This window comes from Olea europaea, unplaced genomic scaffold (genome assembly GCF_002742605.1).
Source record: "Olea europaea var. sylvestris unplaced genomic scaffold, O_europaea_v1 scaffold2272, whole genome shotgun sequence".
Taxonomy (NCBI): Eukaryota; Viridiplantae; Streptophyta; class Magnoliopsida; order Lamiales; family Oleaceae; genus Olea; species Olea europaea.
The window spans coordinates 114,696-166,639 of NW_019240787.1; the positions used below are offsets into that span (position 1 = coordinate 114,696).

Sequence of the window (51,944 nt, forward strand, 5' to 3'; positions counted from 1 at the left end):
CTTATATTGCCTCATTCGTTCAAACGAACATCTTAACTGTTCGAAATGGTCCTCTTCTTTAATAGACTTGACTACTATGTCGTCTACATACACCTCAACAAACTTGCCTATCATAACATGAAAGATTAAATTCATTGCCCTTTGATAAGTTGCCCCTGCATTTTTTAGGCCGAAAGGCATAACTATCCATTCAAAACATCCTAGAGACCCAGGGCATCTAAAGGCAGTTTTGTGTATGTCTTCTTCAGCTATATAAATTTGATTGTATCCTGAATATCCATCCATGAAAGAATACATGACATGTCTGGCAGTTGAATCTACTAAAGAATCCACCGTGGGCATTGGATATTCATCTTTGGGTGTAGCTATGTTTAAATTCCTAAAGTCTATACACACCCTTAGTTTACCATTCTTTTTTAGTACTGGCACAATATTCGACAACCATTCAACATATCTGACTGTTCATATAAAACCTGTTTTCAATAATCGCTCTATCTCTTTCTTAATCTCAGGGAGTACATTAGGAGTAAAACGCCTAGGAGGTTGCCTATGAGGTTTAAAATTAGGCTTAGTTGGTAACCTGTGTTCCACCAAGTCTCTATCTAAACCAGGCATTTGTTCATATTCCCAAGCAAAATAATCTTTGTACTCTTTTAACAAAGCGATTAATTTGTTACTAACCTCTTGGTCGAGCATCTGGCTGATGAACGTTGGGTGATTTTCTCCTTCATCGCCAATATTTACTTTGATCAGAGGGTCTTGTGCTTGAGCGTATCCAGGTTTGGCAATCCACATCACTTCGTCGTCCAGTTCTTTTGTAAGTACTTCCTCTTCTAAACAGTCCACCTTGTTGACTTCTCGGCCAATGCTTTGCTCTAACTCGAATACTGCCAACTTGTCCTTCAGCGCTTTTAGGGCAGTCTCTTCCTTCGCTTTGTCATTGCATTCCTTATTGAAAGCCATCAGTCTGGCTTTGAAGGCCTGAATGTCGGCCATTTGCTTTTGTAACTTAAAGTCCATTCAAGACTCCTTAATTATTCTTTTGCCAATTACTGGCTCTTCCAGGGCCACTATATTTGGCCTCATCTGTTTGAACATCTCAGTGAGTGCGTCCACTGTGAATGGTTCTTCGGTTTGCGCGACAACCTGAGTTTCTTCCCCGTCTTGTATTACTCTGACAGGTCCATAGTTTCCTTCGTACATGAACTTTTCCACCGAGTTTGCTTCCACGACAAAAGGCCTATGATCGGCCTGTACTACCTCTGTTTCGCCTTTGTCATTCCAAAAAATCAGGAATTGATGGAGCGACGAGGGTATACAGCGACTTCCGTGTATCCAATCTCTTCCTAGGAGCACGTTGTAACAGTGGTCCTAGTAGTCGTACCTATAGTTATGTCTAATGGCATAACTCCCTTAGCTGAAGTTGCTCCTCCGTTGAAGCTAGTGAGGATGACTTCTGTAGGAATCGTGTCACCCTCTGTTTTTGCGAACTTTCTCATCATCCTAGATGGAATAGTGTTTATAGCTGCTCCATTGTCGACAAGCACTTTTGCCACTGGGACGCCGTTAACTAGAGCTTTAACGTATAACGGCCTCAAGTGTTTAGTCAATTTCATGGCTGGCCGTTTAAAGATAATCTTTTCGGCAGCCTCTATTTCTACCTCTTACTTGTTTTCTGTCGAATTATCCCCCTGTGATAAGTCGACGTGTAGTATGTCACGCTGATCCTCTGTCCCCTGAACTTCCTTCTTACTTTTTTCTAATGCTTCCTCATCAGTTATCCAACCTGTGGGAGGGGGCATTATTCTTGGAGGTGACCCATACTTTTCAGAGCGAGGCACTCTCTTCTTCGTTTTGGGTGTCCCGTACAGTACGTAGAAATCGAAAGGACGCCCAGATGGCTCCCCCAACAAGTCTACTTCGCGAACTCCCTCTTGATGTAATTGCTTAAACAGAGTATTGCGCGATACTCCTCTCTTTTTCCTTTCTGCTTCTAGATCGATTTCTTCTTCAATGTCCGTCATCCTATCGTCTTCCTCATCGTTGTAGGCCTCTCCTGAAATCTGGCCTTCTTCACATATCAACACGCAGGTTTCTCCTTCGTTGTCCTCCCTCTCTTCTTCCTTTTCCTTATTCTTGAATTCATTGGCCAGTAGGTAATTATTGGCCACGACAGGAGGCAACGTACCGAATTGGATAGCAAGGGGCTGATCTGGATCTTCTTCATCCCTCTTGTCCCTCTCAAACCTTGATCTCCCAGAAGAGGTTTCTGGCAGTTCCTTCATTGATTCATCTGTACCGGTTTCTTTACTACCTTTGAGGACGTTTTGATTGGCTACCTTGAGTAGTATAGACGCTTTAGGATGTGGCACTCCTTGTTGCTGCCTCATCATCCGTCTGTAGTTTCGTTGGAAACGCCTTTGTTGGGTCCTAGTCATCTCATCGAAGGGTATTGCCCTTCCTGCACTGTACTGGAATGAATGCCATACATTTGGCCGGCGAGGTTGCGGCCTAAATGTTCTTCCAGTATCTGCTGGTCTGAACTGCCTTTCAAAAGGCGGTCCTCTATAGAATGATGTACCTCGCCCTCTACCAGGCTGAATGTTTGGGAAGAAGGCAGGGCGATGAGGATGCTGCCATGTCCCTGGTTTCTCCGTGTTTCCATTTACTTCCCTTTTACACCTTGCACACAGGACGTCTTCATCCTTTTTTGGTTCTTTTCCTTTGATTCGTTCAAAGACGCTGGGATGTGGTCTAGGATCTTCTTCTCCGTCATCTACGACCAATTTGAATTTTGGTAACTTGTTCTTGAATCCAGATGTTACCATGTTTACTCCAAGTGGCTGTGGGAAAGGATTCTCGTCCATTGCCATCTTTTTCTTATCATCGAACGAAATTCGTCCTGATTCAATAGCATCCTGCAATACATGACGGAAAACCAAGCAATTGTTAGTCAGATGTGACCATGCATTATGCCATTTACAATATTTTTTACCCTTAATTTGTTCAGGGTTTGGCAATTTGTGCTTATCGCTCAATCTTATCTGCTTATCCCTATATAATTTATCGAATATAAGGTCAGCTTTGGTCACATCAAACAAGAACGTTCTAGCCTTTATGTTTCCATCCTTTATGGGCTCATCTTTGCCCGATGGTCTAGGCTTGGCCATTATGGGACAAGTATATGTATCCCCTTTGACCAATTCGGCCAAACACATTTCGGCCTGATCGTATGACTCGTCATCGATGGTATGAACGTCAAAATTTGGGTTTTTTGTAAATAAGTCCCTTTACTAGAATTTTTTATTTGTTCTTCTTCTCTTATCAGTCGCTCATACCTAATCACATTTGCACTCAACTGGAAAAGGTTAGGGAATTCCTTGTCCTGGAACTTCTTTTTTAAATCAAAGGTCAAGCAGCCTTAAGCGATCTTGACAAATTCTTTTTCGGGCAGAGGTACAAAACACTTGCTTCTTGCCGTCTTGAACCTTTGGAGAAAACTTTCTGCCCATTCATTTGGCATTTGACGTAAATTCCCCAAATCGGCCAAAGTGACTTCAGACTCAGTTTTATAAAACTGAGCGTGAAACAACTGTTCCAATTGTTGCCATGTTTGAACAGAGTTCGCTGGCAAGTTGATGAACCAGGAGAAAGCTACTCCTGTTAACGAACTAGGGAAAAGTCTCATTTTATGGTAATCGGTTACATCACCACTTTGCAATGTGAATCGCCCTATGTGTTCTAGAGTAGACACCTCTCCTAAACCGGTAAACAGTAAGAATTCTGGCACTTCGTATCCTCTAGGCCATGGATATGCTTGATCTACCCAATCAGGATATGACTTTGTGTACGTCGGCCTAATGACGGGACGCACCCCAAAAGCCATCTGATCCTGTACGATTTCCATAATCTGGTTCCTCAACATGACGTTGGGGTCATATGGAATTCCTACAGGTTGGTTAACCAGTTGGTTTGCATGAGGCCTGATGTTTGGTCCTTGATTGGTAACAAAATTACCATGATTATGACCATTACCATTAGCCTGAACATCTACTCCCTCGTTACCACGTGGAATATTCTGTCCATTGTTTAGGACATTATCTCTCACGTTTGGATTACCCCCCAGGTTAGGCATTGCACTACCATTGCTTTGATTTGGCACTGTAGTACCCCCTTGGTTTGAAGTAGATGGACCAGAAAGCGGTTCTACCCCAGAAAGCGGTTCTACCCCTTGACTCGGATTTAGGACCGAGGGATTATGTCCCACGATCGTCCTAGTTTGAAAGTGATTTGTAAGAGATATAGCCGGTTGACATATTTGGCCTACTAACTTATTCATCGTTTCGTTCAACGTCTTTAGTTGTTTGGCCAGGTTGTCATAGTGTAGATTCCCATTTTGTGTAAATCTTTCCATATTATGGATATTTCGAAGATTTACCTGTTCAACGACGTCTTGCGTGAGTTCTCCAAGTAATGCACGCATGGTTCGAGGACTCAACTCCGTCATTGGTTCGTAATGACTGTTACTGCTCTGATTTTGTCCATCTGTTCATGGAGAGGCATGCTGCTCCTCATATCGCTCGATTACAGACTGGATTCCTCCCTGACTTGCTGCTTCCTTATCGGATCTCTGAGGCATATTGTTTCCCCTTTTGTACTTTCAACACCTAACATCACTGTCCCACCGGGCGTGCCAAATTGTTTCGCGCGGGTTAGTCGCTAACAATTAAAAGGGATCAGACGATTGTGTAAGGGACAAACCTCTTGAGACAAAGTCCCAAAAAGGGGTGTTCTTTTATTGGCGATGACTTTACAATTGGAAATGAAAAACAATGTACCTCCAAGGGGCGCAAGCACACGAGTTACTGAAGGAAAAGTGTTTAAGTTTAAAAACTAAGAAAATGAAAATTACATATTCTCTGTTCGAGAGTTTTGGATTCGGTCTTTTGCTTCTATGCCCTTTCTCCCTTTTATACTTCATGGACGATTTCTTTGTGATCAACCGCTCTAAAAACTGCTTGATCGTCCTATAACTGCCAACTTTCTTCGTAATGGCCAACTTGTCATGAAAACTGCCTTTTTAACTGCTGCCATTACTCTTCCTCATTCAACTGCTTTCGATTGAGTTCCTTGAATCGTGGAACGTGATAGGGCTTCTTCAATAACTGCCTTGATAACTGCATTTCTTGATAACCACGACGCTTTATGTTGTTAAGACCTTGGGCGACTTGAAGGTTTGGGCAAGAATAGAGTAACAGTTCTGAGCGACTGTATGACACTTCATTCGCTCGGATTTTGGGCGACTTGTAAATTTGGGCGATGACGTTACCGCGTTCTTGGGCCTTCATCTTGATTTGTTCAATTGGGCTTCGTTCTTTGGGCTGTCTGATTTGGGGATCCTACAATTGGGCTTCACTCCTTGAACTGCTCGATTTGGGCTGAATTTTTATGTGTCAACAGTTAAATGACGAGATTGGGAACTGACAAGTATGATATTAGAGCCAAGGTTTTAAGACACAATCCTGTTACGTGACAATTGACATACATGCAAATTTCATATTTTGGCATCCATTCACAAGGTAAGTCTTATATTTTCTTATTGCTCTAGAAATCTGTAATACAAAGTGAGCCATTTAATAAAGAAAAGATATAAACATAAATGAAATGCTTCATAAGGACACCAAATTTCAAAAAAAATAAAAATAAAATAAAAAATATATAAAAACATAGGGCCTGTTTGGTAGTGATTATGAGAATTGATTTCTTGACCATTAAAGAGAAAAGCAAGTCTCACCTATGAGTAAAGAAATAAAAAATGATGATTAGAATAGTGAAATAACGGTTAAAAAATTAATTTTTTGAGGTGAAAACTTGCTACCAAACGGGAGCATAATATGAATATACTTATTCAGCCAGTAATCTATATCATAATTCCCTTTTTTTTTTTTTTTTTTTTTTTTTTTTAAATTAGTTAAACATTATTTTATTTCTTTTTTTTTTTTTTTTTTTTTTTTTTAAAATTAGTTAAACATTGGGCCCCAATTATAGATGTTCAATTCTACATGTACGTGCAAGTTGAGAATAACAATGTATGAGTTCATTAGTCAATTACATCAATTTTTTGTATAATCAATAATATCAAGCATTATCCAATGCAATGCCAATATTCAATGCAATGTCAATGGATAGAATCTTAAATCTATAATCAATTTGAAAAGCAAGAAGTAATTCACTAAACCTAATTGTAATAAAATATGTTTGGAGTAAAAATGAACATAGATTAGTCACCTTCAAATTGTAAAACAATAAAAGTGCTTTATCTGTGAAGTTACTTGTCTTTGATTTTCAAATTGTTGTGTGATTTCCTTTTTCTCTCATTCTCCCATATTTATAGTAGTAATTAAGAATTGAATTAATAATTTATTTATTTTTCCCTAGTCATTATTTTGCCACATTTTATCCTATCATTTTAATATTTAGAATGGCAAGGTAATATGTGTAGGGGTAGCCATCTCATTCCCCTTAATTTTTTCACATGGTTTTTAATCAAAATTTTAATTCAATTCTTTTCATAAGGTTGTAATATTATTAACAAAACTTTTTACTATGTTAGACGAAGTGTACATCATAATAAAAAGCATGAATATCAGCTATGCGAGTCTGTGCTACTTGCATAGGCCTATTTGCACAGGGACCACCCCCATGTGACAGTCTCTGTACAAGCCCTGCGCAAATGAGTTTAAACAAGGAGCTTTTTTATTCTTTAAATACTAAAGAAGAATCGAGCATTTGAAACTAGAAAAAGTTGCCGTAATTTAGTTTGAAATCAAAATCAGAGGATTAATCATGAATAATAGATAAATTCTGCTAAACTCTCATGCGATTACTCGAAATATATTTATAACGCGAATCCAATTATCTAGCCAGATCATAGGTATTGGTTGACTAGGTAACAACCTCGCAAAATTATTCGATTATATGTACTGAGATTCCATTTTCCTCCACTGTCAATGTACAAGGAAGATCAGGATCCTAAATCTCCAGGCTGTCCAAAACTGTGTAAAATTAAAATAGATACTGGTTACTTTCTAGTTTAAGCCCTGTCCATCCCAAGATCCAGCACCAAAAACTTCTTCAATCATATTGCATGTGGGTAAGAGTTCAACTTCATTTCTTGGGCAAGTGAGGTAACCAAATTCCCATTCTCTAGCATTGCAGGCCTCCATCATGAATTCATGGCCACTGATCCCATTTGCTCCATTTAATTGACCTGGACATTGTTTGTGACTACCAGCTTTCTCCATGGTCACTTGTGAACCCACCCTGGCATCACTGGACGTACACATACCTTCTTGGGCATCAAGTCGTCCTGTATTGTGAGAATGATTTCCATGTGATGGCTGAACAGTAGGATCCAAACTACATTTGACGTCTAACTTACAAGTACTTGACTCTGGCACATTGATATTATCACCACGAAAATCCAAAACTCTAGCGTCCACAGGAGCACTCTGCAAAACTTCCTCATCATATGCACGAGTATTTATATCTAAGATTTCGTTGCGATCAGGGACTATTGGTGATTCAGCCACGGAGTCTTCATCTTCACCATTTTGAACTTCATTATCAGTAGAATCTTCAGTTCCCACCCATTCATCATCATCGCTATCAATATTTAATGGGGCAAACCTATTCTGCTCGGCTCGTCTTCGTAGCATAAATACATTGAAATAGTAGCCGACAATTTCCTTCTTTGACCGGGAAGGAAATACAACAGCAAGATGATTCCAGTAGTTCTTTCCCAATGATGTGGGATTAGAAAATATAACCTGGTGAAACAATTTCTCTTCCTCTTCACTCCATTTCTCCGCCACTATCTCTCCTACATCACATAAACCCAACTCAGCAAAAGTCTCAGGTCCAAAGGTTCCCTCAAGTTTCTCTCTAGCTTCCATGATGTGTTGTTGAAAACATCTTATGGAACCCTCATCTTCACAAATACAATCTGTTCTTCCAACCCCGACCTCCCCATTGTCTGCAAGTTGGTCTGAATCTGACATTGGAACAACACAAGTTCCGGCTAATCTCTCCTCGTCGGTTTCCAGAACTTGAGAAACAAGATTTGGAGCTTCTTCCGTCTGTTCTGAGCAACTGGGTGTCTTGCAAAAATGTGAACCCCATTCCGGTATATCAGCTTGATGATATTGTCCAACAGGGACAAGTTTCCGAGGAGGATGATCCAAAAGAAGAGAGTATATTTCCCCAGGGTAGGCTATGGTCCTTGGTTGACGCTCAATAACATGATCAGGAGACAATATTATATGAAATTGTGTTTCTGGTCTGATATCTTCTTCACTGATACTTCCAGGAAACAGGGAAGAGCTGGGGAGGGAACCACGGACACTGGTTTCCACATCTTTCTTGCTGCAGAATTGAAGTTCAGTAATATAAGCAATATCAAGCTTCTCATTGCCATCTGCCCTGGTTTTTGTGGAACCGTTGTCACCTTCACCTATCAAATACTTGGACCAGTCAATAACAGTATTATGTGACACGAAAAGCCATTTCAGAAACTAAAAACTTGGATGGCTGAGATCCAAGAAACAAAAAGGAGGAATGATGAAATCAGAGATATCATTATCAGAACCTGGATGAGCCATTAGATATTTCATTACAAAAGAACTAAGGACATTAAAAGAAGATCAAAAGAATCTTATAACAGATTGGCTAAGATCCCTACAGATACATCCAACTTGTAATAGCTTGGAGAGATGCATTCATCTAGGATCCCGTAGAGTAGCATGAGCTTCTCAAAAAACCAAGTTACACCAAGAACTTTGTCTCATCCAAACTCTTCAGAGTCAGGTTCATTCAAATCATCAAGTTATGGTTAGGAATACAGCTCAGTATTTGTAGAAAGGAATACAAAATTAGACTTAAGTTGGGCATCATTGAATAAAGTGAATTTCCATAAGTTAACACATCAAACTCTTAGGTCAAACATTTGTTCTAGGACATTCATAGGCCCCTACCCACCTGAAGTATGACAACTCTGGACCACAGGTTCAGGAGGAAATTCTAAAGCTGAAACAAGCTGACTATTGTGTTCCATTTGCCTTGGTTGTTTAGATGAAACCTGATTTGACTCATCTTCATCAAAAGGCCGTTTTTGGACCATGTTTAACTGTGAAAAAAAGATAAAAGAGAGGTTTAAGAAAATTATGAACAGGGAGAAATTGGCAAAAGTTAATCAAAATGAAAAAATGTAAAGCCATATACAAGAAAAATTAATACAATTCAAGAAAACAGAAAAGGAAAAGAGAAGCAAATATTAAAAAAGTGAAAAAATCATCTTTGTAGTGTCAGTAAAAAGTCACCAAACGGGGACAACCTATGCACTTCACTCTTTAGCATTTTCACTTAATAAAAAGGATAATCTTTCTTCAAATGAAGAGTGAATATCAGTGCTATCAGTGCAACCTTAATATTTTCAGAATAAATCCCATGGGATACTCTAGCTGGTGAAGAAAAGTTGACAGAATGAGATTCTATATCTTTTGACAATGCAAGAAGACATTTTAAAATTCTAAAAGTCCCAAAAATCATATCCCAAAAATCATATGTTACACCATTAATTAAATTTTTTTAAAAAAAGAAAGAAAGAAAGAAAAGTTACAGCATTAATTAGGCGTAACATACTAGAGAGCCATAGCCCATTCCAACAGTTCCAGGCAAGGACAGCTTAAGCCTTAAGAATGTCATCCCCTTTTTAACCCCATATTTTTTCAAACATCATCAAGGTTCTGGCCTCTCATAAAGGCAACAATCCACTACAAACTAAACATGTCCATGATTGGGGAAAACAATGGACCTTATAAACAGAAGGGCATGCGATAAAATTAACACCTCCACATTTGTGCACAGTTTCACGAGAAAGAAGCTGATATCAGGGCTTGAAAGCTCTAACAAACCTTGTTATCAAAACTCAACATCTCTAATAAATCTTACATACCTATGGACGCTATAAAGATAAGAAATGTGAACTGGAAAAATTGTGCACTAAGATATCTTCAAATTCATTTCAAGAAATATAAAAAATTCTCTTTTCGAATACTCCAAACCAAAGCTGGTAAATTCCCCAAACATTATAGCCTCGCATAGACAACAAGACGTAGCAGGTCCCACATAAATATGCTCAAGGATAATAACGCCCAAAAGGGCATGACTAAATTATGTTGCATGATGTCATCACGAAAGTTAAAAGGTCACAACTTTCAACTCCAATGACAACTGATAGTGGTTGACCGTCACCCATTTTTGTTTCTCTCTGTTATATCTAGTATAATAATAGTCAAAACTTATACAAGGAATACACTGTGATGTCATCACGAAAGTTAAAAGGTCACAACTTTCAACTCCAATGACAACTGATAGTGGTTGACCCTCACCCATTTTTGTCTCTCTGTTATATCTAGTATAATAATAGTCAAAACTTATACAAGGAATACACTACTAATAGGAAGCAACCCGCAAATATTTTTGGTCACTCCTGTTCTCGAGACAATAAGTCCCTCATTGCGAGTTTAGGTAGAGACCTACAAATCGGTTTAGATCGCGCAAAAAAGGGGAAGGGAAAAAAATAAAAAATGGTAGAAGTATAACACGTGGCAAAAGGATGGTGTTAGACCCGACAATAGGACCACGTTTATTACTTATCCCGAACAATAAAAATATCTGGCCCTTAAATCAGCAAATTTTCCCTTCAAAATACACCAGCAACTTTTCTATTTAATCACTGAAATTATGCAAAATATTTAGTAGGCTGATCCGTACAAAATACCAACCTTACAATAGTCGGGAAAAAAAACTGCAATACCTCAAAAATAGAAGTAATCTTCAACTCAAATGGAACGGTAGATCTCGATATTCCCGGTCGATTTTCAATCAACTAAGATACAATAACTTTGTTCCCAAGATTAAAATTTTTTTTTCTCAATATAAAAAAAATTAAAAAAAACTAAAAAATATGTCGAAACCCTAGATCCCCAATTTATGCACAAACTCACCAATTGAACACTTTTTGAGATTAAAAAAAAAAAACAAAAGTAATTTTTAAAAAATATAATAATAATTGAAACGAACAACCCAAAAATTACAAGATTGGAAAAAGGTAAAATATTATTTACAATTTCTCAAAACGGATAATAAATTGGGAGGAAAAATTAAAAAAACCCAGATATAAAACCAGTCAATATACAAAAATTACAGCTGAATTCACAGAGATCTGGCCACAATCAAACACGAATCAAACCCTAACCCTAGATTACGATTGCCTCAACAGCGAGAAGTAGAAGAGGTATCAATCGAAAGAGAAAAAATCGAATCGTAAGAATCGAAGGTTAATTTGAGACTCGAGAGGAGAAACCGGCGTCTAATTAGGTATAGAAGAGAGGGATGGAAAGGGGGGAAATCTGTTGACTTTATTATCATTTATAAAAATAAAAGGATAAAGATAAGTTTAGGAACAACGTTACAAGTGAAGGATATGAAATGGAAAATTCCGAAAATGGGTTCATAATTTAAGAGAATTACGACAATTACCTTCATTTGTTAGTTTCATTAAGGGTCAAATTTTGGATTTCCAATCACTGTATCCGTGGGCGACATACTGTGGCTGTAAAGTGAAGAGAGTGGGATTGGCATGCTAGAATTTTCAATCATGCTATGAGTACATTGTAGTGTCATACGGGGTGTTCAAAATGGATACTCGACACCTCGACATTGACCAAGACGCTTGCCACGCCGGGGCCCACCGGCTCCTCGGCTAATACCGAGGTGACGGATGTCCATTTTGGACACCTTGATGTACTACAAACGTTATTCTAGAATTTTTTTGTCGGAATATGATGGTTGTATAGGGCCCTGCGCCTGGTATGTGGCCCTGTACTCATGATTCTTTTTTGTCACAACTTAATTTTTGACAACTTGCATGATAGATTAAGTTGTGACAAAAAATGATTGAATGTTGTATTGACTGTTTTTAAACAATCTAATGACAGAATATTATGTAGGGATGGCAACGGGATGAGTTCGGGACAAGACGCACTCACCCCGTCCCGTCCTGCCCCGCCTTAGATGGAGCGAGGTGGGGTTCGAGGCGCGGTGCAGGGCAGAGACTGGACAATTTTTTGCTCCATTTAATTTTTTTTATTTTTTATTTTTTTTACATTTTTAAAGTTTCGATTTATGTTATTATTAAATAATAAAATACAAATTCAAAATGAGTTTTTAATGGGTGAATTGTCTAGAAATAAAATTATTTTCAATCTTTTTTTTTAGCGAGACGGATTTTTTTGCCATTACTAATAATATGTGACATTTTGTCATTTAAGATGTCAAAAAATTCTGATAGCCAAGCATGATTTACATTGTGTCACCTACAGGAGGACATATTGGACTATGTATGACACATGGCACATCCTCAAAATACTATTTTTTTTTCTTTTCCCTATATTTAGTTCATATTCTACAAATCAAGGAAAACAATATTCTTGTTTCGTTTCCTAGGATGGAATTAAGCTTTTAGTGTCGAAGACATTTGTTGGAAAATTATCACACTGAGGTTTGGAGAAGAAAACAAGAAATGAAAATTCAAGAAGATGAAAATAATGGAAAAAACCTAAATAAATATGAAGGCTCAAACACGACATTATATCGTTGTCCTCAAACGACATTTGCCCCCTCTCGTATATAATTTTTGTGTTTAAAGGGTCTCACGGGAAATGGTTTGTAGGATTAATCAAGCCTTGTAGAGAATCAGATACTTACGCACTTGTGTGACTCTTCAAAACTTGAAGAACACTTAAGGGAATTTGAATATGAATGAAAAGAAGACTTTGGTTTCTTCTTGTGGAATGAAAAAATGTTTATCATATGTTTGTAATATGATTTTTATACTGTGTATTGATCATCTCATCACCTATTTATAGGTTTGAATCAATACCTCGCGAATTGGTGCCAAATCATTATGAAAAGTTGCAATGTTTCCTCCAAAAAACTGCCAAAATTAAAACAAAACCGACCTCCAACGGTCACTAAAATACAATCATGCGACTGCATGGAGTAATCCCATGCGGTCGCATGGTTTATACCAAAACGGGCCTCCCAGTTATCAATCCCTCACTTGTTCAAAATTCAATAAACTTTCATATTCAAAGTATACAATATTCATGAATAAGGATTAGATATCTTTCAATTTGAATCTAACCATAGTGTAATCCAAATAAAGTAAAGTCGGAATCAAAGGTAGTGTGAAACTTTGAACCAGTTATTCCATGTGACAATACCGGTAAGGACACACACACGAGCATTATGTGTTCTCAAGTTCCTCAATCTCACTTAGCGCTAATATGGCATCGCGCTTATTATTTTCAACAAACTTTTAAAAGAGAAACTCCAACTCTCTATTGAGGCGGCACCACTTCGAAGTTTGTTTAGCTGAAATTCTTCCAGTACCTTTGTTACTTTTAGAGATACTTGTGTTTTAACACTGAACTTCATTAAGAGCTTAAAGCCCAACCCTCATTTCAGAAACAACAAACATTATTTTAATTAGGATAGAGTTATCGCGGATTTATATAATGCTGAAACCATCCCACATATCAAATGACTTGTTTTTACCCTTTGAACCCGTGGATTACCTTTTGAGTAATGACAGATAGGGTTGCCGTCATTGGTAGACCTTTATTGTTTAAGAGTTTCAACCCCATCCTACTTAAAATAGGTGCCACTAAAATTTTATTTAGTGGTCTAGTTAAAGGATCCGCTAAATTCTTTTCGAAAATTATTCCCTTCGATAATTTCTTTGTAACGTCACCTCTAAGACTTAGTCTTTACTTTTCATTTCATGTGACTTAGTATCTTATCAAAATAGGGCTAGCCAATGATCGATTCATTTGATAGATACAACTTGTCACCACCAATAAATCAAGTTACCCCCACAATTCCTCACTTAGAAATTCATATACGATCTTGAAATATTGCATCCATAAGTCTTGAACTTCTCGTATAAGTTCACAAGTATTTAATGTTAGCCTCCACATTTTGGTTTATACTCGAACTTAGAATTCATCAATATGCCAGCCCCCACATTTGGAATTGTAATTGAGCTTAGAGTTCATCAACTCTTTCATAGTTCAATTCACTTTGATCAAGGTCATCTCATAGACCATTAATATTTTTCAAGTATAAACCAACTCAATTTGATTCCATGATTGAAGTCCAATTCAATAACGAATAGGACTATACTTCTTGATTTACAAGAATTGCAATTTCTCCAATCATATGCAATTTATCACTTTCACAAGATAGCATCATTTACATCAAATAATAAGATACATGTTCACCTTATTCATTGTTGATCAAAATCACATTTCTATGCAAACACATTTTTGCATAAGATTATCTCACTTAATTGTGTCTCAACATTCCAATAGGACATGAAATCAACCATCAAATTTATCATGTAATTCTTATATTCCAATAGAAGAGTATGAAATTTCATGTTCTTTCAACAAATATTAGGCATCCTTCCACATTTATTCACATCCTTTAGAACCATTAAATATTAATAGGCTGGTCTCAAAACACAAATATGGATGTGCTTTACTTGCACTTCAGAGTCCATAAGCCAACATAATGGCAAATGCACCGTGCAATAAATGATGCCCTATAGAAACATGGGGGCTACCCAAGTGGGTTTGTGTATCATACAAGTAGATGTGGCAGCCCATATATTGAAATTAATCACCGAATAATGAACCATGGTCAAATAGATCTTCAACCTCCACAATTGGTTTGAATTGCATTCTTTAATATTCATGCATATGAACCATTCCAATTGTCACAACAAAGTGAGAATAACCAATTTATTTTAATTTTACATGCAATAAAATTCATCAAGATGAAGTAATCCATATGTAATTTTCATTTTCTAGTAGAAGAAGTGATTATGAAAGTTCACATAATTTCTTTCATAAAATTCTAACTCTTTAGAATTTTCTCATATGAGCAATATCATGTCATTCTCATATCTCAACAAAGAAATGGAGATTCATATACTTTCAACATATAGTTGGCATTCTTCCAACAATTTCGCATGTATGATGTCAATTAAAATGTACCAAAGAACCAAAACAAATTAAAATAAAATATGTTATTTTGGTTTCTACCTTTCCCATACATGCAACCATTATGCACAATCAGATTCTTATGATTTCCTTCATGATTTCTAACAGACAATCTTTCACATGAAGTGCAAAACTCGGAAAATGATGTATTATATGTATAATTCCACATGATTTTTGCAGATCCATATTCTCCCTTAGATGATAACTTTAGATGGGTTAAAATTTTCTTATTCCCTTGTGTCGACAGAAACTTTCTTTCCTACCAAATGATTTCCTTGAAATAAATTATTACATTTCTTCAATCCAGAAAATTATGCAACCCATGATCATCAACTAATGAACTCACAAAACTTGTTCTAATAACAGAATTATGGAGACTTAATTTTCTCTTAGTATATAGAAGTTTCTGGCGCTAATATTAATATTGAAGAGACACATCATATGGTTTGGAAATTTGCCAGAAAATAAACGGCAAATGAAACTTTTTTGTGTTCATGGAAATTGAACATAATTTCGACTTACCGAATCTGACTCATTCGTCTCATCAAATGGTCCACACGAACAAGGATCTTGATCCATCAACTTGATTATCGCCAAAGTGATTTTGTTCTCCATTGCCAAAATATCGTTTGAGATTGTTGGAAAATTATCACATCGGTGCTTGGAGAAGAAAACGAGAAATGAAAATTCAAGAAGACGAAAATAATGGAAAGCCTTAAGTGAATATGAAGGCTTAAACACGACATTATCATGATGTTCTCAAACGATATTTGTCCCCTCTTGTATATAATTTTGGTGCTTAAAGGGTTTCAAGGCAAATGATTTGTAGGATTAATCAAGTCATGTAGAGAATCAGACACTTAAGCACTTATGTGACTCTCCAAAACTTGAAGAACACTGAAGGGAATTTGAATATGAATGAAGAAAACTTTGGTTTCTTCTTATGAAATGAAAAAATGTTCATCATATGTTTGTAATATGATTTCTATATTGTGTATTGATCATCTCATCACCTATTTATAGATTTGAATCAATACCTCACGAATTGGTGTCAAATCATTATGAAAAGTTGCTATGTTTCCTCCAAAAAACCGTCAGAATTAAAACAAAATCGACTTCCAACAGTCACTAAAATACAACCATACGACCGCATGGAGTAATCTCATGCGGTCGCATGGTTTATACCAAAATTGGCCTCCCAGTTTCGGACTATGGCCATGCGGCCGCATGGGCGCATAGGCTTATGTTGTAGCCACCATCTTTATTTTTCATTCCATACTCCATTTGCTTATTGATTATTTGAACAACATTTTCCATCAACATTGTGGTGGGGTCGATGATTTGGCATTGTTTCTCTCTCATTTCTATAGTGCAAATCGAGAGCTACAGAAGGATAACGTTTGAAAATCTACCCAATGAGAATGAAGAATGTGAATCCTAGATGCTATTGGCTAGTGAATGTTAATTTAGAAACAATTTCGGAGTATGTTTTATTTGTGGTGACTATACTTTATTAAAATTTTAATTAAATAATTATACTACACTTTAATTTCATTTTAATCGGATTATTTCGTCCAATTTCAATACCTAAAGTGACGAATATCAATGAACTTGTAGTTAATGAATGAACGAACTTGTAGTTAAATGTACTAAATATTTACATATTTCACGTAGTCAACTAATGGTCACGTGATCATCATTTATGACCATCATTTCTATCAACAAAATTGGACAAAGCTAAATTAAATTAAAATGTATTTATCCAATTGAAATCAAATAAAAGTATATTATCAAACTATAGTTATCGAATTAAACAAGATTGAGGATTCTTGCAACAATTTGAGCAGCAAATTTGAATTACGCTTAAAAAAAAACAAAAAATAAAAAACAAACAAAACAAATAATAATAATAATAATAATAATAATAATAATAATAATAATAATAATAATAATAATAATAATAATAATAAATGGTTTGAAGTATTCATTAAGGAACTACAAAAATTAATCAAGAGACAACTTTATGTGGTTTCCCATTTATTCTCACATTTGAGTTTCCATACTCATATACTAAATCCTAAATAATAATCTTCAAAAAATATCGTTATCTAATGTGACATCCCAAATCTTTAGCAAATTTACCATGCACATTCATACTTCCTATTGTGATGTACATTTCATGTAACACAGTAGAAAGTTTTTTTTAATAATATTATAACCTCATGAAAAGAATTGAATTAAACTGTTTTTACACTGAAATTACCTAAGAACGAGAAAAGCCAAACTTCTCTCATACAATTTAGTTGTCGACTAAGGTATTGGGATACATCATAGGTCTTGAATAGACCTATAGTTTCTTCTCCGGTTTGTCTAGGAAACCTATCGTGTCTTTCTAAATGTGCAGTACCTGAATTTTCGCTACAATTGTAAAAATAGTTTTGGACAATTTATGAGAGCTGCCGAATGACCTAATCCTTTCTATATAATTCTCCAAAATCTCCTTTGCCTCGATCCTAGTGGATTAATGATACGTGCCTAGGCTCCAGCCAAGGGAGGTGAACGAAGAAGCTGTTTAAACATTGATGAGTATGTCATATAAACAACTTGCAGATTTGCAAGAAAACAAAGTTGGGCTGACTTGATTGAACTAAATGTATCTCCACTGGAAGTTGGATCTTTTCCACTCTAACTAGGCCTCTTGAGAAAACTTTCCTCACGTCAATTAACGGGACCTTGTGAGGGGCACAGAGTACTGAAAACGATAAAACCCATAAATAAATCCACAATAGGAAAATTGTTAAATGTAAATCAAATTATAAAAATGAAGCAGACAGCACAATTCATTCACTGTACAACAAGAAAATCCTAATTTCTATTACAATACAAGCGACAGTGCTGGCCCTAAAGCCCCACTTCTGTTACGGTCCCAAAAAAATTATTAATTTTATTGTATTCGTATGTGAATATTATATATATATATATATATATATATATATATATATATATACATACACGAATACAATCTTGAATCAAAATGAATGTGATGTATTGATTCCCTCGGACTCAGCAACTTGCCTACAAAATTTTATTTACAGTATTCTTTCATGAACTCTTGTCAGTGTATCAACCAATTAAACAAATCGCAAGCAACCTTCTCTGCAAGTGCATTGGCTATAAATAACACCGGGCTTCGATCATAACATTAGCAATTAACAATTTTCAATCCTTGGTTGCCCAACCCTCTCCGCGAGGCATTTTCTTCGATGCCACTGCAGAGAGAAGTATTAAGAACTCATAGCACCAACACGAATATGTCTAACATAAAAGCATATTAATTATGCTTTCAAATCCAAATTAAAATATAACGACAGATAATAATCAGGGTTTTAAAATTTTCCTTCGACAGGTTACTAATACATACTTGATAAGCCAAAATGCAGATGCCTAAACCAATTAAATTTTTCGTGCCGACAGACTTGCAATAGAAAGCATAAGCATGTTCAACAAAAATGACTTAAATGTACCAGATGGGAATATAATTATTTAATTTGGGGATTGATGGTCTGTGAAAGTATCTAATTCGGCTCCATTTCATGCCAACCATCTCCATCCCCATGGTGACAAATCGCAAAGCTAGTTCTTCAGAACCTGCTTCCCCTGACCACTAACTCAACAACAGTACCTCTAATCCACTTCGAACTTTTGGGCCCTCCTTCCCTCCCTCTCTATTGTAATACAGCCATCACCATGCATATTTCGAAGAAATCAAGAAACAAATCAATTATCTATCAGTTCATAATCAGATAATATATAATCAAAACTTTTCTAGGTATTATCTTGGGCGGTCAAGAACATCAGGGGTAGTGCAAATGTTTGATCAGGATTCCAAAAGATGGGCAACCTTCTTAAAGATGGCTTCCTTGGTAAGGCTGCAATACTTCAAACTTTCACTAGGTTGCTTCAAAATGCTGATCTGGAGAATTGGAATATAGATTTTCTTTTTCTCCTTTTATTTTTCTGGATGCTACAGGATTTTATTGACAAACACCATTATTAAATACTGCAGTAGCAGTAACCTCTCTCATGGTCAAGTATCAATAAGACAGAAGCAGCTAGGTTAAAAAATCACATGGCAGTTAACTGCTCATTTCAAAACCATAGGGTGGTGTTTGGTGCTTGTCCAGAACATGGGGGTGAAATTGAAGGACTGATATATAGGGGAAACCTATCCCAATTCTGGTGTAATAGCATTATGATAAAATAATTGTCATACCACTGAAATATGGTAAAGGGAGCTAGTTCTTACCTAAACTACAAATATGCAGATTAAAATGCGAGCGCGCGCGCGCGCACACAAAAGGAGAGAGAGTGCTTATGATCTTCCACATCCTTCAACTGATAGTAATGAGGAGCTATTTCCACTAGCCATTCTGGTTTTAGTTGTGTCACCTGCATGCCAAATTCCTCATATGAACCCTAGATTAACAAACCTGCAAATATAGTATACCAGGGGATATAATTTAGGGGGAAGTGGAAAAAAAAATAATAATAAAATAAACAAACCTGTCTCATGTACTCCTTTGTCGTTAAAACCAATTCGTGGTAGACAAGCCATCTTGGGAGAACCTAGCAAGGGTAGGGAAAATTTTCATCAACACTGCCAATTTATTGGTTTATTATAGTTAGCTCCCTAGCTTAATTTATCATTTAACGCAATAACTATACACCACATGTAGATAAATTTCCATGGAAACCTGATACATACGCATATTATTTGTGTAGTCAAGATCATATTGTTAACTTTATAGCAAACTTAAGCAAGATGGGCCTGATAAAGCTTAGACTTGAAATCCATTCTGGTTTTATATCACATCTACGCTGGTTCTAAGATGAGACAGTAAAAGAATCTAGCTATGAGGTGACTCAGTTCAATAGACAGTTCTAATGATTTTACAACCAGGCAATAAATATCTTTATAAATGATCAGAAACAAATTACCTTGCAATCACAGAATAGACTAATACAAAATCTCTGAATATCTTCTGTTACAACTGCTAAAACAGATTGAAAAAAGCATATATAGTATTATGATTTAAATATAACGTTTATACCTGAGCTAAACCAGAGCTGGGGTGGATGTGAACAGTCTGGGGGTGTTTGACGGTTTTATATGATCCGTTCTTTTGCAGCCTTGCTGAGGGGGGAAAAAACCCCGATGTTATGGCTTTCTTTATTGCATCGAGATCATTGGTGTTTGACATCAACTCAATTTCAACACTTTGAGCAGCCCCTCCAGTTGATCCCGTATATCTCCAGCTCTCTTCATGCTCCTGACCTAGAATAAGAAAACCAGAAGACATATTTACTGGGAATAAGGCTTGTTATATGAAAAACATTAACATCTAAGGATTCAAAATTTCCCATCAATAGTTCATTTTGGCAATAAACCAAGCAAGAAATTAAATAATAAAGGTTTCTTCAAAATTATTAGAATGAACAAACAAAGAGTCTTGATTGCTTACCTATGAAATTCCATGTCTTAATATTTATTAATTCCATAAACTTTCCATTTTAATTGTTCCAAAAAGTCACATTTTCACACAGTAAAGTTTATATACTACAAGCATAAACCAAGTCAAGCCAAGTCATTGCTAACGGCCTCATATCATCTGATATTCTGAATTAATCGACCACAACTCCAGAAATTACAAGACCATCATAGGTGCAACTGCATATAAATCTACACTTTAAAAATTATACATTCATAGACGGCAAAACTAAACTATCCGAACATACTTGGATATAATTCTCATAACACCATTGAGTTGAAAAGTTGGTTTCCTTCCAAGAGCTATAAACCTGACACAGTAACAGTAACAAGAGGATCACTATTTCGAATTGGAGGTGAAGATAACCCAATGCAATTAATTCAAAGATACACTAGGAAAATGCCATTACATTACACACTAATGATTTTGAAATTGTGTATCTTATCAAAAAGAAAAAGAATTGCAAGTGAAAAGAAATTACGGCTGTTCGGTAAAGCATTTATTACAGACTCACATCACAAGTTTACTTCAAAAACGCGTGCACAGTTCACTTTTTGGGTGTTCTCTTCATCATTGTTTTGCGTAGGCATATATTACGAGAAAAAAAAGACAAGTATGAACATGTCATGCTGCTACATCAAACAAAAGAGAATACGAGAAACAGCATGGGAGGAAACGCAAGAGACTAACCTTGAGCAATGCAATATGATCTCCAACATTTCCCATGTGAAAATTGTCAGCATGCACTTGCTTGTCCTTAGGCCGATAGAAGATAGAATTTCCAGCAGATAGCATGGCCGCTATAGATATGATCTCATCAGAGCACTTGTATTTGTCAGAAGCCACAATCATCTTCGAGAGCATAGGATCAAGGGGAAATTCTTCCATCCTTCTACCCACTTTCGTCAACTCACCATTCTTGTTAAGTGCACTCAGAGCATACAGCATTTCCAGGGCCTTCAGTAAAGCTTCAGATGGTGGGGGATCCATAAAGTCAAAGTTCAGCAGATCATTAACGCCAAGGCTCTTGAAAGTGAGGACAACGTTAGCCAAGTTGGTTCTCTGTATTTCTGGGACGGTATTGTCATCCAAATCATTGTAGTAATTATATGCAGTGAACAACCGGAAGCAATTCCCAGGACCTGTTCTCCCAGATCGACCAGCTCGCTGATTAGCTGATGCCTTTGAGATTGGAGCGACCAACAACGATTCCATTCCCGTCCTAGGATTATAAGACTTCATCTTACAAAATCCTGGATCGATGACGGACTTGATCCCATCTATTGTCAATGATGTTTCAGCAATATTTGTAGCTAGGGCAACTTTACGTGCCCCTTCAGGAGTGGGTTCAAATATTTTTTACTGCAGCTCTGTTGGTAAATTTGCATAAATCGGACATATGATGAGCTCTGCTATTTTGGTGCCAAATCCTCTAGTCCCATGCTTAAGAATCTCCTCGGCAGTTTCAATCTCCTCTTGCCCAGTTAAGAAGACTAGTATACCCCCATCACCCGGCGGCTGTGTTACATGGATCTGCAGAGCGGTTACAATCGCAGCATCCAAGTAATCAGCTTCTGGTGCCTTGGTATAATGTATTTCAACTGGAAAACGCCTTCCAGGTATTTTAAAAATAGGAGCAGAATCAAAATAATCGCTGAACTTCTCCGCGTCAAGGGTTGCACTTGAAATGAGCAATTTGAGTTCAGGACGGAGCCTAGAAATATCCTACCACACGAGAAGCAACTGAGTGAGACAGGAAAAAACTGATTGTAGGCAAATACGATATACGGTACCAAGACAGGCATAAATAGGAAAACAAAATTTCCTCCAGGACAAGGACTCCTTGAATATGCAAATATTGAAGACGTTGCACAAATAATTTGACAGGTATGGCACCAGAATATTTTGGAAACAAATGGTAGGCTAACAAGAGTTCAGGGAAACTCAAATTTTAGTATGTCTATTACATTGCAACAATTCAGATGTTTCGAGTCAATAACCTAACCATTAAGTAGAATCCATTCTCCCAAGGAATGAAAGAAAAAAGAGAACTAATTCATTACTTGCCTTAACCAATCCAAATAACATGTCTGTTGAAAGTGTCCGTTCATGGGCCTCATCCACCATCACTACACTGAAGAAATTTTCAGTAACTGTCAGGTAAATCATTCATGACATTGTAGCATTTTCACTTGTAAAATCTGGCACAAACCTGTAACTTGCAAGATCTGGTTCACCAAGAAATTCCCTCAACAGCATTCCATCGGTCATATATTTCAAAACTGTTTTTTCAGAAGTGCAGTCTTCAAAACGAATGGAGTAGCCAACCTGAAAGAAGAAATGACAGTGGTTACCACAGCATATCTGGCAGCCAAAAACTGATATCAAAAGCATTATTGCAAGTAAACCCCATAGAACGTACTATGACCAAGGCAACAAATGGAATGAAACCAAAAAATTGTTTGAGCAAAATAGGGTTACAAACCTGGTCCAACTTACAGGCATGCTTACAGATGGTCCTTTTAACTTTAAATATGAATATTTAATCACAGAACTTTATAATCTTAACTGGATTAGCCATTGAAATTGATTCCATCCACAGACACTAATGGTGAGGCTGATTTGGCTAATAGCGAGCATATGGCGAGACTGGGGGTGTTAATTGTCCAAAAAAAAACTGATGTTTGCTCCCTTCTAACCACCTATGATCAATCAGAACTTACATGACCAAACAAAACAAAATACACAATATAAAAGTGGACATTAATTGTCCGATTCGAGGTAATTTTTATGAACAAAGTTGTTTTTAAGCATTCAGCGAGCCAAATCAACGTCAATGTTGGTTTGTACTTGCTGAATCGATTTGTGTGACTAACGGGGCATACATTATAAACATTAGTGACTAAACATTGAACTTTTAATGTCCATGGACCATTTGAAAGGATTCCTATAAGTTCAATGACAGAGCAATTTTTTTTTTTTTTTTTTAACCCGGAGCAAAAATATATGACAGAATCATGCAAATCCTATATTAAAGCTTTTCAGGACATAAAAGCAATATCATAATCAATGCATGTGAATAAACTGCAGGTGCTGCTCATTGAAATAAGTGCCTTTGGGTTTGTAGATCTATAGCTAAAGGCAAAATGTTTTAGCAGTGGCAGTTTGATGGGAGCATTTCAGTCAATGAACCAGATAATTATCAATAAGCAGGCATCAAAAACCACCTAAAACAGCTATATGGTAAATGCAGTAAGCAAACCTCATGTCCAAGTTTAACACCCATTTCCTGAGAAACTCGAGCAGCAACACTCATAGCAGCTACACGACGTGGCTGGGTACATCCAATCTGTCACAGAGAAGTTATCGATGTCAGCCAATGAAAGTTCCATTTACTTCAGAATAGCTGTAGGCTATAGAAACTCCCAACTTTTTTTTACATTTACTAGAAAGAATGAGAATAAATGTCGTGTAAGTGGAGATGCATCGATCGTCCCATCAACTGTAAACATGATTCAAGAGTAGGCTCCAATTCGCCAAACTAATCTGCCTAAGTATATTAAATATAATAGTTAACCAGTCATATGATCCATAAAACTTACTATATCAAGAGTTAACATTTCTTATAGATTTAGATGGAAGTCCAGAATACAATTATGAATAACTACTATCTGCCCAAAAGGGGGAATACAAATTTCCACATAGGAAGGCCCAAGAAAACATCCCTTGTCCAAAATACACTTTCTCAAGTAATAATTTCTTCAGCATTTCAGAATGAAGCTTGCTGAAATGAATACTCAGGGTCCAATGTCGAGTATTATTGCTAAAGAAAGAAAAGCACAAGTGCTATTCTACGCTAATTCAAACATTTCTTGAATTATATACCCCAAAGAAGTACACGTTAAAACTTTATTCAGTTCCTCAAATAGACATGGTGCGCTATGCAGTGTATCATTTAACATTCAGAAACAGAAACACATTGCTACTACAAATTCAACATGTCAAGGTAACAACTAGGGAAAAAGGAGGGCACTGGTGAGCAGTTTAGTAAAGCCCAAATTGAACATAAAACGTGGAAACTAATTAAATATAGGATAACTTGCTGAGGTCATGTTGATGTTTTGCTTTAATTAAAAAAAAAAAAAGTAATTAAATATAGGATTGCAAACTTACATCCCCCATTCTTAGCCCAGAAACTCGTATACAGAACATTTCAAATTATTCATTCTGGTAAAATTATTAATTCCTCATTAACCCAGAAACAACAAATTTACATGACATTTTAAACCATTCATTTGGCAAATCATAATCTTTAATTTTGCTAACGGATATGGGACCAAAGCACTTTGTCCTATAACATCTGAGCAATTCCCATGACCAAGGTACATAATTTTGTCTTCTAACTCCATGAGAATGGACAGCATAAAAAGACAAGTTAATGAAAAAAATAAAAAGAAAAAAGAGGATTGTAACACCACGAAAATTTTATCAAATAAAATTATTTGTTCTAGATTTTTTTTATATAATTTTGGAAGTTTAAGGATTATAGTAAAATATTATTAATTTTAATTTTATTTGGGCCAAGTAATTATTTTGATTGAGCGAGTTTTAGTATATCAATATTGGATTCATTTTATAACTCGAGAAAAAGTTAATTCAAATAAGTTAGATCCAATTTAGAGTAAACAAGATTAAATATTAATTGATTAAGTTATTTTATGATTTAAAGCCACGTGTATATGCATGTAACGTTCTGATTTTAATCTTAACTTGATTTTGATAAAGTTTAATCATAAGTTGATTTTGATGAAGATAAATTCTACAAACTCATTAGTTGATTTTGATAATGATAAATTCTAAACCTATTTTAACAGAAATTCCATTACTCTTTCTACTTTTCTAACGGTGGTATTCCAAGTCAAACGCAACTAAATTCCAATTCTTCCATGTGTCCCATTTTAAAATAACTATATGATTAGAATCGGTTGACTAGTATACTCTATAAAGTAAAACCCATTCCTATCCTAATTTTATACTTAAAACCAATTCTTATTCAAATTCCACGTATTATACGATTTTCTAATTCTAGTTGCATACAAACTCTATTGAGAATTACAACTATAAATACTGTAAGAATTCTCATTATTTCACCACAGAAAATAAACATAGTCACGGCAGAGAAAGAGAAGGGGAGGAAAAAGTAAAGATTTGGAACGAAATTTTGGATTTTGTCTTTCAAAAATTCTTCTTATCAAATCAATATAAGATACTTTTGTACAGGTGGTCCATTTCCGTATACTTTTATATTCAGTAATTTATATATGAATTGCCAATGGACCTTCGGGTTCGACCTAACAATATATGCTCGTTCAAGTTCTTTATAAGACGCATCATCTTCATCCTCAGAAGTTCGTCTTTTTACTCGCCTTTTCTTCTTCACCATTTCCTACTACCTGCATAATCACATTCAATCAAAACAAAGTATCTTGTCAATACAAGCAGCACCAATGAAGAAGCTTACCATAAGAAACAAAACCAAACTCTAGCAGTAAGTGTATAAGATATATGCCTCGTCATCTGAGTCATTCTGAGTTTCACTCCTCTTCCTAAACTTTTTGTTATGAGAGTCCTCCTTTTTTGACTGGGAAGCCACTGAAACAGTATCTTCATTGTCGTCATCATCCTCCAAAAGTGGGTAAGTCTTCTGCTTTCGCACCAGCATCATCGCTTCCCTTTCTTGTCGTTGGTATAGCTATACCAACCCAGCATATATAACAATATAAGGATAGAATAATAATATATATTTAAAAATAATGATATCTATTAATATGAATTTGAAATACTAGAATTCCAATAAACACTAACATTTGGTCCGGAAGTCTTATGCTCAACTCTAGTGAAAATTTCTTGGGCAAACAAACGTGTTTGATCAGAAGATGAGATTCCCAGATCTATCAGTTGATTGACAATCTCAGAAGGCGATGAAGCTTTTTTAGCTGCAGTAAAACAGAGAAGAAAATAAAAAAGAATTCCCAATGAAAATACATGTATGACAATAGCTGCCACATACCCATAATAAGCATTGTACGTAATACAGGTATTTGTTAAAGAAAACTTACATAAGGTTATCGCATATTGAACAACAGTTGGTTAAGAATACCCCAAAAGAGACATCAGTTTATCTGAAACCCATGTCGTCAAATCCACCATTTTTCACTGTATTGATAGAAAAGCAAAAGGTCAAAAAGCTCAGGTTAACCTACGTACTCTGAATATAATAATAGAGACAAACACTCAATGTTCGACATTCTGAATATATTAGAGTAAATATATTATACATGAACTGTTAAATACAGCTTTGTGTTATGTGAGTTATTACAACCATATTATAAAAAACCCTAGCATTTTGGAACATTAAAAAATAGCTTTATTGTTTATGAGAAAATCACAGCCAATATAATTCATGTCAAATCAGACAAATCTGCATAATCAACATAAAATTAAGTACTATATGATCCCGGAAGAATGAAGAGGCATTAGTCATCAATCAATTTACAGGCTAAAGGAATGTGCCATTATCCATCAGTCTGCATAAGAAGGAATGAGTCGTTATCCCCTTGATGTATGCTGAATACATGGGATTACAGCAGCAAATTGCATCTGGATTTTAGGAAGGTGCCAGTTCTGTAACCTATGATCATTATTTAATTTACATCAACTCGTATAGGGATAAGGATGAATTGAGGAACGTGTGTGTTCTTTCTTGTAAAAACGTGTGTGTTCTTTCTTGTAAAACATGAAATGATAATTCTCACTTATCTTTAATTTTCTTACTAGACAGCCTAAAGGGAATAAATTAATACATAAATAGAACTAAATAGTACACTTAACAATTAATATGAAATTAAACAAAAATGTCTCAACTGGATTGGAAACTCCTAATTAGCTTTAAATTGAAACCCATCTTTCAGAGACCCAATACTAAGCAAAAAGGGGTAAGAACGCCCAACTCATTAACTATACCATAGTAATAAATTCAATAATATACCAATTAGAGGGAGAAAGAATCATTCACAAATGCAATTTATGAACACAATTAAAAAGACAGTCATCAAGCGGCAAGTATAAAAGCGAACAGAAATTTAAATAAGTTACCTTATTGGCAATTACTGATACCGCGAATCGTAAAAAGGATTCACAATACAGCGATTACCGGAAGCAGAAATTGTAAAACCCGTTGCGCAGAGGAAGAAAATCGGGAAGAGGACATCAAAAATACAGATTGTAAGAAGGGGTGCCCAAACGGGTAAAATGCACCTTTGGTCATTAAAGTCTTGGCTAAATTTCAAGTTGATCACTCAGGTTTATTTTGTCTCAATTTAGTCACTAGAATTTCAATTTAATTCAAAATTGAGAGACTTGGAGATTCCAAAATAATAATAATAAATAAAATAAAATAAAATCGCATATTAAGCCAAAAATAATGAATTGAAATAGAGTAGCTTGCTTGCCTTAAAGGTTATGGTTGGAAATTTGGAGCAATTTGATGGATTTTCTAGATTTAATTAATAATAGGCGGCGAAACTAGTAAAAGGATTGAGAAAAACTATGATGTAATTGAATGAGAGTGCTAGAAGATTAATGAAAATTTTTCGAATAAGCGTTATTTATTTTATTTGTTGTAAGTGGATACATTTTCACCCCTTCCATAAATGGGCATCGAACATGGTTACTCTTTTGTTTAAATCAAACTTAGTGTATGTTTGATAGGAATTTTGATAATTAATTTTTGACCGTTAGAGATAAATTGAATCCTACATGTGAAAGAAAAATTCAAAAATGACAACTGAAATAGTGAAATAATAGTAAAAAAATTGACTTTAATTAACTTAAAATTTGTACCAAACAAGCTCTTAGTACATGTGTCATTTTTTCAGATATTATTACATGACAGGAAAAATAGCAGCCAAGGTCCTTATCTATTATTTAGGTAGTATTTTTGTTTGTAGTTTCAAAATAAACTAGCATCCGTTTGAGAAGAATTTATAAACAGTTTATTCATACATAAAGAGACATGAAGAGTGGATAACTGAATACTATTGGTGAATTCATTTAAATTGTGATTGAAAATAAAATTAGACAATTTATGAATAATTTAAATGTTGTCAAATGAAGGCTAAATTGATTTCTAACTTTTTATTTTGTTTTCCTTATGACATCAGATGGCGTTTTTAGTTCAAGTAATTATTAAAAAATCAAATTTTTTTTTTTTTTTATTCACCAACTTCTTCAAGCATATAAAGTAGCCACAATGCCTGTCAATCGTATAAAATAGCTAGAATGTAGTAAATATAATGATGCTCGTTAGAATTTTTTTTTTTTTATAAAGGAACAATTCAAACTCTTTCCCATCTTTGAATCTCTCTATTCTAATACTATAATATAGACATCCTACATGAGCAACCATTTAAGTCTACTGCTCGAGCCTCTAAGTTATATAGTGATGATAAAATATCTCACCCAAATCCTACCACGAGTCTTCCCATCCTGTCCTGCTCCATCCCGTCTTGCCAAGCAGCAGTGCAGAAACAAGGAACATGGTCCACTCCTATTACAACTTGAGTTCACCTTTCATGCAAAATGAAACAAAATTAATTCACTACAGTATCGCTTGAGGACTCCCCTCGCATAGACTTTAGACCTAAGAAGGGAGGAATCTGCACCACAAGACAATCGCCCTATAGAATGCAATCCGACTTTTCACACCACTCATCTAACTTTTCAAACAGACCAAATTGGTCAACTTCATCTTTCAACCCATCTCTGGCTCTGATTCCATAACTCATGCCAAATTCTTAAGTGACTCATTTCATAGACACGATTAGCAACCAAGTCCTAACCAATCGTTAAGGTTGCATTTGATTTGCTTTTCTATTTTTTTATTTTGAAAGCAGAAAAAACGTTTAGTTTGTCATTCCGAAAAATTGTCTCTCTGAGAAACTTTTTCAAAACAAAATAATAGAAAACACATTCGGTTTTAAAAATTTTAAAAATAGTTTTATGACTTTTTTTTTTCAATTAATTTGATTATTTTGTAAGACGTATCAATTTTATGCTAATTAATTTGATTGTTTTGTAAGACATATCAATTTTATGCTAATATGTAATAAAAAAATATATAAATTTTAAAGTTGTATTTAGGTAGGCTTTGTGTGATTTTATTATTTATTTTAATTTGAAATTTTTTTAAATTCATTTTCCTTGTTGAGTTTTTTCCAAGAGACAATTTTTCGTTTTATGGTGTAAAATTTTCCTTGCTTTCATTTTTGAGAATAAAATACAAAACATGTTTTGAGTATTTCAAAACTGAAAACGACCTCAAATCGGCAAATCAAACGCACTCTAAAGAAGTATACATAATGCATTTCTCTACATATAACGCAGCCACCAAAATTTGCCTCTCCTTACCTTGATGATAATCAAGGTTTCATGTACAACAAGTTTCAGCTAGAAGCACTTGGTTTCCTTTTCGTCAACATTACACACGAAACAGTGGATAGGCAATGAAGAAAAGGTGGTGATACAAAACCACGAAGTAAGCCTCTAGGATAGTCTAAGTGCCATTTCTTGAAGCAATGCCCTTTTCTGAGTTGCATTAATCACGTGGTTGGTTTCAGCGTTCTCGAGGACATCAGCAATTATGGCAGACGCATGACCAAGAGGTTCCTCTGCTGCTCTTTTCAGCATGAAGGCCTAGTACGAATCACACAAAGCAGAAAACACGGATGTTATACATCTCCATGTTCACAGAATATGACATCTTATACGTAAATCACAAATATAGATCCATGAGGAAAATGCTGTACTAAACAGTTGACCATAGCCATCAACAATTTCATAAAACAGGGGACTTGTCCCACGTAGAATACTGCCTCATTTAAGAGGCACTAATCAGTGATCCAAATGATTGTGCTGCCCTTTCAATGTTTCCAGCCTTTAACCAATAGCTTCTACTCTGCTTTTAGTTATTTAGTTACTTTATCACTAATTTTGCGGGTGCAGAGTAAAGAAAGGGAGGGCGAGAGAGCATTAAACCTGCCCATGATGTGATATAGTCAATGTACAAGGATGTTGAAACCATGGTTCCCCATCTACTTGAACAGGCAAACCAGCAAAAAGCTGAATCTTAATTGACTGCCCCTGTGCCAGCCTACGAGCTCGAGATAGACCCACCTGTCCACAGAAACATATACTGTAAACTGGCTTTCCATTAAGAGAAAACTGAAACCCCAATTCAGTAGTGGATGGTCCTAATCTGAACAATAAATATATCTCAAAAATTCTTTTATTCAGAACATCAACAGGTTCCTGTAGTAAAAAAACAAAGAACAATTTATAAGAACTCTGGCGATCTTGACCTCTTTTTTGGATACTTCTATCAATTTGATTGAAATAATCTGCTGAGAAAAGCATATATGCTCTAAAGCATGTCTCACATTCGCTCAACTGATTAAATTACCACTGAATTTTCACAGTAACAACATGAAAAAAAATTAACTGACGACATCCATATTGTCTGTAAGCATTTGAACAAACATACCTGAAGCTTTCCAAGGTGCCATGTACCTGAAATACTGACAACCTCAAGCACTTTATCGTGCATGGATTGGGGATCGAAATTATCATAGCTCTCATCTTCATTCTGCCACAAGTCTACACCACCCATGTAGCTTCCAATATTAGCTAAAAGGACACCCTCTGCATCCTGAATTAATTAAAAATGAACCATATTTTTAGCGAGATAGGTTGAATTTAATTGTTAGAACAGTGGTGGGTGATGGGTGAGCAAAATAAATATTAATATCTAAGAAATTGATACACAAATACAAATTTAACATCAATAAGAATGAAAGAAAACCATCAACAATTAAGGGAAAAATGAAATGGAGTAGCGTGTGCAATTTGAAAGATTAATTATTCCAAGTGACAAATACAAATAAGTTCAGAGAAGCAGATTCATACTACAATTTATCGCCATATTTAGCTCACAAAAATCTATTAAACCCACCTCAGGAACCTCAATCTCGACGCCATCAACCTCCAAGCGTACTTGCCAAGGGAAGTCTGCAAAAGTCCTATCCATTATACTCTTGGCACCTTCTCTTGCATAAAGAACTTTATTCATGAACTGCAGTAATGGTGGCAGCAGAAAAAAAAAGAAAAAAAAAAAGAACTATCATTAGGCAAATTGAGGGGGAAGCTAAATAAAATAACATTTTGGAGGAAAGATGGAATTCCATAATCCTAGTTTGTACTCTGAACAAGACTGACAAAAAGGTTCCACTGAACATTTCAGAAAGATGCTCAATTGTTTAAAATTTTATTAAATGAAAGAAGGGGCAAAAAGTGGTCATTTATGACATCTTAAAGTGTATATAGCTGCAGTGCACAAATTAAAAGAGCAACATAAACATTGAAATCTGCTTCTCAATATTTTCCAAGTGTCTACATCAAACTGTTAAATTAACATAAATGACTACGCATAAAGTCACAAGGCCATTTGCTACCATTAAAAAGAAATATTAAAAAAAGCCACTTGATTAATTCAAGACTGAAGCTTAGACTATGCTAGACAAAGACACAAGTCATCCATAAATGCATCTGTTCTGGCAAACATATTTGAAAACTGTCCATCCAAAATACCCATCTGGCACTCTAAATCACAACGGAAGGAAGAAAATAAAAAACATCATTGTACCTGATTGTAAAACTTATCTGGGTTCTCCTCCCTCAGATTATGGATCTCGAGAGCAACCTTTGCATCACATCCAACTCCTACAATAACAAGAGCCATAACGAATACCAACACTACATAATGATAAGATATCAAGCAAATATACACAAGGTTGCATGCTTAAATTAGGCAAAGAAATTATATAGGTTCTTTCCCATAGGATATATCTTCCTTTAAAGCCAACCCCTAGCCATACACACAGAAATATATCCCGAAGAAACATAAATATGTGTTTCTGTCCTCCAAAACGATTATTTACTGCTCAATAAGTGAGACCAAACAGCCCAAAAGAGCATGGCTTCATGTGACTTCAGACTGCAATTATTAGCTGTCACTCGTTGGAACAGGAAATCCAGACATGACCAGATACCTCCCCTGTTTTTAATTTTCTCTAATATGTTACGAGTTCATACTCACTTATCCTAATTTGCTCATCTCAGGATCAATAACAGCGGAAAGTAGTAACTACTGATTGCACAGATTATCTCTATCCGTGTCTGGGATAGGAAATTCCAGACACATCAATAGAGAAATCCAAAACTTGTATTTTTTCCCCACAATATGAATGCGATCATAATTTTTCACCTATTCGCTATTCTCAAGATAAAGAAGAACAGAGAAAACAGTAAATTGCCTTCCTCCATATTCTGACCAAGTGCTCGGATAGAGCAAATTCCGGCCACAAAATCACTTCTTCTCTCCAAGATCAAATGAATAATCCTGATGTCTTAGCATTTTCCTCTTGCTAGGAAGTCATCAGTTTCTGGTTTTTATGCACATGAACTATATGTGAGTTCAGTATTGTTTTCAAGAGATCTAGTTTTTGTTAGAACAGAATTTGTTTGCATCGACTAGAGTTTCAGATTCTGACCCAAAAGGCAAGAAGGGAGATCATAGATAAGAAATAGTCAGCTTTGATCATATTTCTCTTGGAGATAGTCTTGGACAGGAACAAGAAAGCCAGAAAGAAGTACCACAGTTTGTAAAACTCTCTCTGAGTGCTTGTGTGTGTCCATGTCTGTGCGAGAGGGCGAGTGTATCAAGTTGAAGATGTAATTTTGTCTATCCTAGTCATTTATATCTGAGTTTGCACTTGGGCAAATCAATTTTACCCTATATAGTGATATTTTGCAAGATTGCTAACCATTCACTCTGTATCATACTCCTAGGTGTACAGTTGAAAAGGCTTACAAACATAAAGCTTTGACCTTTTACTCGAATAATTGTAGGAATCAAGTTAGGACTTCAAATTTGGAAATAGATAAAATCATCCCCACCCAGACACCCACGCCCAACAAAAAAAGGAAAGGATGGATATGTAGAAGCTCTTACCTTCCACTCTAGCATTGTTCCCTAATAAATATGATTTATTCTCCAAAAAAAATAAAAAAATAAAAAATAATAAAAAAAAATCATGGAGGCTCAAAAATGTAATCTGTTGTTCGCTTGGATACGGCAACTCATGTGAAGGGAACCTAAATTTGAGTCGGATTGGCTATAAACCATAAGTTGAACTCTGAGTAAACGAGAAGTGTCATAGTAGCTCTATCCAGAGCTGCCGACACTAGACCTCCATTGATACCTTGGTGGCAGGAGCCTTAAGCACAGACTTCCTTCTATTGACTAGTTAAATCAAAGATTTAGAGTCAGACTAAATCACTTCTCGCCCTTCCAGAAGATGCCATCTCAACAAAAATATGTAAGACTATAATCTGGAATATAATCTGGCCATCTGGGAGCATATAAACTAAACATTGTTCAGCACCAAAAATGGTAAATTTCACACTGACAATTTATGCAAACCATGAGCTAACTGAATATTAGTGTCAAACATCTTTAAGGCACATTGAAAACGCTTTATTAATGTTTTACAAACACATGTAAACTGGTCTAGTTGAAATCTATCTATTTACCAACTTACCAAGATAGTTGTTCATAAACTTCGGCTCTTGGAGTAGTTTTCCCTGCTGGTTTGAAATTGATATCTTCCACCGATCAAGGATGGTAACTGCAGCATGTTCTATGTGATGCAAAAGCATGCAAAGTCCTCCTTGTCTGTCAACCGTGCCCAAACCGCCCCCCCAGGAAAGTACTCGAGCCAAATCATTTCCAGTTCCTGCAGGAAGAATAGCTACAGGGGGAGGAGAAACAAAGTTCTGCTTGTCTATGGCATTTAATACCCAGCCAACAGTACCATCGCCACCACAAACAAGGATTCTGAAGTGTGGAACATTTCTAAACAAATATAGACCAACTTCTGGACCCTGCGTCGAGCTTAACTCAAAAACCTAGAATTAAAAGTTAATTCAAAAAATCAGGATGAGGTAGACAAAACACCCCACAGTAAATAAAAGTTTGCATAAAGTTCTGTCAAAAAGTAAAAGGTGGGTTCATTTCTATCTATCCTTTGAGACGGTTGAGTCCAATAATTCAATCTCCTAATCACCAACAATTGGAGACTACTAAGCAAGTTTGATCTGAGGTACAATCCCATATACGTGCAGAAGCAATCAAGATGGGATTTATCTACATCTCTAATTCACCTTGGGTTGCACGAAGGCAACTAAATTTGGAGCATCAATGGCTATGTTTTTTACTTCACTTGGAAATTCATTGATGGAGAAAGTTCAAAAGTGCTACCTTCCCACACTTACTTTATTCTCACCAAAATGTAACCAGTTTTAAGTTAGTTTGTTCTCTTCTTCTTCTTCTTTTTTTTTTTTTTTTTTTTTGAACGAGTTTCTCAAGATTATTAGTCACAATAGAATAAGTTTATAAAAGGTATCATCAACTTAAGTTTAATATATTTCATTAGAAAATGAGGACGATCCAAAAATCATGGCTGCCTCCTCTCCTCAGGGTGGTGGAAAAAGCGTGAAATTCAAGTTTAGAAGTCAACAACAGTTGACAAAACAATACGGTTGATCATTCTTCCTGGTTCCATCATTATTAGGCAGACATGGCTCACCCTGAATGGATTGTTTGTCTAATTGATAAAACCCATTAGTGTACACAAAGACACACACACAAAAAACACACATTTGACACCCTCATAGAGATGGGGAAAATCAATATAAAGTAATGCATGCTCATAAATAGCTGAAAAACTTGTAATATTAAATCTTTGACCTGGACAGGATTAAGAAGAATGTTCAGTCGGTGCCTGAGTGAGTCCCCTCGTTGAGCTCCACTCTTTTTGTTGATGAAAACTAGCAGGGGTCTTGCATCTGGAGGCAAATCAATAAGTTCATATTTCTGTCTCATACCAACTAGAAATTCATCCTTCTGATTAAGTGATGAACTTCTTTTGAAACTGGGTTTCTTCTCCATATGTTTTGCTTCACCATTCTGATTACTTGATGAACTTCTTTTTAAACTGGCTTTATTCTCCATCTCTTTTGCTTCACCATCTTGTTTTTGATCCACTCCTTCTGTATTCACATTTTGATTGCAGTTTTCTTCCATGCTATGAGACCCATTTACTGTTGTACTAGTCTCAGTGGTGCTTTCTGCTGACGACACACTCAAATTACTACTATTACCGGTATCAGCAGAGGGCTCAGTTCCATGTTTGTACTTCTTACTTTGACTTCTGATGCTAGCACGTACAGAAGACGCAATCTCATTTGCCCCGTGAGTGAGGGAACTTAAAAATCCACCAGTACTCTTCAAAACTTTCACATAAAGAGGAGATAGGACAAGCCTTCTAAAAGGGCCCAAATCACAAATATCACCTGTTTCATTAAACATGCTACCATGGCAGTCAACATGCAAAAGACGTTGACACCACAAACAACACCATATAGGGGATCCCCCAAGAAAAGAACCACTGCATGGCTCTTCACAGTAGCTACAGAAAGAAGATTCATCAGGTTGGTCTGTCACCTCCGTCCACCGCACTGCCCATTGATGCATTACATAACCATAACCAAACATTGATACGCACTTGCAATCCTTCTGAGCATTTGAGGAGCAGCTCAAATGAGCTGATGCACTGCATATGCTGCAACGGTGGATAAACGTGTCTGAAGCTGCCGCGGGACCAAGAGACTGCGAAGGTGACATAGACTTTAAGCATACACAGCAGTTCAAACTTTTTCCTCGAATCACAGATTCCAAAACCCATGTATGAGGAGCCAGAGGAATTTTGTCGCGTGCTTTTGGGTTTTTCTTTGACTTTGCAATGGCTTTCATCCAACTTAAGTTTATATTTCTTCTCCACTGGAAAGCAGTATATAATATAGTCAGAATTCCTATCAAACCAGCAATGATGCAAGAGATAATAAAAAGACGCGATTCAGCCATTTCAGATGGATTTTTATTAATCCAGCTGGGGAGCAGAGCTTCGGATTCTCTATGGTCATCCATTGTTCAAATTTTATTTTCCAACATTCTGCTCGCAGATGTATAAACGTAAACCTCTATTTTGCATAACATTTCCAAGAAACAATCTCATAAGTCCTGCCACTCAGAAGAAACTGGGGCAGAATATGCTCATTCGATAAAAATCAAAACCATTCCAGCAATCTCTTTTCAAAAGCCCCGAACATTATTTTCCTATGAACTGTGTATATAATTATAGACACCCATCATCCTCTTATCTTCCAAGCACTCTTCTGGACTCTTACGCTTGTAACATATCAATGAATGAGAGAACAAAATACAAACACCTACAGTTTGATAAAATACTGAGACTGAGAATGCAGAAAAGAAATCAATGAAATGAACAACTAAAAGTTTAAAGTACACCCCATAGATGACCTAGAACACATCTAATAATCCATTTGAAAATATTAGATTAAAAATTTGATTTTTCCGACACCTTGCACACAACTATGGCTACCATGCACCCATATACAAGTGACTACACAATACTTTAAAGCATGTTTCTTCAGGATGCTTGCAAAACAAGTTGCAAAACTCAGCTTTTAAACTTCTATTGAAGTGAAAAAGCATAATGAGACAAGCCTTTTCAATTTACTCGTGATAACAACTTTTAATACATTACTTACACTTCATAACTGCAAAAAGAAGAAGGGTTTAAGTATTACGAAACACAGAAAAGTAGGAGTTGCTCATTGGAATATAGCCGATGCATAATCCATAATGCCAATGTTACATTGACAAGTTGTGCTCCCAACTTTTATAAAAAATGTAGATATATTTAGTTGCAGTAATGCCTTCCACATTTCAGTCTTTTCAATTTAAAGGTTATATTGTTCAATTATTAGTCTGTGTCATATCAATGTTTCAGAACCAAGTGGGTACTTCACAGATAAACACTCGAGAAGATATTGTAATAAATAACACACCCATACTAGAGTAGAATAAATAAAAATGCATGCATAACAATTCCAAACTTCTCCACATCCTTGTACATACAAAGCATGGAGCTAAGGTTGCCAGATTACAATAACTTATCCATATCAATCCCCATGCTTGGAAGATGCCAACCCATTATTTTAAGGGGGAACTTCAATGTAGAGTTGTTCTATATGTTCCTAGGCTTGTTAACAGCCAATCCAAGCCGAATCACACTCTATTTTCTAATTCTATGAACAAAAATAAAGCAGCAGGATAAAAATACTCTAGCAATTGATATCCATATTCTACCTCGCGTCTCAAAACATTGTTTCGAGGAATACAAGTAGACTCATTTCCACAAGCTCGACCCAATATCAACCAAAAAAAAAAAAGCCACTAAAATAAAATGAAAACAAAATTTTATCCTTTATCATCAACAGATTAGAATACCTTTCTCTAGCCAAACCAGAACAGGACAGCAATAAGGAAGATACACAAACAAATACATACAGTATGTATCACAATGATTCCCAGAATGCAATAACGAATTCAATTTGTCAAATAATGCGAAACAGCAAAAGGGTTCATTAAAACGTACGAGAAGTGGAGAGATCCGAGCAAACCCTAGAAAGAGAAAGAGAAACCGAAATCAGAGAATAAAATTAAAAGAAAACAGTCTAAAATCTATCAGCAATATGCTTTTTGTTCAGACAATCTTCCGAATAAAACTCTGATCGTGTGAAGGAGTCCACTTATTTCATAATTTATATAGATTCGTGGAATTAATCTATTATTTGTTTCTTTAATGAAGATTCTGTTAGAATCGAGATTTGCTTAGCGTGAGCAGGGCGGTGGATATGTCGAGAGTGAATCTTGTGCGAATGGACCCGTTTCATAATGGAATGGTGTCGAAGTGGTGTGGGCCTTACAGAATGTTAAGGGACCCATTTAATACTTCATTTGTGGGCGTAGGTGTTTAAAAAATAAAAACTAAAAAGTAGGGAGTATAATAAATAGTAGCAAGGTTCTCAATCTTTTGCACTCTGTGTAATTGGGTCTCCAACTTACTAAACAGAGCAATTGCATGCTCAGAAATCTTAATTTTGTTCCACATCAGTAAAATTGTAGAGGTAAAAAAAAAATAAAAATAAAAAAAAAATTCCTCGCCTCACCCATCTCACCCTGTCGAAGGATTAAGGTCGGGATGTAGAATATGGTACATGCCTTAAACCCACTCCGGCTCTTAGTTTTTTTTCACTTCATATTTTAAATCAAAATTGTATATAAAATTATTTTAAGAAAGTGAATAACTAAATTAGAAAATAAAGTATAAAATGTTGATATTTTAATCCCAATCTTATCGTTATCTGTTAGAACTTCCATTAAAATGATGAGAAGAAAGCAGACATAGACATTTTGAATTAGAGGGTATAATCAAACTTGTAAAAAAAAATTGAAAAAAATTAAAGCATTTGATATTATATGATGCTCTCTACACATACTCATACTAATAACTTCTCACGATTACATTATTTTCAGCATTGTCAAATACAAATTTCTTAATATAATGCAATCAAATTATCAATCGATCACTAATCTCCGATTCAATTGTGCAAACAATTTTTGTCATTAATCTATCGCAGAAAATGCTCTCTCGACCATAACAATAGCTACGAGAAGAATTAAGACCAATGTCACAAACTTGTAGAATGATGAATATAATTCATGTTTAATTTTCGCAAACAAATTTCTATACAATATCACTAAAGCCTTATACTCCTCCAAAATCTTCGTGAGTTCGCATATGGACCCAGTTGATCATCAAGTTTCGAGATATCTATACTGTGTCAAAATCTTGTGAATAATTCTCACATAGTCGTTTTTCATTATTCTTGTCAAAAGCGGGTAGTGAATTATTTGGATACAAACACACAACACAAGGAGTGAGTCACTATTATTTTGGGATTGAGACTAGGAGTATGGCCGTGCCCCAACTTAGTTATTTAAAGCAATTAATATTTTAAATCTTATAGATTGTTCATTATGCTAATCAACATTCTTTTTACTAATTTCTTGAAAAAGACAAGACTTGAGTTGGTTTTCTTAGCACGATCAAATGAGGAGTTCACTTCAAATATTATCATATAATAATTAACAACAAAATCTTTGTTCTAAATGAATTTAAGATTGACTATATGAACATTTTCACTTCGCTTGATTTATTGCGAAAATATATGTTATCGTGAATATTTTCAACTGTATTATATGATTCTCTGAGGAAAATTAATCTAATTGAATCCAAATGCATTAAAGAAAATGCCACTCTTATTTAATCCCTTGTTTGAGTCTCATTTTAGAGAAATAATGCATTTGGTTAAAAATTAAGAAAAAATTTGAATTTACGTATAATATTATTTTATATGTTAACTCTCATTTTTGTTACTCAAAAAACATTCATCCATATGAACAACTATCTAAAAACTATAAAGCCGAAACTATTAATGAAATCATCGATTTGAATTCAAGTGAATCATCAACGGTTTGGTTTTGAACTAAATCGATTAATTAGGAGTGTTGACCTCAATTTTTATAGGAACGATGTGGCTAACAGGTCTCCAGTTCTCATACTCCACGCAAGCCTTTATCGTGCACACCTAAATAAACTGTGAGTCACATATGACCTTTTTTGGAGTGGGGGAGGTGGTTGCGCACACTCCGACAATCAGTCAACCTTTACGAGAGTAAATATTTGAGTGTAGGACGTATTTAAGATACAAGCCACTTAAGTGAGAGGGATTTGGATCTCAGGATTATAAATAGGAAATAAAGATTGTAAAAGTCGTATGTTGAGAGCACAAACTTGCATTACTTTCAAATAACACTAAGTGTGAACTTTTAGAGTAGAAGAGGAGAAATAATTATCATTAAATGAAGGGACATGCGGCCTCATCCTAACGAGGCTGCATGTCATAGGCATCATACCATCAATTCTAGGTCTAACATGTAGGGGTTAGACTTGACATGTTGAATTGAGATAATGACTGGTATAGTGAGTTGTCATGTCAATCAATCTTAAAAGATCACGTGTAGAAGATCCTCTTCATCAGCTTTACCTACATTGCCTTATCCATGAGGGGCTCGCCTTTCATATGGGTTCAGCCTCTCTATAGAGGTTTGACCTCTTCATGGAAGTTTGACCAAATTGTCATATGGGCAAAATAATGTGGAGTACATGCCCAGGTTTGTAGATTTTGCTATTTGTACATCACTTTTTACCACCATGTTTGATAGAAAAATGTGTTAGAAAAAGTTCATTGGATGAAAAATAGCTTTTGTTAAATTGTCCAATCATAGAATGACACGCGACATCCCATCAAAGAAGTTATTAGATAGGATGCACACCAAGCATGGGTCTAGGTTTGTTTGCTGTGTGGATGCCAAATGACCATACTTGGACCCTTGCTAGAAGAAGCATAACAATATTCCCCTAAGTTCATGTATGAATATTCATATAATGGTCAGTTTGCAAGGAAATAATTGTATATTCATTGATTTCTTTACACATTTTGACAATATATAACAGGAGCTATAGTCCATATTTTGTTAGAGAACAACACGGTAATCATTAAGAATTTGCGTAATTTAACTGAAATAGGAAATAGGCAGCTAACCCTATGATTGAGAAATGGACATCTAAAATATCCTTATTGGATTCCTAAATATCCTCTTTCAATTGCTTTGGAGGAGTAACTCACGCCAACACCCCCCTCAAGTTGATGCTATATATCACTGGTGGCCAACCTGTCAAGTGAGTTGTGGAAAACTTTACTACACACCCCTTTTGTGAGTATGTCTGCCAATTGGTTTTCGGACTTCACAAATGGAAAACAGATTATCTTTGCCTCAAGATTCTATTTGATGAAATGTCGATCTTCTACATATTTCGTCCCATCATGTTGAAAGGATTTTGGGAAATTCTAATGGTAGCTTTTTTATCCCAAAATAAATTCATCTCATTAGTTAGGGCAAAATTGAGTTCAGTCAGTTAGCCAGAAAAACTCACAAAGACCTTTAGCCATTCCACGAAACTCAGCTTCTGCGCTTGATAATTCCACCACTTTCTATTTTTTATTTTTCTATGTGATCAGATTTCCTCCAACAAATGTGAAGTAGCACGAGGTCAAATTTATATATGAAATGTTTCTTGCCCAGTCTACATTTGTATAACCTTCAACTCCTAAGTGATCATTTCTTGAGAAAATGAGTCCTCTACCTGGAGAAGACTTTATATATCAAAAAGGATTTTAATTACTACATTTATATGATCTTTACTCGGGCAATGCATAAATTGACTTACTACACTCATCGCATAAACAATATCCGACCGTGTATGTGACAGATAAATAAGTTTTCCAACCAAACTCTGGTACCTTCCTTTGTCCGTTGATATTTGGTTTGGATATTCTCCAAGTCTATTATGATTTTGGACTATTGGTATGTCTGCGGGCTTACAGTGTAATAGTCCAAACTCAGATAATAAGTCTAGAACATATTTTCGTTGAGAAAGAAATATGCCCTTCTTCGATCTCGCCACTTCAATTCCTTAAAAAAAATAAAATTTAAAGTCTCCCATATCCTTCATCTCAAACTCTATTATCAAATTTTCTTAGTCTTGCTATCATTTTTGGATCATTTCTAATATCGATCATATCATCAACATAGACCATCAATGCTATAACACCTCGCCTTTGTTGTGTTTCAGGAATAGAGTATGGTCAGAATTATTTTGTTGGAAGCCATATCTCCCCAATGCAAAACTAAATTGTCCAAACCAAGCTTGAGGAGACTATTTCAAGCCATACAAGGTTCGTTGTAACTTACAAACAACCTTAGCTTTTGAAGTTGTTATATATCCTAGAGGGACATCCATTTAAATTTCTTCTTCAATATCGCCATGGAGGAAAGATTTTTTACATCAAATTGATGCAATGACCAGTTTAGATTGGCTACAAGAGATAGCAAAACCCTAACTGTATTCAGCTTGGCCACAAGAGACAGAGTTTCTTGATAGTCGATGTCGTACGTTTACATATAGCCTCTTGCTATTGGCCTCACTTTATATCTTTCAACAGATCCATCGACTTTGTACTTGATGGAGAACACCTATTTACATCCCACTATATTTTGACCTTCAAGCAACGGAACAAGAATCTATATCTTATTTTTCGATAGTTCATCCATCTATCCCTTCATGGCTTGAACCCACCTTGGGTCCTTCAACGCCTCATCAACACTTGTGGGAATATAGAGTGAGGAAAGTTCATTACTAAAATTCTTGAGATGTTCAAAAAGCCTTTTTGAGGACTCATAATTAGCAATTGGATATTTAAATTTTGGATCTTCTACATCAAGAAAGTATCAATTCTGGGGTTTTCCACGATTTTGCCTGAAAGATAACTTATAACCAACATATGTAGTGTTAGGAGTGACATGAGAGCTTACTCAGCTATATTCTTCGGAGATAGGTCGTTGGATAGCATAAAGTGGGAGGTGTTTGTTCAGCTTCAGTAGATACATTGTAAGACTCTATCAATTCTATATTTGGTTCCTCTATATTCAGCTCTGTTGGTTCCTTAGTGATTGATTGGGAAGCCTAAGGAGTACTAGTTGTTGGTGATTCCATATCATCAAATATTGGCCGTCAATTTCAGCCAATTCAACTCTTCTCCCCTTGAAGAGAAAAATTAGATGCTACATGAGAGAATAACATCTCTGTTTCAAGAAACATAACATTCAGTCACATAGGTGTGTCTAGTCCGGGGTCACACCATCGATATCATTTTTCATGCAAAGCATATACCAAGAATAGTCAACGACGAGTACAAGGGTCAAGTTTCGTGCATTGCTTTTTGTGAAGATAAACAAATGCCACGCAACCAAAGATGTGAGGTTGGAGCATCAGTGTCGTGGGTAAGGAAACATAGGTGGACAAGACTTATAGTGGAGTCCCAAGAATGTGGCGATTTTTTCTTTCCACAATACCATTTTGCTGTGGGGTCTGAGGGCATGAGGTTTCATGGATTAAGCAATGATGATGAAAATTGTCACGAAAATGATGATTTACATATTCTCCACAATTGTCGGAATGAAGGATTCGAACTTTAATAGAGAACTGAGTTTGGACCATTTCGTGGAAGGATTTAAAAACATAAAGACCTCATCCTTATTTTTCAACAAGTCAAGTCACGTCATCCGAGTACAGTCATCAATAAAAATCACAAACCAATGGAAACTAGATAATATCTACTTTAGAGATGGACCCCACACATCAGAATGAATCAAAGCAAAGGAACTTCACTCTTATTCATGCTTAAAGGTTAAGTTCACTCGATGACTTTTAGCCAAAATAAAAGTTTCACCTTTAAAGTCTAAAATTAATAAATCCACAGATAAAGTAGGAAACAAGTGTTCAAGTACCAAAATAAAGGATGGCCTAACCAACGATGCCAAAGCCAAATATGTTTGGCTTTAAGATTGCTTAGATGGTGTATGTGGTGTGCTCGACCAACACTAAAATCTTTCATGTAGTATAGCCCCCTCTCTTAATACAATGCCCAATAATCTCCTTTGTGGGAATATCCTGAATAATACAAAATATAGGGTAAATGAGCACAACACAATTCAGCTCTTGTGTACTTTGACTTACGAGCAAAAGTTTGTGAGAGAGAGATGGCACAAATAAAAGTATTAGATAGAAAAAGGGCTGGTGATAAAATCACAGTTCCATCCCCTATTACCATCGAAACAATTCCATTCACATTAGCAATGCTTTTTTATCAAGTCAATGAGTGTTAAATAAAGTCATTTGCATCAAACGTCATGTGATCGGTGGCTCTAGAATGAAGTATCCACAAGATGCAATCAATTTTTCCGTGAGATCCAAGATATGCAGTATCTGCAAAACGTCACTCCTGATGTCGTCCAATCGATCATCCAGTCCATCCAAAAACACATAGACCCGACCCTCTTGAAGAATATCATTGTACAGTTTAATATCAACTACACATATCATTGGATTTTGTCAACGAAAATCAATTTCACGCCACAATCATTGGAGGTCATTGTAGTATTTTTCTCAAGGGATCGGCCTCCCTTTTGATCCGAGATATACGTCACCTGACGTCATAAATTTATGAGTATTGCTGTCATCAAAATATGTTGTGGCTAATGCGTCCTAAATTGCCCTAGCTGTGGGAAACTGAATGAGATTTCCAATGAGGGAAGGATTCATGGAATTGATCGCCACCCTTTAACAATAGCATTGTCGGTGTACCATTGTCGAAAGGTGGGATCTTCTGTGGAAGCTCAGAGAGGTCTCCATTAATGTAGCCCCAGCTTGTACTTGCCCGGGATATACATCTCAACCACCTGGGACTAAAGTGCATAGTTGGTGTCATCCAACTTGATGCCAATCTTTGCAATTGCAAAGTCGATTGTGAAGGTCGGGGTTGAAGTTTTGGTCAAGACTCCAGCCATCTTTATGGTTAATTCTGATAAAACGGTGGAAGATGATCTCCCAGAATTGGAGTCATTGTCAGTCATAGAGATAGGTGAAAGACGTGGTAACTGAAGGTCAGAATATCAGTAATACCAAATGATAAGGAATGCCAAGCTCTGATACCATGTTGGTTTGCAAGGAAATAATACTCGTTGATTTCTTTACAATTTTGACAGTATAACAACTATGGTATATATTTGATTAGAGTACATCACGATAATAACTAATAATTTGCATAATTTAACTAAAATAGGTAGCTGATCCTATGATTGGGGAATGGACATCCAAAATATCCTCATTTGATTCCTAAATATCTTCCTTTGGTTGCTTGGAGGAGTAGCTCATGCCAACAATAATACTTGGGTTTTCGAGTTTAATATGTGTTGTCTTGTTCATGGTGCGTGTTCTGTTTTGAAGAAGTGATGTTTTGGCTTGAGCTATTTATTTTATAATGGCTTTTCAAACCTCTCAATTGCAAAGGTGTTGGAAATTTATGCCATCGGGGAAAATGGAGATGAAAATTAAGAAATAGAAATTCAAGAAGATGGAAATTGATAAGGAAAACAAACCAATATGGAAGGCTCAAACACGAAAATGATTCGTTGTCCTCAAATGATATTTGCCCCTTCTCGTATACAAATTTGGTGCTTAAAAGGTTTTATGGCAAATAGTTCGTAGGATTGATCAAGCCTTGTTGTAGAAAATCACAAAAGCACAAATGATTTTTCCACCCGAACCTTGAAGAACACTTGAAAAACATGAATATGGAGGGAAGAAAGTTTAATTCTTTTATGTGGATTTGTTTATATGTTTTTCACATACTTGTAATTATTTTTCAATGTCCATTAATCACTTATTTATAGACATGAAACATTGCCACACGAAATGGTGCCAAAATGAAATGAAAAGCCGCCAAAATTCAAACCAAAAAATTGTCCAACGGTCCCTAATTTACAACCATGCGACCGCATGGTTTTAACCCATGCGGCCGCATGGTTTATCCAGTCCGAGGCCATGTGGCCTCGGTACATCACCGTGCAACCGCATGGATATTTGCCCATGCGGTCGCATGGGCCAAATTTTGGCCCTGTTCAGTTCTCAATTCCGTTTTCATTTTGGTCCGTTTTCATTTCGATTTCAATTCCGTTTTCATCCTATACACCGTTTATTGATTGTGAACAATATTTTCCATCAATCCCCCACTTGTTCAAAATTCAATAAACTCTCATATTCAAAGTAAACAATACTCATGCATAAGGATTAGATATCTTTCGATTTGAATCTAACCATAGTGTAATTCAAATAAAGTAAAGTCGAAATCAAAGGTAGCGTGAAACTTTGAACCATTTGTTCCATGTGACAATACCGGTAAGAATACACACACGAGCATTATGTGTTCTCAAGTTCCTCAACTGGCTTAGCGCTAATATGGCCTTGCGCTCATCCTATTCAACAAACTTTTAAGAGAGAAACTCCAACTCTCTATTGAGGCGGCACCACCTTGAAGTTTATTTAGGTAAAGTTCTTCCAGTACCTTTGTTACTTTTAGAGGTACTTGTATTTTAGTACTAAACTTCATTAAGAGCTTCAATGCTCAACCCTCATTTCAGTAACAACCAGCATTATTTTACTTAGGATAGGGTTATTGCAGATTTTAATAATGCTGAAACCATCCCACATATCGAATGAATTGTTTGTTACCCTTTGAACCCATGGATTACCCCTTTGAGTAAGCGATAGGTAGGGTTGCCATCATTGGTGGACCTTTATAGTTTAGGAGTTTCAACCCCATTCTACTCGAAATAGATGCCACTAAAGTTTTATTTAGTGGTCTAATTAAAGGATCCGCTAAATTCTCTTTGAAAATTATGTCACCTTTAATAATTTCCTTGTGACGTCGTCTCTAAGACTTATATGTCTTTTACTTCTCATTTTACGTGACTTAGTATCTTATCAAAATATAGCTAGCCAACGATGGATTTATTTGATAGATACAACTTGTCACTACCAAGAAATCATTTTATGAAGTTACAAGCTTCTCCCAAACTTATTTAAAACTTCATTGATTTTCTAACACGATCGGATGATTTAACTCATTACACTTGTCAATCACTTTAATTTGTGGATTTCATACTTGGGTATTCACTTGTCATCATTGAATCATTTCAATGATCTTCAATGAATATTCTTTAAATATTCCATTGGTTTTGCAAGTGCCACAATCGGTCTTTACCCTTTTAATCCACTTAAGACTTAGCGTGTTTCCTCCATACGAGGCCTTCTCTACCTTTCTCCATCATAGATGTATTTCTATGATTAAAAGTAAAGGATATAGTAACTTTTAAATTAAGTTACCCCCACAATTCCTTAATTAGGAATTTTTATGCAATCTTGTAATGTTGCATCGATATATTTTTGAACTTCTTATATAAATTCATAATATTAATGTTAACCCCCACATTTCGGGTTATTCTCGAACTTAAGAGTTCCTTAATATGTTAACCCCCACATTCGGGATTAAACTTGAACTTAGAGTTTATTAACTCTTTTGTAGTTCAATTTCTTATCACTTCAATAATGATCGTGAAAGTCTACATACTTTCAGATAATTATCATTAATTCACAATGTACTTCAATCCACTATTTAATTTTGATCACACAATTTGATCAAGGTCATCTCATATACCTACCATGCTTTTCAAGCATAAACCAACTCAATTGGTTCCATAATTGAAGTCAAATTCATTAATGAATAAGACTAATCATCTTGATTCACAAGAGTTACTACTTCTCCAAACATAAGCGACTCATCGCTTTTTGTGACATAAGATAATATTATATCATGTCAAACCATAAAGTATATGTTCACCTTATTCATATTTGGACAAAACGCAATTTTGTCACAATCATATGAGAAAAAAAAAAGAAAAAAAAACCACAAAATGTGCTCTATAAGATGTTCTATGTCTCAATAATTTCACAAGCACTTTCTACTAGAATAAGTCACAATTTTCATACTTGAAGAAATAATCATGGAAATTCATACATTTTCAACAAGTAACTGGCATTCTTCCAACAATTTTCGCTTGTATAATGTTAATGAAAATGTGCCAAAGAACCATTTCTAGTTTCCATGAGAATAATCAATTTATTGCATTTCTACATGCAGCAACATTCGTCTTCAATTTCCAGATTCAAGTAAGCGTCTAGTCTGGAATATATATATAACATGCATGTGGGCATATAAAGCAGAATTATAAGCATAAATTGATTTATCTCCATGTGCTGATATGGTGTTCATATATTTATCATATGTGCATGTAATAATTCCAGCCATGCAAATATACAATTGGTTCATAAAATCATTTATAACCAGTAGCAATAATTTTGTTCGAATAGACGGTTTTTGTACAAAAAACTCAATTCGACGTTTCCGAAGGAACACAATGATTGGCAATTCAGATTCAAATTCACAACAAATGTATTACCATTCGACGGGATTTAGAATGGCAATTTAATTATTCACAAATTGAACCCAGATACAGAACTGGTGTTTTCAAGTAGGATTTCAGATTCAAAGTAGAATATAAAAGCACCAAAAGAACCATTCAAATTAATTAAACATCTGGTTTCTGGCCTTTTCCAGATTTCACATATGCATATTATCAATTAATGAATCTGAATCATCTGATCCACATGAATTTTTGACTACCAACGGGAAGACATTGGCAGCATTTTCAATCATTCGACTGCAGCATCATCACATGCCAAAAGTATCACACCAACACCGACTGTGTGCACATTACCATTTAATAAATTGAATCACATGCAGTTGTCCAAAAAATTAGACCAACTAGTGGCAGGCATGCATTCAATACATATCCATATAAAATATGCCTTTTATTTCAAAATTGGCATTTATTCCAATAACATGTGGAGTTACCAGTGACCGTCTATATTGCACTAATTTAGATTACTCAAAGAATTGCATGAATAGTCATCATTTAATAGAACCATATGATACGGGGTCTGTCAGCCATGCATTTTGATCATCATCTACTATTCTGAGTTTATAAAAATCGCATAAATTGAAATTAACCAAATTTCTATACCAAGAAAGTTAATTCCCAAAACAATTTTCTTCTTTGATGACAATATAAACTTCACTAATTATGGTTTCTTTAAAGTTTATTTCAGTTCTTCAATACAGAAATTGCATGCAACCCATGATAATTACTTGTATTGCAGGTTGTTTCAATAACAGAATTATTGGCATTTAATTTTTCTCTTTGTGTAGTACCTTTTTTACATATGGGAAATGTATGTGCATCTATATAATCATACAACATTATTATCACATAACCTTTGGCCTCCCAGACATTGTTATGATATAAATTGAAAAGGTGCCAGAAAATAACTGCAAATGAAACTGCCAATATTTATAGCAGAATTCGACAGATGCAGTATAATGTATACAATTAACATGAGCACACTAACCAATTTTAAATTCACAAATTTACGCGCTTGCACAATTTTCCAGAATGTCAATTATATAGATTGCACAAAATAATTCCTGGAACGTGAATATAAGATGCACGATAAAATTATATTCACAATGCGTACCTTCTTTTTGTATGCGTGAAGATTGAACATAATTTCGTCTTACCAAACGGGATTCAATCTTTTCATTCTTCAATGGAAACATTTCTTTCAACACTTTCCAGAATTATTTTGCAGAATTTTGTCCCATCAAAAGTTATCCAACTGAACAATTATTGATTCACCAACTTGATCATTGCCGAAATGGTTTCAATCTCCATCGCAAGATATCGTTTGAGATTGTTGGAAATTTATGCCATCGGGGAAAATGGAGATGAAAATTAAGAAATAGAAATTCAAGAAGATGGAAATTAACAAGGAAAACAAACCAATATGGAAGGCTCAAACACGAAAATGATTAGTTGTCCTCAAACGATATTTGCCCCTTCTCGTATACAAATTTGATGCTTAAAAGGTTTTATGGCAAATAGTTCGTAGGATTGATCAAGCCTTGTTGTAGAAAATCACAAAAGCACAAATGATTTTTCCACCCGAATCTTGAAGAACACTTGAAAAACATGAATATGGAGGGAAGAAAGTTTAATTCTTTTATGTGGATTTGTTTATATGTTTTTCACATACTTGTAATTATTTTTCAATGTCCATTAATCACTTATTTATACACATGAAACATTGCCACACGAAATGGTGCCAAAATGAAATGAAAAGCCGCCAAAATTCAAACCAAAAAATTGTCCAAAGGTCCCTAATTTACAACCATGCGACCGCATGGTTTTAACCCATGCGGCCGCATGGTTTATCCAGTCCGAGGCCATGTGGCCTCGGTACATCACCGTGCAACCGCATGGATATTTGCCCATGCGGTCGCATGGGCCAAATTTTGGCCCTGTTCAGTTCTCAATTCCGTTTTCATTTTGGTCCGTTTTTATTTCGATTTCAATTCCGTTTTCATCCTATACACCGTTTATTGATTGTGAACAATATTTTCCATCAAAAGGGATAATGCAACATAATAGTCCCCTAAGTCAAAGCATGATTATTTATAAAATATTTGAATCTTTCAAGATTGATTGACACTATAACTTACTGCAGCAGCCCTCTACCATGCCAACATGTCAAGTCAACCCATGTGTTAGACTTAGGGTTACAAACAGTCACAACAATAAACGCGTAGGATTCACATAATGACACTTATGACAAGGAGTATCGGCCATACGAATGAGGTCATATGTCTATTCATTCAATAGTTATTATTTCTCTCCTCCCACTATAAAAGCACACACTTAGTGTCCTTTGAATGTAATCCAAGTTTTTGCTCTCAACATACAACTTTTGCAATCTCTATTTTTTTCTCCATAATCCTCGAATACGAATCCTTTTTACTTAAGTGGCTCATGTATTAAGCACGTCCCACATTCAAATGTTTACTCTTATAAAGGCTGACTTGTTCGTTGAAGTGTGCTTGATCGTCTCCTCCACTTCGAAGAAAGGCACTTACGACTTACAATTTGTTCAATTGTACAAGACAAAGATTTACATGGACGCGAGATTGTCCGAGATCTGTTGACCACGTCACTCCTGCAAAAATCGAGATCAACACGGAGTAACTATTTTACGTATCGATTGAAATCGATCCAAACTTATAAAGGTTTTTTAACTACCTTGCCAACTAGAAAAGTTAGGGGTTTGAGCCTTGAGGTCGCGTCGGTTAAGAAGATAGTATTCTGCCCTTTTCACATTTTCTTTTCTTTTTATTTATTAAATCATTTAAATAGTTTAAAGTTTATAACGTTTCATTGTGTTTTGACCATATTATTCTTGTCCTTAATCAACACTCTTGAGGGGCACATGAAGTTTTAATGGAAGTTTAGGTGAAATTTGTCGGTGGGGGATGGCAACTTTCAACGACCGAAAGATTAACGATAATCCTGCAAAAAAAAAAAAAAAAAAAAAAAAAAAAAAAAAAAAAAAAAAAAAAAATTAAAAAAAAA

At 35.5% G+C, this 51,944-nt stretch overlaps 2 protein-coding genes and 1 pseudogene across 5 annotated transcripts; all 3 read right to left on the reverse strand.

The window, feature by feature from the left end:
* Positions 1-6,851: 6,851 nt before the first annotated feature.
* LOC111381262 lies at positions 6,852-11,505 on the reverse strand. 3 transcript variants are annotated; one of them, XM_023005023.1, is made up of 3 exons: positions 10,877-11,505; positions 9,037-9,184; positions 6,852-8,512 (listed from the first exon to the last, which is right to left on the reverse strand). In XM_023005023.1, the coding sequence occupies exons 2-3, from the start codon at positions 9,176-9,178 to the stop codon at positions 7,089-7,091; spliced, it is 1,566 nt and encodes a 521-aa protein (XP_022860791.1). In that variant the 5' UTR covers positions 9,179-9,184; positions 10,877-11,505; the 3' UTR covers positions 6,852-7,088. The 3 variants fall into 3 exon arrangements, with proteins under 3 accessions (XP_022860791.1, XP_022860792.1, XP_022860789.1); XM_023005024.1 differs by having other exon boundaries at positions 10,845-11,505; XM_023005021.1 differs by lacking the exon at positions 10,877-11,505 and adding an exon at positions 9,677-10,371.
* Positions 11,506-17,976: 6,471 nt separating this feature from the next.
* LOC111381270 lies at positions 17,977-26,952 on the reverse strand (annotated as a pseudogene).
* Positions 26,953-30,102: 3,150 nt separating this feature from the next.
* Positions 30,103-38,727, reverse strand: LOC111381265 (diacylglycerol kinase 1-like). Of its 2 annotated transcripts, none has more exons than XM_023005027.1 (8): positions 38,434-38,727; positions 35,661-37,201; positions 34,453-34,819; positions 32,496-32,572; positions 31,806-31,925; positions 31,338-31,502; positions 30,833-30,970; positions 30,103-30,490 (listed from the first exon to the last, which is right to left on the reverse strand). In XM_023005027.1, exons 2-8 carry the CDS (start codon positions 36,897-36,899, stop codon positions 30,341-30,343), a joined length of 2,256 nt encoding a protein of 751 aa, XP_022860795.1. In that variant the 5' UTR covers positions 36,900-37,201; positions 38,434-38,727; the 3' UTR covers positions 30,103-30,340. The 2 variants fall into 2 exon arrangements, with proteins under 2 accessions (XP_022860795.1, XP_022860796.1); XM_023005028.1 differs by having other exon boundaries at positions 35,661-36,752; positions 38,434-38,726.
* Positions 38,728-51,944: the final 13,217 nt, after the last annotated feature.

What these genes read in the sequence shown, in the direction of transcription:
- LOC111381265 (XM_023005027.1), bottom strand. Translation starts at nt 36,899, where the DNA reads ATGGATGACCATAGAGAATCCGAAGCTCTGCTCCCCAGCTGGATTAAT. An exon ending in CAGATAAGTTTTACAATCAG is followed by an intron (nt 31,926 to 32,495) that starts GTACAATGATGT and finishes CCATTACTGCAG; the next exon opens with TTCATGAATAAAGTTCTTTA. An exon ending in CTATATCACATCATGGGCAG is followed by an intron (nt 30,491 to 30,832) that starts GTTTAATGCTCT and finishes GATTCGTACTAG; the next exon opens with GCCTTCATGCTGAAAAGAGC.
- LOC111381262 (XM_023005021.1), bottom strand. Translation starts at nt 9,697, where the DNA reads ATGTTACGCCTAATTAATGCT. An exon ending in TGTTACGCCTAATTAATGCT is followed by an intron (nt 9,185 to 9,676) that starts GTAACTTTTCTT and finishes TTTTTTTCACAG; the next exon opens with TTAAACATGGTCCAAAAACG. An exon ending in CCAGAGTTGTCATACTTCAG is followed by an intron (nt 8,513 to 9,036) that starts GTGGGTAGGGGC and finishes AGTATTTGATAG; the next exon opens with GTGAAGGTGACAACGGTTCC.